Here is a 72,089-nt window from a genome sequence, read left to right as displayed (position 1 = left end):
CAGTGAGCAGTGAAGAAAGCGAATGGTATGTTGGCATTCATAGCAAAAGGATTTGAGTATAGGAGCAGGGAGGTTCTACTGCAGTTGTACAGGGCCTTGGTGAGCCCACACCTGGAGTATTGCGTACAGTTTTGGTCTCCTAATCTGAGGAAAGACATTCTTGCCATAGAGGGAGTACAGAGAAGGTTCACCAGACTGATTCATGGGATGTCAGGACTTTCATATGAAGAAAGACTGGATAGACTCTGCTTGTACTCGCTAAAATTTAGAAGATTGAGGGGGGATCTTATAAAAACGTAAAATTCTTAAGGGGTTGGACAGGCTAGATGCAGGAAGATTGTTCCCGATGTTGGGGAAGTCCAGAAAAGGGGTCACAGTTTAAGGATAAGGGGGAAGTCTTTTAGGACCGAGGTGAGAAAAACATTTTTCACACAGAGAGTGGTGAATCTGTGGAACTCTCTGCCACAGAAGGCAGTTGAGGCCAGTTCATTGGCTATATTTAAGAGGGAGTTAGATGTGGCCCTTGTGGCTAATGGGATCAGGGGGTATGGAGAGAAGACAGGTACAGGATACCGAGTTGGATTATCAGCCATGATCATATTGAATGGCGGTGCAGGCTCGAAGGGCCGAATGGCCTACTCCTGCACCTATTGTATTTTACAGCCCCCTCAGCAGCTAAATCAAGGCCAACATCATTCAACTTTCCAATTAGTTGTGACACCAGCAGGTTAACGTTGCTTCATGGACACCAACTCCAGCACAGTAGCATTCTACAATCTCAGTTTAAACAATGTTCTGTTCTTTCTGTCAGACTGCAAACCTCCATTGTTACCCCACATTAAACCGTCTGCTAAACATTCGTCCTCATTCTACGTATCCTCATGATAGACACAGAGTGCTGGAGTAACTCAGCAGGTCAGGCAGCATCTGTGGAGAACATGGATAGGTGACGTTTCACAGAGTGCTGGAGTAACTCAGCAGGTCAGGCAGCATCTGTGGAGAACATGGATAGGTGACCTTTCACAGAGTGCTGGAGTAACTCAGCGGGTCAGGCAGCATCTGTGGGGAACAAAGATAGGTGACATTTCACAGAGTGCTGGAGTAACTCAGCAGGTCAGGCAGCATCTGTGGAGAACATGGATAGGTGACGTTTCACAGAGTGCTGGAGTAACTCAGCAGGTCAGGCAGCATCTGTGGAGAACATGGATAGGTGACCTTTCACAGAGTGCTGGAACAACTCAGCAGGTCAGGCAGCATCTCTGGTGATCCAAAATAGGTGACGTTTCAGGCCAAGACATTCCTTCTGGCAGCCTCATCCCATTTTGTCCATTATCCTCAACCCTCAGTATCTTCCTTGCTGCCAGTTACCCCATTTATCTGTAAATGGTCAACAAATGTCACTGCAATTCATCAGCAACTGAAAGCTCAATGAGCCCAAGACACATCATGTCTACACCTCATGTGTCAGTCGATCCTAGAATCACTAACAATCCACTCCAGGAACAGTCACATTACCGCAGGCAGTAACCATCGTGCCACCTGAACCTAAATGCATCATATGTAGTGGGTAGTGTTTTACCGCCCTGTTCATGAAACCCTCAAACAATGGGGATAGAGGAAGGGTAGTTTCCAGGAATGGCAAGGAGAAGACACAGGAACTGGGATTGCTGTGTTCACCAGCCAATGGTCACACATTCTCCTCATACCAAATATAGAACCAACAACACAAAGTGCGTCAAAGATTTCCAGAATGTTTGCTCAAGTTTTATAGATTTCCAAATGCCCCGTTATCACGTCCTTCCAAATGGGTTCCTACATTCACATTTCTTCATTAAAACATAGTTCATATTTTTAAATGCTTAAAAAAAGCTCAACTCACTTTCTCAGGAGAGATTTGTTTTTCTGTTGCAGTTTCTTCACTTGTCCAAACAGAACCAAGATCAGCCAGAGACTGGTCCACCACTGTACAAAACACACACAGGATCCAGACCACCAACCAGCCCATACTCACACTTGTGGGGAACGTCCAACACCAGTGGCAAGATACCATTCCCTGCAACAGCTGAACGACTTTATGTAATTAGTTTCCATAAATCAGTTGGTCTAATTGATAAATTAGATTAGCCAGCTGGAACTAATTTAGAGGAATGGTGCAGTGATAGCATCCCAACTTTAACTCTTTGCTGCCAAAAGAGACTGCAGAGAGCAGGCCACTTGTGGATGAAACAGATGGATGGACGGACAAGTCACACTGAGGATGAACTCATCAAATACAATAGGCTGCTGCACCCGTTGAGTTTCCCCAGCAATTTTGTGTACCTTCATCAAATACATCGTTTTACTCCGAGCATGCATCGCAAGATGCTTACGGTCTCCATTATTCCAGCAAATCCACACACACTCACTCTCTCTCTCTCTCTCTCTCCAGAGAGAACTCCTGGATCCGGGAATATTGCAGGGGTCGCAATAAACAGGAAGGGTAGGAAGCTCAGCTGGGTTCCATAGGCTGGCTCAATGGGCCGAATGGCCTACTCCTGCACCTATATTGTCTATTGTCTATTGTCACGTTGAGAACAGACTCGCACAAATGTGGTGTAAACCTTGTGGCCGTCACGCCTCAAATTCACGCCTTGAAATGTGACAAAGACATGCAGGTTTGTAGATACATAGACACATAGAATATAGGTGCAGGAGTAGGCCATTCGGCCCTTCGAGCCTGCACCGCCATTCAATATGATCATGGCTGATCATCACTGGTTGTCCGTAGTGTGTAGAATAGTACTAGTGTGTAGGTGATTGTGGTCGGTGTGGGATCGGTGGGCCGAAGGGCCTGTTTCTAAGCTGGATCTCCAAACTGACCACAATAGGCTGTGTTTCTAACAGTGTCAAGTCAGTGATCCAATCTGCACACATGCATAATCAGCTCAAAATATCAATGTTTTAATCATTTAAAAAAACTAATGCTAGAAATCTGAAATAAAAACAGAGAATGTTGCAAATAATTTGCAGGTCGGGCAGCATCCGTGGAAAGGGAAGATGGGATTGTCCCTGTACTTCACCATACCTGTACAGGTGATACATCTAATTCAGATGGTTTCCTCCTTTGGCAGTTTTACAAGGCTCCAAGTTGTACTGTGGTCTCGATATCATTGTCCATTTAGCTGGAACAAGGCGGAGTGAGAGGCGATGGTGTTTATAGAATGTTGTCGGGAATTTAGAGAATTATAAAGAAGGTAGACAAATCTCCAGGGCCTGATCAGATATGTCCGAGGACATTGTGGGAAACCAGAGAGGAAATTGTGGGAGTCCTGGAGCTTTAAGAAGTTTAATAAAGTTAGCGGCCATTTTACCTTCCAGCGGAACTTCTAGGTCCTGAAAACCAAAGCTGAAAAGATGAGCCAATCAAAATGGCCGGTCAGCGAAGGAGATTGCCTTCGACTGCCTGTAAGTAAATAGCGACCCCACTCCATTGGCTTCGACCAAACGGTAACCTAGTTGTAGTCGAGGCTGGTTTTGTTTTGTTTTTTTAAATAATCGCAGGAACATAGAAGAAGCTCGACTATGCGGAAACCACTTTCCACCATTAGGGAGAGTGACCAAAACCTCCGGGATCCTCACGGAAACCTTGGGTGGGGCGCAAGGTCTCCAGAGGTTTCCGTTCAGGTTTCCTAAGTCGGACAGGGGCATGACTGGAGAGTATTCTGAGGGTTAGGTTATACAGGCATTTGGATGGGCAAGTGCTGATTAGGGACAGTCAGCATGGTTTTGTATGTGGGAGGTTACGTCTCACAAATCTGATTCTTCTTCTTGTGTATGGCGTGCACAGCCTAAAGTTGTAGGACAACTTGTTCTATTTGATCTTATTTGATTATGCACTCCAGGTTGATTGTATTCGTCGAAACAGGGCGGGCCACGTGAAGGTTGCAATCTCCCCCCCCACCCCACAAATCTCATTGATTTTTTGAAGACGTGAGCAAAAAGGTTGATGAAGGCAGAGCTGTAGATGTTGTGTCCCGGGCTTTAGTAAGGTGTTTGACAAGGTGCCGCTTGGTAGGCTGCTCTGGAAGGATCCAAGGAATCTCATGGGATCCAAGGATATAGCTGAATGGATAGCAATTTGGCTCCATGGAAGGAAGCTGAGGGTGATGGTGGAAGGTTGCTTCTCACACTGGAGGCCTGTGACTGGTGGTGTGCCTCAGGGTTCGGTGCTGGGCCCGTTACTGTTTGTCATCTACATCAATGATTTGGATGAGAACATACAGGGCAAGATTAGCACGCTTGCTGATGATACAAAAGTTAGTGGTTTTGCAGATAGTGAAGATGGTTGTGAACGATTGCAGCAGGATCTGGATCGATTGGCCAGGTGGGCAGAGGAATGGTTGATGGAATGTAATACAGAGAAGGGTGAGGTGTTGCAATTTGGGACGTCGAACAATGACAGGACCTACACAGTAAATGGTCAGCCTCTGGGTAGTGTTGTAGAGCAGAGGGATCTAGGAGTACAAGTGCATGGTTCCCATGAAGGTCAAGTTGCAGGTAGATAAGGTGGTCAAAAAGGCTTTTGGCACTTTGGCCTTCATTAGTCAGAGTATTGAGTATAGAAGTTGGGAGGTCATGTTGCAGTTGTATAAGACGTTGGTGAGACCGCATTTAGAATATTGTGTTCAGTTCTGGGCACCATGTTATATGAAAGATATTGTCAAGCTTGAAAGGGTTCAGAAAAGATTTACGAGGATGTTGCCAGGACTAGAGGGTGTGAGCTATGGGGAGAGGTTGAGTAGGCTGGGTCTCTATTCCATGGAGCACAGGAGGATGAGGGGTGATCTTATAGAGGAAGACAAATCACGAGAGGAATAGATCGTGGAGATGCACAGAGTCTTTTGCCCAGAGTAGGGGAATCGAGGACCAGAGGACATAGGTTCATGGTGAAGCGGAAAAGATTTAATAGGAATCCGAGGGGTAACTTTTTCACACAAGGAGTGGTGGGTTTATGGAACAAGCTGCCAGAGGAGGTAGTTGAGGCTGGGACTATCCCAGCGTTTAAGAAACAGTTAGACAGGTACATGGATGGGATAGGTTTGGAGGGATATGGACCAAGCGCAGGCAAGTGGGACTCATATAGCTGGGACATTGTTGGCCAGTGTGGGCATGTTGGGCCGAAGGGCCTGTTTCTGCACCGTATCACTCTCTGAGTTGGTTATAATATGATTAACCTTAGAGCTCACAAACTGGGGAAGCATGATGGGGAAAATGGCAAAGAAAGAAGACAGAATAACAATGCTGAAGAATTCTTATCTATTGGGGGAAGGATAGCCCTTCCATGGTCTGTCTACGTACTTATCTGTTACATTCTTGCATTTACAGCAGCTCTGTGTCACCGTGTTTAGTAGGCAAGTCGCCCGAAGGTTAATGAGGGGACGGGTAGAATCTTGACATTCATGATATTCACATTAGATATACAGTGCATTCAGAATGTATTCAGACCCCTTCTCATTTTCCACATTTTGTTACGTTTCAGCCTTATTTCAAAATGGATTAAATTCTTTTTTTTATCATCAATCTACACACAATACCCCAGAATGAAGAAGCGAAAACAAGTGTTTAGAAATGTTTGCAAAGTAATTAAAAAGAAATAACTGAAATATCACATTTACATAGGTATTCAGACCCTTTGCTATGACACTCAACATTGAGCTCAGGTTCATCCTGTTTCCATTGATTATCCTTGAGATGTTTCTACAACTTGATTGGAGTCCACCAGTGGTAAATTAAATTGATTGGACATGATTTGGAAAGGCACACAGCTGTCTATATAAGGTCCCACAGTTGACAGTGCATGTCAGAGCAAAAACCAAGCCATGAAGACGAAGGAATTGTCCGTAGACCTCCGAGACAGGATTGTGTCGAGACACAGATCTGGGGAAGGGTATAAAACAATTTCTGCAGCATTGCAGGACCCGAAGAGCACAGTGGCCTCCGTCATTCTTAAATGGAAGAACTTTGGGGCCACCAGGGCTCTTCATAGAGCTGTCCGCCCGGCCAAACTGAGCAATCAGGGGAGAAGGGCCTTGGTCAGGGAGGTGACCAAGAACCCGATGGTCACTCTGACAGAGCTCCAGAGCTCCTCTGTTGGGATGGGAGAACCTTCCAGAAGAACAACTATATCTGCAGCACTCCACCAATCAGGCCTTTATGGTAGAGTGGCCAGACGGAAGCCACTCCTCAGTAAAAGGCACATGACAGCCCGCTTGGAGTTTGCCAAAAGGCAACTAAACAAGATTCTCTGGTCTGATGAAACCAAGATTGAACTCTTTGGCCTGAATGCCAAGCGTCACGTCTGGAGGAAACCAGGCACCGCACATCACCTGGCCAATACCATACATAGAAACATAGAAATTAGGTGCAGGAGTAGGCCATTCGGCCCTTTGAGCCTGCACCGCCATTCAATATGATCATGGCTGATCATCCAACTCAGTATCCCGTACCTGCCTTCTCTCCATACCCTCTGATCCCCTTAGCCACAAGGACCACATCTAACTCCCTCTTAAATTTAGCCAATGAACTGGCCTCGACTACCCTCTGTGGCAGAGAGTTCCAGAGGTTCACCACTCACTGTGTGAAAAAAGTTCTTCACATCTCGGTTTTAAAGGATTTCCCCCTTATCCTTAAGCTGTGACCCCTTGTCCTGGACTTCCCCAACATCGGGAGCAATCTTCCTGCATCTAGCCTGTCCAACTCCTTAAGAATTTTGTAAGTTTCTATAAGATCCCCTCTCAATCTCCTAAATTCTAGAGAGTATAAACCAAGTCTATCCAGTCTTTCTTCATAAGACAGTCCTGACATCCCAGGAATCAGTCTGGTGAACCTTCTCTGCACTCCCTCTATGGCAATAATGTCCTTCCTCAGATTAGGAGACCAAAACTGTACGCAATACTCCAGGTGTGGTCTCACCAAGACCCTGTACAACTGCAGTAGAACCTCCCTGCTCCTATACTCAAATCCTTTTGCTATGAAAGCTAACATACCATTCGCTTTCTTCACTGCCTGCTGCACCTGCATGCCCACTTTCAATGACTGGTGTACCATGACACCCAGGTCTCGCTGCATCTCCCCTTTTCCTAGTCGGCCACCATTTAGATAATAGTCTGCTTTCCTGTTTTTGCCACCAAAATGGATAACCTCACATTTATCTGTGGTGAAGCATGGTGGTGGCAGCATCATGCTGTGGGGATGTTTTTCAGCGGCAAGAACTGGGAGACTAGTCAGGATCAAGGGAAAGATGAACGGAGCAAAGTACAGAGAGATCCTTGATGAAAATCTGATCCAGAGCGTTCTGGACCTCAGACTGGGGCGGAGGTTCACCTTCCACCAGGACAATGACCCTAAGCACACATGCAAGACAACGCAGGAGTGGCTTTGTGACAAGTCTGTGAATGTCCTTGAGTGGCCCAGCCAGAGCCCGGACTTGAACCCGATCGAACATTTCTGGAGGGACCTGAAAATAGCTGAGCATCGACGCTCCCCATCCAACCTGACAGAGCTTGAGAGGATCTGCAGAGAAGAATGGGAGAAATTACCCAAATACAGGTGTGCCAAGCTTGTAGCGTCATACCCAAGAAGACTTGAGGCTGTAATCGCTGCCAAAGGTGCCTCAACAAAGTACTGAGTAGGGTCTGAATACTTATGTAAATGTGATATTACGGCTATTTATTTTTAATTTCTCTGCAAAACTCACTTTTTTATTGTGGGGTATTGTGTGTAGATTTATGATTGAAAAAAATAATTTAATCCATTTTAGAATAAGGCTGTAACATAACAAAATGTGGAAAAAGTCAAGGGGTGTGAATACTTTCTGAATGCACTGTATGGGAGGAGAGATTGCAAACAACAGGAACATAAGATTAAAGGTGACTCAGCGGAAAGACAAAGATGAAAGGCCACAGAAATGTTGATTCATGATGGTTTCATGCAACTCCACGAGAAACCATTGTGTCATGAGGGTATAAAAATGGTAGTTAGTTTGGCTTGTTGAAGGTTTGCTCGCACTGGTTCCACGCTAATAAACCAACGTTCGATAGACTGAATATTTCATTGTCTGCAACTCAAACAAAAAATTCATTTTGTACAAAGCCCAGAGTGAGAGCACGTGCTAACTGGAGGAACCACCTCTTATTCCACGAGCAGCTGACAACACAAGTGTACCAACGTTGAATTCTCCAATTTTAGGTAACAGCCCAGTCTCCCCTCTGCTTTAGGTTAACAGCCCAGTTTCCACCTCTGTGCCCCACCCAGATGCACATATTTGCCAAATATCCATCCCTGGATTTCCCCTTCCACATATCCCTTCCTCTGCCATCACCTGTACACCAGTCACTGAAAGGGATAAGGGGAGAAGGCAGGAACGGGGTACTGATTGTGGATGATCAGTCATGATCACAATGAAAGGCGGTGCTGGCTCGAAGGGCCGAATGGCCTCCTCCTGCATCTATTTTCTATGTTTCTATGTTTGACATTTTCACTCCTCGTATCACAGCCTTTTTTATTTTCATCTCTGGCCTTTGTCCACCCATTTGCCAATCAAAGCCATCCTCACCAGAAGCTATCTATCACTTGCCAAGCTTTGTCCCACGGTCACCTCTTTGTCAGTTTTATCACCTGAAGAAGGGTCCCGATCTGCAACGTCACCCATCCATGTTCTCCACAGATGCTGCCTGACCCGTTGAGTTACTCCAGCACTCTGTGAAACGTCACCTATCCATGTTCTCCACAAATGCTGCCTGACCCGCTGAGTTACTCCAGCACTCTGTGAAATGTCACCTATCCATGTTCTCCACAGATGCTGCCTGACCCTTGGTCTCCAAATCTGAGGAAGGACATTATTGCCATAGAGGGAGTGCAGAGAAGGTTCACCAGACTGATTCCTGGGATGTCAGGACTTTCATATGAGGAAAGACTGGATAGACTAGGCTTGTACTCGCTAGAATTTAGGAGATTGAGGGGGGATCTTATAGAAACTTACAAAATTCTTAAGGGGTTGGACAGGCTAGATGCAGGAAGATTGTTCCCGATGTTGGGGAAGTCCAGTACAAGGGGTCACAGCTTAAGGATAGAGGGGAAATCCTTTAGGACCGAGATCAGAAAAACATTTTTCACACAGAGAGTGGTGAATCTCTGGAACTCTCTGCCACAGAAGGTAGTTGAGGCCAGTTCATTGGCTATATTTAAGAGGGAGTTAGATGTGGCCATTGTGGCTAAAGGGATCAGGGGGTATGGAGAGAAGGCAGGTACAGGATACTGAGTTGGATGATCAGCCATGATCATATTGAATGGCGATGCAGACTCGAAGGGCTGAATGGCCTACTCCTGCACCTGTTTTCTATGTTTCTATGACCCGCTGAGTTACTCCAGCACTCTGTGCTTTTTTTAATGAAATTTTAGCACCGGAACGTAATCAAAACCCGTGAGATGCAGAGAAGATTGACGAGGATGTTGCCAGGACTCGAGGCCCTTAGCTACAGGGAGAGGTTGGGGCAGGCTGGGACTCTATTCCTTGGAGTGCAGCAGGATGAGGACCGGTCTTATAGAGGTGTAGAAAATGATGAGGGCCATAGAGAAGACAAATGTACAGTCTTATCCATAGTAGGGGAATCAAGAAGCAGAGGACATAGATTTAAGGTGAGAGGGGAAGGATTTAATAGAAAACTGAGGGGTAATGTTTTCACACAGAGGGTGGTGATTAAATGGATCAAGCTGCCAGAGGAGGTAGTTGAGGCAGGCACTTGGACAGGTACATGGATAGGAAAGTTTTAGAGGGAAATAGACAATAGGTGCAGGAGTAGGCCATTCGGCCCTTCGAGCCAGCACTGCCATTCAATGTGATCATGGCTGATCATCCACAATCACTATCCCGTTCCTGCCTTCTCCCCATATCCCCTAACTCCGCTATTTTTAAGAGCTACATCCAACTCTCTCTTGAAAGCATTCAGAGAACTGGCCTCCATTGCCTTGAGGCACAGAATTCCACAGATTCACAACTCTCTGGGTGAAAACGTTTTTCCTCATCTCTGTTCTAAATGGCCGACTCCTTTTCCTTACTGTAACGCACTCTACTCTGGAGTCGCACGAGCTTCATTGGCTCGTCTCCAGCTGGTTCAAAATGCTGCCGCTCGCCTTTTAACCGGAACTCGAAAGAGGGAGCACATTACGCCAAATTTGGCCTCCCTTCACTGGCTCCCAGTGCACTTTCGAGTTCATTTTAAAATTATTTTATTTGTTTTCAAATCGTTGAATGGGCTCGCCCCGCCTTACCTCTCTGAGCTGCTCCACCTATATGCTCCTGCCCGGTGCCTCAGGTCAGCTGATCAGCTGCTCCTTGAGGTACCAAGGTCTAAGCGGAAGCTCAGAGGGGATAGAGCCTTTTCTGTTGCTGCTCCGGCACTCTGGAACATCAGACAGGCCCCCTCACTGTCCATCTTCAAATCATCCCTAAAAACTCATTTTTATTCTCTGGCTTTCGACACTGGCTGAGACATTGCTCCTGTTCTTAGTGCTTTTAATCTTTTAATTTTTACTGTTTTTTAGTCCTTCGTTTTACGGTTTTTAATGGTTTGTAATAACTTTTTGTCCATGAGTTCTCATGTACAGCACTTTGTGGCAACTGCGGTTGTTTAAAGTGCTTTATAAATAAAGTTATTATTATTATTAATCTGTGGCCCCTGGTTCAGGACTCCCCAGAGCCAGATTTACCTGTTGGCTTCATAGGCTGAAGCTGAGGGCCTCAAAATCTAGGGGGCCTCTGGCCAATGTGTTTTTGTCCCAGACTTTAAAAAATCCTGAAAAAAAAAAATTGGAGCGCAATCAGCGTTTCCACTTTGACGGAAATTACCCGAAATTCTGCTTCCAGCCGCTGGAAGTTTTGGGGGAAAAAATTGCGACCATCCGCGCCTGCGCAGTTGGGAGAAGCCGGTGACGCAGTAGCGATGCAAAATGACGCTGTCTCTCCGCGCATGCGCAGGGGGCCCGGGCGGGTTCAGGTCAAGGATACACGAGGAGGATACTCCTCTAGTATCTTTGGTTCAGATCTCCATCTGCATTCCACACAATCATCTCGATGACTCGAGTCTACTCCAGGTAAGTAGTGGAATATTGCGTTGCGGGAGTGCCCGTTTCTCCGGGCCAGGGGTGGGGGGGGCTGCGGTGTCTGTGGCGTGGAGTCGGAGCCTCCCTGCGTGGGAGGGAGAGATGAAGAGGGATGGAGCGAGAGGGGTGAGACGAGGGGGAGAGAGAGGGGGAGGGGGGAGGGGATTGGGTCTGTTGTCGGTGTGCCTTGTGTTTTAGTTTTCTGTGGATTGTTCTTTTTTTGTTTTGGCATTTTTTTTGCGGTGCAGTATGCGTTTATTTTAGAGGGGAGTTTTCTTTAGTTGAGATTTGCAATTATTAAGGGTAGGTTATAGAGAATATTATATTTTCTCTTCCATATGAATAATATCAAACCAATTGGGAACGGCTTTCTTTTCCTGATAACAATACTGAAATATAGTGAATTCCATAGTTTTCGACTTTCTTTTGCATCATGTTTTAATGTTGCACCACCCACTAACCCAGCGAACAGTAACAGGCACGCAATCAGCAACATAATCATTATTTTTCTAACTAATAAGGTTTTTATTTACTGCAAAAACTTGCAGTATTTTATTTGCAGTGTTTGCATGCCCCTTTATAACATTTTACAGTATTTTGATTTAACGATTATTAAAACAAGGACAACTTGCGCCATCTGTCGGGAAGATTGCAAATAAGTGAGAAAGTGGGAAAAGAGGTGAGCATCGGGATGACAGATGGCACAATGGGCTAAGTGTTCAGCTGGCGACCGGAAGGTAGGCGGTTCGAATCCCGCTTGGAGTGCATACTGTCGTTGTGTCCTTGGGCAAGACACTTCACCCACCTTTGCCTGTGTGTGAATGTGTGTGAATGTGTGTGAGTGATTGGTGGTGGTCGGAGGAGCCGTAGGCGCAGAATGGCAGCCACGCTTCCGTCAGTCTGCCCCAGGGCAGCTGTGGCTACAGAAGTAGCTTACCACCACCGAGTGTGACTGAGGAGTGAATGAATAATGCGAGGTAAAGCTCCTTGAGTATTAGAAAGGCGCTATATAAATCCCATCCATTATTATTATTAACTTCTTGATTTTTAAAAAATGTATACAACAATGACTCAATCATCCCATTCCAATCACTCATTACTCTTGACTCAACCAAAATTATTTCTGAAATATTGGCCATAAATTTGGTGCAAAAATGCTCCAAAATAAGGCTCAGAATGCATCTAGAGAGCATCTAAAACCCCAGAGCCCTTAAGTGGACCCTGGACCCCGGCCGCAAGGGTATTTGAGCTTCGCGCTTGTGATATGTGCTGCGTGCACTTATTGCACATAACATTTTTTGTAATCCAGCCATGCCACCCCCCTTTTTGAAAAGCTTCGCACGGGCCTGGTGTATAATATTTTTGACACTGTCATAGGCCTTTTTTACATATGCTGTCACTATGCACTGTAGTCTCTAAACAACGCTTCAATAATTTTCCTTGCCCTCCATTTCAGAATACAGGTGCACAACCTTTTATCCGGAGTTCCGGAAACCGAAAAGCTCCGAAAACCGGACATTTTTTCCAGGATGACGTCTGCACACCAAAGCTCGCGTTTGGCGACAAACTTGACCCGAAACGACCCACGGTCAACCCAGGTCTGTACTACTGTAGCGGCTGCCTCCTCCCCGGAGACCGGGGAGACACTTAAACATCTGTAAATCATTGCTTAAATGTTAGTCAGTTAGTTTGGAGGGCTTTTATGTGAAGGGGGAAACTTTGTCCCCTACCTGGTCGGAGAGGCGGGGAGCGGGCAATGCCTTACCGGGTCGCCGTGCAGTAAGCTCCGGAGCGCTGTGGCCGCCGACTCCCAACATCGCGGAGCTGGGGCTGCGGGCGTCCGGCCGCGGGCAGCGCCGGTTGTAGCTCCGACCCTGGCAACTCTACCCCTGGCTGCGCGGCGCTCCAGATCCAGCGCGGCCCGCGGCCGGACACCCGCAGCCCGCAGTACACTACGCTAAAAATCTTCCATTCGGAAATCAGAAAAATTCCGAAATCCGAGAAGTGTCTGGTCCCAAGGCTTTCGGATAAAAGGTTGTGCACCTGTAGTAATGTTTTAAGCCGATAACTCGACACTAGCACTGGCAATAAATAACTTCCATCTTCCTCTGGTCGTAGGGGTGGGGGATTGGGAGGGGCCTCACAAGTGGGCCTCTCTTCATCTAAATCCGGCCCTGGGACTCCCCCAACATCGGGAACATGTTTCCTGCCTCTTGCGTGTCCAGGATAATAATCTTATATGTTTCAATAAGGTTCCCTCTCATCCTTCTAAATTCCAGTGTATACTAGCCCAGTCGCTCCTCCCATGTCTTTCCTCAAATTTGGAGACCAAAACTGCACACAATACTACAGGTGTGGTCTCACTAGGGCCCTGTACAACTGCAGAAGGACCTCTTTGCTCCTATACTCAACTCCTTTTGTTTATGGGTGAGAATCTTGGGCAGATGGGACTAGTGTAGCTGAGGCATGTTGGTCGGCATGTTGGCCGGCATATTGGTCAGCATGGGCAGATGGGAATAGTGTAGGTGAGGCATGTTGGTCGGCATGGGCAGATGGGACTAGTGTAGGTGAGGCATGTTGCTCGGCATTGTTGGTCGGCATGTTGGTCAGCATGTTGGTCGGCATGTTGGCCGACATGGGCAGATGGGACCAGTGTAGGTGAGGCATGTTGCTCGGCATGTTGCTCGGCATGTTGCTCGGCATGTTGCTCGGCATGTTAGTAGGCATGTTGGTAGGCATGTTGGTAGGCATGTTGGTAGGCATGTTGGTAGGCATGGACAAGTTGGAACAAAGGCTTGTGTCCGTGCGATCCAGTATTTTCACGCTTTCAATTTCTCCTTCAAGGAACAAATCCCAGGACATATTGAAGAATTAAGGTTTGTCGACTTTGAAGAAATTCTCCTCTCTCCGACGAGGGTTCTGCGACATCCTCTCTTGCTGCTCCCCCTCAGATTCCTCCCCCCCCACCCTACAACCATGTTTTAATCCAGACTTGCTGCATAAGGGTCTGGACCCAAAACATTACCGATTCCTTTTCTCCAGAGATGCTGTCTGACCCACTGAGTTACTCCAGCTTTTTGTGTCGATCTTCAGATTAAACCAGCATCTGTAGATCTTTCCCAGACAATTAATATCGTTGCTCATTGGGAATCATGTACAATGGAACTCAATCTCCATGTAAAAAGACAAGAATGTAAACTGGACAAGTTTATATGGTGTCCTTGGTAATATATTTCAGACAGGTCAGACCTGCTCCAGGAGGTGGCAGTGTGGGGCTGAGTGTCAGCAGAACGCTGTGGCTCCACCATGTTATCATGTCACTGCTGCGCCTCAGAGCCGAATGACATCATCTGTTTCTGCACAAGTGGAAACGCTGAAGTGGACCTTGATTCGTTCAGAGAATAAGGAAATATTTCCAGTCCTTTACAGAAGAGAATGTGCAGCAGATGAGACCAGTTGGAGTTACCTTCCTGCTGCCTGCAACCGCAGAAGATGCAACACCTGTCCCTAAACCTCCTCCCTCCACTCTGTCCAGGAACCCCAACAGTCCTTTTAGGTGAGGCAGAGGTTCACTTGCACCTCCTCCAACCTCATCTACTGTATCCGTTGTTTCAAGGTGTGGACTGTTATACATTGGCGAGACCACATACAGACTGGGCGATTCCACCTTCACTCAACCCCGCCTGAACCAACCTGATCTCCCGGTTGCTGGACACTTTAATTCTCCTTCCCATTCTCACACAGACCTTCTTGTCCTCGGTCTCCTCCATTGTCAGAGTGAGGCTAAACACAAATTGGAGGAACAGCATCTCATATTTCGCTTGGGCAGCTTACAGCCCAGTGGTATGAATATTGATTTCTCTCACTTCAGGTAGCCCCGGCATTCCCTCTCTATCTGTCCCTCCCCCACCCAAGTCGCACCAGCTTCGCGTTTTCACCCAACAAACAGCTAACAATGGCCTGTTTCCTTCATCATCGTTACTGTTTTGCATATCTTTTATTCATTCACAAGCGGTGGGAGTGGCGGCACCTAACGGCAGCGGCTCGACTACAGTCGTCTGTCTTTTTTTATTTTTGTCTTGTTAAATGTATGTCTTGAGTTAGTTTTTATTAATTTTTTTTAGCTGTGTATATGTGGGGGGTGCTGTGGGGGAAACCGTTTTAAATCTCTTCCCTGTGCGGGGACCCGACTATTCCCTGTCGGGTCTCGGATGTCGTTGGGCCTAACATCGTGGAGCCGGCGGCAACCTCTGGCCGGGACTTACCTGAGGGCTCCAGTTGCAGAGCCTGCGGAACGGACATCGCGGAGCTGGCCAACTTCGGAGCAGGAAGAGCTGTGGTGGCGTGCGGCTGCGACCCGACTTTGGAGTTCGGAGGCACCGGCCGCAGACTCGGTGGACGGGAACATCGGGAGCTCGCAGGTCCCTGGTGGGAGACCGCTTTTCCGAGCTCCGCAACGGCGACTTCTCCCACTGGAATCGTGGGTTTAAGGACATGGAGCCGGGGCCTAACATCGCCCGGCGTGGCTTAAACGGCCTCAGAACTTACCATCGCCCGCCGGGGGCTTTAACATCGGAGCCCCAGTTCACCTCGACACTGCAGTTGGACTGCTGAACCGCGGGAGAAGGAACAAAGGGAAGAGATAAAGACTTTGCCTTCCATCACAGTGAGGAGGTGTTGGAGACTCACTGTGATGGATGTTTATGTAAACTGTGTTAAGTGTGGGTCTTGGATTGTTTTGTAATGTAAAAAACTGTATAAATGATATTTCGTTCAAATCTAGGTTTGAATGACAATAAATAGCATTCTATTCTATTGTTCTTTATCTCTCCACATCACCGTCTATATCTCCAGTGGCGGACTGGGTCTAACAATATTGGTTGCCAGGAGACAAAGGGGGACAACTTCATTATGGGCCCACTTGCCATCGGGCAAGCTGACACCCTGGCCAGTCCGCCACTGTATATCTCTGGTTTTTCTTATCCCTAACCAGTCTGAAGAAGAGTCTTGGCCCGAAACATCACCCATTCCTTCTCTCCAGAGATGCTGCCGGTCCCGCTGAGTTACTCCAGCTTTGTGTGTCTGTCTCCATTGTCTGTTCCAGTGGGACGCTGGTCCACTCTTTCCTGGCCTTGGTTTCACCTCTCTCACACAAGGATTGGACAGGCTAGAGGCAGGAAAAATGTTCCCCATGTTGGGGGAGTCCAGAACCAGGGGTCACAGTTTAAGAATAAGGGGTCGGCCTTTTAAGACTGAGGTGAGGCAAAACTTTTTCACCCAGAGAGTTGTGAATCTGTGGCATTCTCTGCTACAGAAGGCAGTGGAGGCCGATTCACTGGATGTTTTCAAGAGAGAGTTAGATTTAGCTCTTAGGACTAACGGAATCAAGGGACATGGGGAAAAAGCAGGAACGGGCACTGATTGTGGATGATCAGCCATGATCATATTGAATGGCGGTGCAGGCTCGATGGGCCGAATGGCCTACTCCTGCACTTATTTTCTATGTGTCAATTTTTCTAAAACCTCTATGCACTCTTCATCTTAACAACATTCTTCCTATTACAGGGTGACGAAACTGAACAAGGTAATAGAAACATAGAAACATAGAAACATAGAAATTAGGTGCAGGAGTAGGCCATTCGGCCCTTCGAGCCTGCACCGCCATTCAATATGATCATGGCTGATCATCCAACTCAGTATCCCGTACCTGCCTTCTCTCCATACCCTCTGATCCCCTTAGCCACAAGGGCCACATCTAACTCCCTCTTAAAGATAGCCAATGAACTGGCCTCGACTACCCTCTGTGGCAGGGAGTTCCAGAGATTCACCACTCTCTGTGTGAAAAAAGTTCTTCTCATCTCGGTTTTAAAGGATTTCCCCCTTATCCTTAAGCTGTGACCCCTTGTCCTGGACTTCCCCAACATCGGGAGCAATCTTCCTGCATCTAGCCTGTCCAACCCCTTAAGAATTTTGTAAGTTTCTATAAGATCCCCTCTCAATCTCCTAAATTCTAGAGAGTATAAACCAAGTCTATCCAGTCTTTCTTCATAAGACAGTCCTGACATCCCAGGAATCAGTCTGGTGAACCTTCTCTGCACTCCCTCTATGGCAATAATGTCCTTCCTCAGATTTGGAGACCAAAACTGTACGCAATACTCCAGGTGTGGTCTCACCAAGACCCTGTACAACTGCTGGATGTAATGTTTAACTGTAATGCTGGAGAAACTCCACGGGTGAGGCAGCATCTATGGAGAGAAGGAATAGGCGACGTTTCGGGTCAAGACCTCACCTCTCCAATGTCTTGTACAACTGTAACTTATCTTATCCCTCAGAATACTCTCCAGTAAGTTGCTTGCTGGGATCTAGGGAGAGAGAGCTGAATGGATAGCATATTGGCTCCATGGAAGGAAGCAGAGGGTAATGGTGGAAGGTTGCTTCTCAGACTGGAGGCCTGTGACTAGTAGTGTGTCTCAGGGTTCAGTGCTGGGCCTGTTACTGTTTGTCATCTACATCAATGATTTGGATGAGAACATACAGGGCAAGATTAGCAAGTTTGCTGATGATACAACAGTGAGTGGTTTTGCAGATAGTGAAGATGGTTGTGAAAGATTGCAGCAGGATCTGGATCGATTGGCCAGGTGGGCAGAGGAATGGTTGATGGAATTTAATACAGAGAAGTGTGAGGTGTTGCATTTTGGGATGTCGAACAATGACAGGACCTACACAGTAAATGGTTGGCCTCTGGGGAGTGTTATAGAGCAGAGGGATCTAGGAGTACAGGTGCATGGTTCTATGAAGGTAAAGTCGCAGGTAGATAAGGTCAAAAAGGCTTTTGGCACTTTGGCCTTCATCAGTCAGAGTATTGAGTATAGAAGTTGGGAGGTCATGTTGCAGTTGTATAAGACGTTGGTGAGCGCATTTAGAATATTGTGTTCAGTTCTGGGCACCATGTTATATGAAAGATATTGTCAAGCTTGAAAGGGTTCAGAAAAGATTTACGAGGAAGTTGCCAGAACTTGAGCTTCTGAGCTATAAGGAGAGGTTGAGTGGGCTGGGTCTCTATTCACTGACACAACATTAGCACCTTCTAGTCTTCCGGCACTTCATGTGTGATGTTCCTTGGTCAACACTGTCAGAGGCAGTGGCATGCTGCATTATGTACTCGGAGCACAATTTTGCAAAGCCTAGAGGCATAGTGAACCAGTGATAGGCAGGTGACTGACTGGGGCAGAAAGGAGGCAGAGTGAAGTTAAGTGTTGATGAGTCCAAATACAAGGCGTAGCTATGGGCACGCGCACGGGCCCTAGCTATTCCTGCCTCTTTGTAGGGTACGTCGAACAATCCTTATTCAACGCGTACCAGGGCCCCATCCCCGACCTCTACCTCCGCTACATCGGTTGCATTGGTGCTACCTCCTGCACCCACACACAACTCACTGACTTCATCCGCTTCACCACTAACTAACATCCGACATTCAAATACACCTGGACCATTTCCGACAACTCCCTACCGTTTCTAGACCTCACTATCTCCATCACAGGTGATAGACCACTGACCGACATCCACTATAAACCCACTGACTCCCATGGCTATCTGGACTACACGTCTTCCCACCCTGCTTCCTGTAAAGACTCTATCCCTTACTGCCAATTCCTCCGTCTATGCCACATCTGCACCCAGTATGAGGTGTTCCACACCAGGGCATCGGAGATGTCCTCATTCTTTATGGAACGGGGGTTCCCCTCTTCGACTATAGATGAGGTTCTCACCAGGGTCTCTTCTATATCCCGTAGCTCCGCTCTCATTCCCCATCCCCGCCACTCGTAACAAGGCCAGAGTCCCCCTTGTCCTCACCTTCCACCCTACCAGCCATCATATTCAACAGATAATCCTCTGACATTTTCGCCACCTCCATAGTGATCCCACCACTGGCCACATCTTCCCATCTCCTCCCCTTTCAGCTTTCCGCAGAGACCGCTCCCTCCGTAACTCCCTTCAATTCGTCCCTTCCCACCCAAACCACCCCCTCTCCGGGCACTTTCCCCTGCAACCGCAGGAAATGCTACACTTCTCACTTTACCTCGTCCCCCCCCCTCGACTCCATTCAAGGACCCAAGCAGTCTTTCCATGTGAGGCAGAGGTTCACCTGCACCTCCACCAACCTCATCTATTGCATCGGTGAGACCAAGCGTAGGCTTGGCGATCGCTTCACCCAACACCTCCGCTAGGTTCGCACTAACCAACCTGATCTCCCGGTGGCTCAGCACTTTAACTCTCCCTCCCATTACGAATCCGACCTTTCTGTCCTGGGCCTCCTCCATGGCCAGAGTGAGTCCCACCGCAAATTGGAGGAGCAGCTCCTCATATTTCGCTTGGGTAGTTTACACCCCAGCGGTATGAACATTGACCTCCAATTTCAGGTAGTCCTTGCTTTCTCCCTCCTTCACTTCCCCTTCCCAGCTCTCCCACAGCCCACTGTCTCCGCCACTTTCTTTCTCCCCCCCAGTCTGAAGAAGGGTCTCGACCCGAAACGTCACCTATTCATTTGCTCCATAGATGCTGCCTCACCTGCTAAGTTTCTCCAACAATTTTGTCTACGATGCAAAGTTATATTTTGGTAAAATAATGAGAAGAGGCACAACAGACCAGAAGGCTCAACTGTGCCTGGATGAGATGGCATAAATCAGGAGATGCAGAGATAGGCCAGATGTTGGTGCTGACCTGTCAAATATTAGGGGCTTTAAGAGCGAGGGGCAAAGTTGAAAGGAGATGCGCAGGGTACATTTTAATCACAGAGGTGGCAGGGGTGGTGGTGGAGGCAGGTATGGTGGTGGTGCTGAAGAGGCTTCTACATCAGCACATGGATGTGCAGGGGATTGAGGGATATTGATCACGTGCAGGGAGAAGAGGTTAGTTTCAGTAGGCATTGTGCTCAGCTCAGACAAGGTGGGCCCAGGGGTCTGCTCTGGTGCTGGACTGCTCTATTACACAGATGTTAGACTTTGAACATCAACAGAAGTTTGAACATCAACAGAAATGCAATGATCTTCCACCAAATGACTCGGCTCTGAACTAAGGCTGTGACTTAAGACCACAAGAGTGAGGCACTTAGAGCCTGCCTTGCTAAACCTTCCATCACCAGGCCACAAGAACGTGATGCAATGAGTGTCGACCCAGCACCACTGTGGAGGCTCACCGCCATGCAGAACATGGTGCAGTACTGCAACCCCTTCACCTTGGCTGCATTACACCATGGCTGCATCACACCATGGCTGCATTACACCATGGCTGCATTACACCATGGCTGCATTACACCATGGCGCATTACACCATGGCTGCATTACACCATGGCTGCATTACAACATGGCGCATTACACCACGGCTGCATTACACCACGGCTGCATTACACCACGGCTGCATTACACCACGGCTGCATTACACCACAGCTGCATTACACCACGGCTGCATTACACCACGGCTGCATTACACCACGGCTGCATTACACCACGGCTGCATTACACCATGGCTGCATTACACCATGGCTGCACCACATCACTGACAAAATGCATTGTGTACATTGGTTGTGGGCCTGGGGAACGGACAAAGCTGGACAAACCACAAGATAGCTGCTGCCCACTGTCTCCGGCCACTCGTTGGGCTGCTTCTTCAGGTCTTGACTGCTCCAACCCCTGGCCCCGCTCACCGTCAATGACTCCCATCTGTGGCATGGCCCACCCTCAGCCACGGCAACGGTACACACAGCGATCAGTATCAATCAGCTGAGGGCAGCTCAGGTCACCATCCACACACTCCTGGTCTTGGCCGCTTGCAGACACTCACCTTTCCAAACGGTGCAGGAATCATAGCTCCAAAGGCAATGTCAAATGGTGGAACCTCACCGAGTGAAAGTGGAATTTAAACTAATTAGAATCAATAAGTTCCAGCAGCATGTTACATGGTGATAAATCTATTTACTATTACTCAACATGTTACCTACAGAAACCTCACGGTCATTTAAAACAAATCCAGGTTCAATTATCCACATTATAACTTCCTCATGAACTGGAGATCAGGTTGGGAGAAAAACCTTTAAAAATATATCAACATTCAAAATGTTAAATTATACAATGTTTTATTCATATACACGAGGAAGGGCCTCGACCCGAAATGTCATCTATTCCTTCGCTCCATAGATGCTGTCTCACCCGCTGAGTTTCTCCAGCATTTTTGTCTACCTTCCATAGTTTTATCATGATATTTGAAATTATTTTTAATGCTTTATTAATAGGTGTAAGTTGTGTAATCGTCATTCACACATCTAACCATGAGGTGGTCTCCCAGAATGTGTCATCCCAGAATGTGTAATCCCAGTGTGTGTAATCCCAGTCTCCAGTATGTAGCAATGTTACAATATTTTAAGATAAAGCATAAAAAGAAGTTTAATTTGACACCTAATTTACTTTCATATCTTCAGTATTAAAAAAGTTATGGCCATTTTCATACTCGGAAATTAGCATCTTGTTCCCTATTGCTTTTCCATTGACTTAACTCAAAAGCTGTGATCCAGGACAGTCAAAAGCCCATAACTTTCTTAGAAATTAAGAGAACTGAATGAAATTTTCAGTTATTATAGATTGAAGCATTCTGAAACAAATATGAAACAATCTTACTTGGATGACCTGAAATTAAAGCATATTATTAGTTAGTTACCTAATTGTAGCTAATTACAAAATTCAATTACTAGATCTAAACATCTATCCATTTTTTAAGAAAAGGTTAACATTTTTAAATAGCCTAAGTGTCCAAATAACATTCACACAAGAATTCACAAAATAACATGATTTTTAAATCTCATTGTCATGAATTTATAGGCCAAATGGAAGGAATTTAATGTTTAATTCCCGTAAATTAATGAGCATTTTAATTATCTTGCGAATCGGTTTTTGTGGAACGCGATCGATTGGAACGTTGCGGTTGCAGTGAATTTGAACCCCATATCGGCAGGAAAAACACTGCCGGTTCGTATGGGGCCAACGTCACATTATCGCCAAGGAAAATTTGATTAAAGACATCCTGAGAAGCAAGTTTATATGTAAAATAAACGACTTACATTTTGTTTTGTCCCCTACATGAGATTTGTCCCGTTGTAGGCCTTGAGGGCGTTAGAAGTAGTTTTTTATTTTACTCCAGGGATTAAATTGTCCCGCGATTTTTTTTTTTTAAACTTCCGAGAACGGAAGTCGGAACGATTTTTCTGCATCAGCTAGCAGCCCGAGAAAATATATCTCGGACAGGCAGGCAAAAACGGCATTTTAATCCCGCCCCCCCCCCCTCAAAGGCGCCAAAGTCACACACATGGCCAGTGGTGGAACTGCAGCGCCGCTGAAGGTAAGTATTGTAACATCGCTACAGTATGTGTAATCCAGTCTGTGTAATCCCAGTATGAGTAATCCCCGTATGTGTAATCCCCGTATGCGTAATCGGTGAGTTGTATGCGGTTAGTTCATTATCTAGATCATGAACCATTACCAACTTTTCATAAATCACTGCTCTGAGCACGAGGCTTAAGATCGAGAAGTTAAGATCGAGAAGTTCAATGCGAACACAAATCACCTGTCCATATACCTCAGGGGTCGGCAACCTATGGCCCCCGGGCCGAATGCGGCCCGTAACCTGAAATCATCCGGCCCACAGGCTGATTTTTTCTCCCCGTAATCATCCGGCCCGCCGAGCGTGTGGCCGAGCTCTGTCTGTACCGCGTCCTGCGCAAAGCCGCCAGCACGGCCACGCACCTTCTGTGAACACGTTTAAGAAAGAACTGCAGATGCTGGAAAAATCGAAGGTGGACAAAAATGCTGGAGAAACTCAGCGGGTGAGACATGCAAGGATTGCGTGAGGCTGCCTCACCCGCTGAGTTTCTCCACCATTTTTGTCTGCCTTCTGTGAACATGTGATTCGATGCTTGCCATCCGGGGCGGGATCCATGTGTACACATGATAGATGTGGCCCGCCATCCATTCACAGACGTGCGTCCCGGCCCCTATGCAGAACAAGGTTACCCACCTCTGCTCTATGGATTCCAACTCACTGATGTTAATAATAATAATAATAATAATAATAACAATATGTTTTATAGTCTTGCACATAAGCGCAACGAGATTTGGTACGCAGCTTCCAACCAATGTCATAACATAAATAACTAATAAAATTTGGATTTAGATATCCCGAGAACATGGAAATCTTGACAGGTTTTTAAAAGCTCCACTCTAATTTTATCTAATTTTAAAGGAAGTAAAGTCGTTCCAACTTTAGAACAGGCATTCACTAAGAGAAATAAATGTGGTCTCTCAGCAAAAAGCAGCAATGGCTAATTGCCTTCTCAGCTCAGATAGATCCTTGCAATATATGTGATTGTATACTCCATTGTCACACTTACGCCATCGTTTACTAACCTGTTGGAACCATAATCTTGTATTTTTACTCTATACACACACGTATATATGTATACACTCTATACACACACGTATATATGTATATACTCTATACACACACGTATATATGTATATACTCTACACACACAAATATATATGTATATACTCTATACACACACGTATATACTCTATACACACACGTATATATGTATATACTCTATACACACAAGTATATACTCTATACACACACGTATATACTCTATACACACAAGTATATATGTATATACTCTATACACACACGTATATACTCTATACACACAAGTATATGCATAGCATAATGGTCTTTGGCGTTGCCAAACAGACCTGGTGTCAGGTTCCTAAGTTTTATCACACAGGCAATTTCATGTGGCCAAAAAGATTAAATTATTAAAGGATGTTACAAGGATGGAAATTAAAAACATTCCCATTCAAGGGTGATGTCAGGAAAACCCAACAATGTGAATAATTCCTGTTTCTTTCTACTATTTATTATAGTTCTTTATAAATGTAATTCCCTAACTTTGAAGGTTCACATAAGGGTGAAGATGTCTTACTTCCTGTCTTCTCTTGTGTAACTTTCATCTCCAGAAAATAACTAAATTACAGGGAGGAAAGTGATGGAGCAACAGATAATTGCTGGTCCTGACCCTTTGGTTTTCACATGTGGAAAAGGATGATGGCTATCCTGAAGGTCTCTTTTGCTCTGTGCAATTACGTATCACCATGTTTTGAGCTAAAACAGACCACTCCTGTTCTGAAGTAACCTGTGATCTGCTGTGTGCCAAGTAAATCAGAAGGGCCCCAGGCAAAGCAAGAACAATAAGATGACAGATATCCATGCTGAGGGTGAAATGTTTTCCAATGCTGTTCAACTGCCTGGTTCTTATTTTACTACAGGCCCAGCCTCAGCCACAGGTCCTCAATTTAATACGTGTCGACAGATTAAAGAACTCCACATTTCGTGTCCACATTGGAGCTAAGATTTATCAAACTCCAGGACCTTTACCATGAATGGGCAATGTTTCCCAGTTCTAATCCCTTGAAATGCTGAACAATGAATCATTCCCCATTTTCACAAGTTTCCTTCTGCAGCATCAGCGGACGCAAGTTCTGAGTGACTGAGTCACAAATTCCCTCGTTTGGCAGCATCCTGTGAATCACTGTTCATGTCATAACTTGAGCATCAGAGAGACTATGTTTAATTCTACTACAATATTACAACCAAGATCATACTGAAAAAACGTAAACACAAAAGACAACCAATTAATTTTAAAAACATTCATTTTGAAAAGTGTAGATCTTATGAATAGAACAGCAGTTATTTCTCTCGATAGAAACATAGAAAATGGGTGCAGGAGGAGGCCATTCGGCCCTTCGAGCCAGCACCGCCATTCATTGTGATCATGGCTGATCGTCCCCTATCAATAACCCGTGCCTGCCTTCTCCCAATATCCCTTGACTCCACTAGCCCCTAGAGCTCTATCTAACTCTCTCTTAAATCCATCCAGTGACTTGGCCTCCACTGCCCTCTGTGGCAGGGAATTCCACAAATTCACAACTCTCTGGGTGAAAATTTTTTTCTCACCTCAGTCTTAAATGACCTCCCCTTTATTCTAAGACTGTGTGGCCCCTGGTTCTGGACTCGCCCAACATTGGGAACATTTTTCCTGCATCTAGCTTGTCCAGTCCTTTTATAATTTTATATGTTTCTATAAGATACCCCCTCATCCTTCTAAACTCCAGTGAATACAAGCCTAGTCTTTTCAATCTTTCCTCATATGACAGTCCCGCCATCCCAGGGATCAATCTCATGAACCTACGCTGCACTGCCTCAATCACAAGGATGTCCTTCCTCAAATTAGGAGACCAAAACTGTTACACAATGGGCAAGTTGAATAAATTAAAAATGTAACAATGTTATAATATAAACTGTTGGATATTAAGTCATATTTCAAGATGTTCATAATTCCCAAGACAAACCCCACAACTCTAATATATTCACATTCAATAGCTACCATCTTACAATTATTGGGATGTAACTGCGTCACCAACATCCAAGTGGGAACCTGACGTCGCTGTGACAGCCAGGAAAAGAAAAGAACCTTTTTCTGATTATTTTTCACACATAGGTAGAACATCATTTCCAAATCACCAACCACACAGCTGAAGGTAGACAAAAATGCTGGAGGAACCCAGAAGGTGAAGCAGCATTTATGGAGAGAAGGAATAGGTGGCGTTTCGGGTCGAGACCCTCCTTCAGAAATTTCCACAAAGCTGAAATTGATTACGAAATTTCCTTAGGAAATTCTTCCATTTGAGGTCTTATTCAAATCATCCTGACCCGTGGATGGATATGGGCCAATAGCTCTGCCTTTAATACCATCCAAGTTTATCACCAAACTTACAGGACTTGGTGTCATCTCTGCAACTGGATCCTCGACTTCCTGACCTACAGACCCCAATCAGTGAGGATAGGGGACAAATCATCCACCACCATAATCCTCAACACTGGTGCTCCACAACGATGTACTCAGCCGCCTTCTTTACTCCTTGTACACCCACCACTGTGCAACCATGAACAAATCTAATTCAATTTACAAATTCACAGACGACACCACCATTGTGGGCCGGATATCAAATAATGATGATACAGAGTACAGGAAGGAGATCGAGAACCTCGTGTCCTGATGTTGAGACAACAACCTTTCTCTTAATGACAGCAAGACAAAGGAGATGGTGATTGACTTCAGGAAGTGAAGCGGTTCTCATATCCCAGTTTGCATTGATGGTGCCGAAGTAGGGATGGTTGAAAACATTAAATTCCTCAGAGTCAATATCACCAACAACTTCACCTGGACCATCCATATTGAATCAACGACCAAGAAAGCACACCAACGCCTCTACTTCCTTCGAAGACTTAGGAAGTTTGGCATGTCCCCTACACCTCTCACCAATGTCTACAGATGCACCTTAGAAAGCATTTTATCGGGATGCATCACAGCTTGGTTTGGGAACAGCTCCATCCAAGACCGCAAGAAATTGCAGCGAATTGTGGTCGCAGCCCAAACCGTCACACAAACCAACCTCCCTTCCATCTACACCTCACGCTGCCTCAGCAAGGCCAGCAGCATAATCAAGGGCGAGTCGCATCCTGGCCGTTCCCTCTTCTCCCCTCTCCCTTCAGGCAAAAAGTATAGCAGTGTGAAAACGCACACTACCAGATTCAGAAACAGTTTCTTCCCAGCTGTTATCAGGCAACTGAATCATCCTACCACTACCAGAGAGCAGTGCTGAACTACAATCGACGTCTTTGATGATCCTCGGACTATCCTTGATTAGACTTTGCTGGCTTTACCTTGCACTAAATGTTGTTCCATTATCATGTATTTATACACTGTAAATGGATTGATTATAATCATGTATTGTCTTTCTGCTGATCCACTCTTAAGGGTCTGTCCCACTTGGGTGACCTAATCCACGCGTTCCGGCGAGTTTGCCCTCGACTCATACTCGCAGCATGGTCGACGCGAGGTTGTAGGAGGTCTTCGTAACTCTCCTTCATGCTCGAGAGTGGTCTCCGCGTACTCGGAGCCTCAGCTAAGTCGCGGCCTTTTTTTCAGTATGTTAAAAAATGCCTGTGAGTAAAAAAAAGGTCACCATGGAAATAATTGATACTGTTTTTACTCGTAGGTTTAGTCGTAGTAGGTGGGCATGTTAGTCGTAGGTAATCGAGGGTAGTCGAAGGTAATTGAAGTTAGGCGAAGGTAGTCGTAGGTAGTCTTCATCATAGTCGAAGGGAGGTCGAAGGAGGTTGTCTTCACTCTCCACTATTCGGTGTCCAATTTTTCCGAAGTTAGTCGTCGCAAGTCAAAGCTGGTCTTCAACATAGTCGAAGGAGGTTGAAGGAGGTCTTCAACACGTCATTTTTTAAAACTCTTCTAAACTCGCCAATTAGGTCGCCCAAGTGGGACCGCCCAACAAAAAGCTTTTCACCGAACGTGACAGAACTAAAAGTGAAACAAACGCAGGCATGTGGGGCTAGTGTAGATGGGACATGTTGGTCAGTGTGGGCAAGTTGGGCTGAAGGGCCTGTTTCCATGCTGTATGACTGTGTGTGTGTGCAGTCACTGTACTAAATGTTCAACACTGCATAATGTACGGTATACGGCGACATCGCTGTATAGTGCACCATTCGCTCCAGTTTAAAGAAATCCTTGCTGGAGGATCTTTCATTATATCTTGAAAGGTGACAAGGATTATATTAACTGTTTATTTAGAGACAAGTCACACGTAACAGGTTTTACAGACAAAATAATACACAATATATTTTTCATTTTAAAAACAATTTGGTCTTCGATCTGAATAAATAAAATGGCAGGCACTTATCCACATAAACACAGGAAGCACACATGCTTACATATTATGGAGAATGTCCAGCAAACTTTAATAGACTGGCAATAATCTCCTGCTAATCCAACATTTGTAGAAAATTTATGGATTTTTTTTTGCCACCCACACAAACATTTAAATAGCATTGACTTTCTATTCAGAAATTATATTTATTAAACAAAATACATTGACATTCTTCTTTGAAGACATGAACCATTCCCCTTCCTGATGTACAGCACATAATGAAATATAACTGACAGTGAATCTCTAACATGGTCTGTTTGCACACAATTTAGAGACATTATTCTGCTCATGGCTACATCTGCCCAGTGCAACACTCTCATCATCTCTTTGTGCCACAGCTTTGATTTGGCTTGATGCACTGAACAAACACCATCTCCTGGGATTCCTTCTGATAGAGAATAGGAAGAATCCTTGGCCGAGGATGCTGTGTTGGAGACAACGCTGGACATTTGGAGTCGGTGAAATTGTTCTGTAATTCAGTGAGACGTGGCGTTTAGGGTCAAACGTACACTCCTTTGGCCCACGATGTCTCTCCATGATGCGGTATCCTTGGAGCCTCCTTCAAACAGATTTTGCACAGTTTATTCGCACTTGATATCATTAAGTGATCAACTATGCAAAATCAGAAAACATTCTGCATCCAATAGAAACTGGTATCAAATATCACAAACATTTCCTTCAGTGGAATCTGAGACTAACATTTCAACTGAGGATCTTGCAGCCTGTTCCAGATCCTTATCATTTCTTGAGGATTCCTGCTGTGGACTAATATCAAGTTTTTATATGCACACGTAACTTGTCTATCTTTTTGCAAAATATCAAAAGTCCTGAAACCCTTGTGTTTCACTGGAGCAAGGCCAAGTTTTCTAAGGCACATTCCAGTGTACACATCATCAATTGGATATAGTGCAACCTGGTATGAGATGTTATGAAGTCTCTTTGCCAAGTATCCAGAGTAGAGGAAGCCACCACCACCTGCATACGGTGGGTACACACCCTCAAACATGCTCTCAGGAACATAATACTTCAGTTTCTTCTCTCGATGAGGCCCTGCATTTGTAATAACATCACCAATAAACAGATCTTTAGCTTTATTCTTATCCAAAGTATCTAAATATTCAAGTATTTGCATCGTGTTTACAAAGACATCATCATCTCCTTTAAAAATGTATTGAATATTGTGGCATGATTTGCTGATCCACTCTAAAAACAACACTTCCTTTAGTGTTAGATTAAAGAAGGTGTCTCGGTAATCCCACAGGAGAATGTCTTTGTGCTGGTTACTCTCGAACTGAAGCATCTCGGATAAGTCGGGAAAGTCATCTGCCTGAGACGACTTGCCCAGTAAAAATATCCGAGCAATGGTCTTGTTTCTGATTGTGGTCTCATTGCCCCACGACTGGCGGATCGCCTGCCGCCTGTCAAAGTGGGACTCCAGTGACTTTATAGCCAGGAGAAGCACAGGGTTATTCTGGCATTTGGCCGGTTGGTCAATGATCAAAGGGTAACTCCTACATCGCAAGTAGGTGAGGAAATCCTTGAAGCGGTCGGGAAGACTATCAAAGTTGTTTATCTCCTCCTTTATACGTGAATTAGGTTCACAGGTGTACATGCTGGTGATGTTTATGTTCCCCATCACGGTTCTATTGTGCAGGGCTGCAGTCACAGGGTTGTACAACTCATCTAGTCGGTGCTGTTCACGATTCCAGTACGGTTTAATCGGAACCACAGATTTCCAAAATCCATCGTCTGCAATGATGAGCTTTTTAGTCGAGTTCTTATCTTCCTGATCGCTCCATGAAATCTCCACCACGATGTAAATGAAGAAGTTGACCATCAGCATAACCCCCACCAGCTTTGTCCGTTTACGTCCCACACTCATTTTCTCATAACTGTAAAACAAAAAAGATATTTACCAAATGCATATGGAATTAGATCTTTTTAATGTATTTTTATTAATTAGAATAGCTACTAAAATGCCGATGGCTAAATGCATAGAAACATAGAAAATAGGTGCAGGAGGAGGCCATTCGGCCCTTCGAGCCAGCACCGCCATTCATTGTGATCATGGCTGATCGTCCCTTATCAATAACCCATGCCTGCCTTCTCCCCATATCATAGAAACATAGAAAATAGGTGCAGGAGCAGGCCATTCGGCCCTTCGAGCCTGCACTGCCATTCAATATGATCATGGCTGATCATTCAACTCAGTATCCTGTACCTGCCTTCTCTCCATACCCCCTGATACCTTTAGCCACAAGGGCCACATTGAACTCCCTCTTAAATATAGCCAATGAACTGGCCTCAACTACCTTCTGTGGCAGAGAATTCCACAGATTCACCACTCTCTGTGTGAAAAATGTTTTTCTCACCTCGGTCCTAAAAGATTTCCCCCTTATCCTTAAACTGTGACCCCTTGTTCTGGACTTCCCCAACATCGGGAACAATCTTCCTGCATCTAGCCTGTCCAACCCCTTAAGAATTTTGTATCCCTTGACTCCACTAGCCCCAAGAGCTCTATCTAACTCTCTCTTAAATCCATCCAGTGATTTAGCCTCCACTGCCCTCTGTGGCAAGGAATTCCACAAATTCACAACTCTATGGGTGAAAAAGTTTTCTCACCTCAGTCTTAAATGACCTCCCCTTTAAAGCATTAATTATTTTATTGATTCTCTCATGGTATGTGGCCAAAACTAAAGCCTCCTCCTTTATATTCCCCCTCTCCCCCCCTTCCCATCCTTTATATCGGCCCTCTACACCATCTTCCAATGAACCCTCTACGTTCCCTGTTTCGATGCAGAGTTTCAACCCGAAACGTCAACCACGTTTTCCCTCCACAGATACTGCCTGACCCAATGAGTTCCTCCAACACTTTGTGATTTGCTCATGGATCCAGCATTTGCAGTTCTTGTGCCTCCACTGTAAATGGAGCGTTACAGAAAACATAGAAAAATAGGTGCAGGAGTAGGCCAGTCGGCCCTTCGAGCCAGCAGCGCCATTCAATATGATCATGACTGATCATAAACGGTTTTCTCCCCATATCCCTTTGATTCCGTTAGCCCTAAGAGCTATATCTAACTCTCTCTTGAAAACATCCAGTGAATTGGCCTCCACTGCCTTCTGTGGCAGAGAATTCAACAGATTCACAACTCCCTGGATGAAAAGGTTTTCCTCATCTCAGTCCTAAATGGCCTACCCCTTATTCTTAAACTGTGACCCCTGGTTCTGGACTCCCCAACATCGGGAACATTTTTCCACAATCTAGCCTGTCCAATCCCTTAAGATGTTATATGTTTCTATAAGATATCCTCTCATCCTTATAAATCCCAGTGAATTTTAGACCAATCGACTCATTCTTTCATCATATGTCAGTCCCGCCAGCCCGGAGATTAACCTCGTGAACCTACACCGCACTCCCTCAATAGCAAGAATGTCCTTCCTCAAATTAGGAAACCAAAATTGCACACAATACTCATGGTCTCACCAGGACCCTATACAACTGCAGTAGGACCTCCTTGCTCCGAAACTCAAATCCTCTCACAATGAAGGCCAACATGCCATTAGCTTTCTTCACTGCCTGCTGTACCTGCATGCTTACTTTCAGTGACTGATGTACAAGCACACCCAGGTCTCGTTGCACCTCCCCTTTTCCTAATCTGACACCATTCAGATAATAATCTGCCTTGCTGTTCTTGCCACCAAAGTGGATAACCTCACATTTATCCATATTATACTGCATTTGAACACTGGCGTGCCACAGGGCTGTGTGCTCAGCCCTCTCCTCTACTCCCTCTTCACCCATGACTGCGTCCCTAAGTATGGCTCCAACGCCATCATAAAATTTGCCGATGACACCACGGTGGTAGGACTGATCAGGGACAACAATGAATCAGCCTACAGGGAGGAGGTCCAGCACCTGGCAGCTTGGTGTACCAACAACAACCTTGTCCTCAATACACAGAAGACGAAGGAAATCATTGTGGAATGCCGGAAGACCAGAGGGGGCAGACACACCCCCATCCACATAAACCGGACCGAGGTGGGGCGCGTCTCCAACTACAAATTCCTCGAGGTACACATCTCTGAGGATCTGTCCTGATCCCTCAACACCGCCAAACTGATTTAAAAGGCGCAGCAGCGCCTCTACTTTCTGAGGAGGCTTAAGAAAGTTCACCTGCCTCCCCAGATCCTGTCCAACTTCTACCGCTGTACCATAGAAAGCATCCGGACCACGTGCTTCACGGTATGGTACAGCAGCTGCACCACAGTTGACAGGAAGTCACTGCAACGGGTGGTGAAAACCGCCCATCACATCATCGGTGCCCCACTCCCTGCCACGGCTGCCTTTCACCGCACACGGTGTCTGAGACGGGCTGGCAAAATCATTAAGGACCCCTCTCACCCCAACCATGGACTATTTGCCCTCATCCCATCAGGGAGGCGGTACAGGAGCCTCAGGTCTCGCACCAGCAGGCTAAGGAACAGCTTCTTCCCCAACACAATTACCCTGCTGAACTCACAGGCCCCGCGCTAGCCCCCCCCCCCCCCCCCTTCTCATCAGTATTATTTATAGTTTATATAATTTACAGTTAAGCTCTTATTCACCAGAATATAGCACATGTCAATCTTTGCACCTTAACAACTATCTGTATATATGTATATGCCTATGTACATGCACCAATATATCCTCATTTGTATATATTGTCATAATCAGCATTTTACTACTTTGTGTTCTGGTTAGATGCAAAACTGCATTTTGTTGTACCTGTACTTGTACTCTGTGCAATTACAATAAAGTTGAATCTAATCCAATCTACAATACAATACCGTTTATTGTCATTTGAATCTCAAATGAAGTTCAAACGCAATTTGGTTTCTGCAGTCATACAAGAAAACAAAAATCTGCCATGCATCTGCCCACTCACCCAACGTATCCAAACCCTGCAGCCTCATAGCATCCTCATCGCAGCTCACACTGCCACCCAGCTTTGTGTCATTCGCAAACTTAGAGATGTCACATTTAATTCCCTCGTCTAAATCATTAATATATATTGTAAATAACTGGGGTCCCAGCACCGAGCCTTGCGGTACCCACTAGTCAGTGCCTGCCATTCTGAAAAGGACTCATTAATCCCTACTCTGTTTCCTGTCTGCCAACCGGTTCTCTATCCATGTTATTACCCTACCCCCAATACTACATGCTCAAATTTTGCACACTAATCTCTTGTGCGGGGCCTTGTCAAAGTCTTTTAGAAAGTCCAGGTACACCACATCCAGATACACCACATCCACTGGATCCATTCTACTTGTTACATCCTCAAAAAATTCAAGAAGATTACTCAAGCATGATTTCCCCTTCATCATGCTGACTTTGACTGATCTGGTCACTGCTTTCCAAATGCGCTGCTATAACATCTTTAACAATCGACTCCAGCATCTTCCCCACTACCGATGTAAGGCTAACTGGTCGATAATTTCCTATTTTCTTCTCTCCCTCCTTTCTTAAAAATTGGAGTTACATTGGCTACCCTCCAGTCCACAGGAACTGATCCAGAATCCAGAGGACATTGGAAGACAAGATCTTGCACAACAAGGTCGCTAACTAATCCTTCCTCATTACACAATACCCAGTCTAGGATGGCCTGCCCTCTAGTCGGTTCCTCTACATATTGGTTTAAAAACCCATCCCGTATACATTCCAGGAAATCCTCCTCCTCAGCACTGTTACCAATTTGGTTGGCCCAATCTATATGTAGGTTAAAGTCACCCATGATAACGCTGTACCTTTGCTACACACATCCCTAATTTCCTGCTCGATGCTATCCCCAACCTCCCCATTGTTGTTTCTATGCAAAGTAAACAGAGAGAGATTAAAGTATGGTTCTGACCTATAGGCTGCAACATAGAGAATTGTAATAGCGCTTTCTCACGGGGCGACTTGACGCAAGAGTTAACAAGAGTTGAACATCGTGGGAACCTCGTGCGATAACCGTACGGCATTCGTGGACCACCGTGGACCACCGTGGCGCTAACGGCAGGTAATCGTGTAACTTGGTGACTCGGGAGAAAATTCAAGCAAGTTTGAATTTCTCCAAGAGTGACTTGTACACTTGTGGTTGAACATTGAAACATTATATGGACGTAGTGGCCAGTGCGATATCCGTAATAACTCTTGCGTTTACCGTGGGAACTCCTGCGAACGGTGAACCCGGAAGCTGGACAGAGGGGACAGAAGGTGAGTAAAATTTGTCTTCTGTGGGATTGAATTTAAAAAATAAAGATTTGCATCCGCATATGGACATCAACTTATTCATGAGTTATGTTAATGAGATTCAAGAAAATAACTATAATCTTTACATAGAAACATAGAAACATAGAAATTAGGTGCAGGAGTAGGCCATTCGGCCCTTCGAGCCTGCACCGCCATTCAATATGATCATGGCTGATCATCCAACTCAGTATCCCGAACCTGCCTTCTCTCCATACCCCCTGATCCCTTTAGCCACAAGGGCCACATCTAACTCCCTCTTAAATATAGCCAATGAACTGGCCTCGACTACCCTCTGTGGCAGAGAATTCCACAGATTCACCACTCTCTGTGTGAAAAAAGTTCTTCTCATCTCGGTTTTAAAGGATTTCCCCCTTATCCTTAAGCTGTGACCCCTTGTCCTGGACTTCCCCAACATCGGGAGCAATCTTCCTGCATCTAGCCTGTCCAACCCCTTAAGAATTTTGTAAGTTTCTATAAGATCCCCTCTCAATCTCCTAAATTCTAGAGAGTATAAACCAAGTCTATCCAGTCTTTCTTCATAAGACAGTCCTGACATCCCAGGAATCAGTCTGGTGAACCTTCTCTGCACTCCCTCTATGGCAATAATGTCCTTCCTCAGATTTGGAGACCAAAACTGTACGCAATACTCCAGGTGTGGTCTCACCAAGACCCTGTACAACTGCAGTAGAACCTCACTGCTCCTATACTCAAATCCTTTTGCTATGAAAGCTAACATACCATTCGCTTTCTTCACTGCCTGCTGCACCTGCATGCCTACTTTGAATGACTGGTGTACCATGACACCCAGGTCTCGCTGCATCTCCCCTTTTCCTAGTCGGCCACCATTTAGATAATAGTCTGCTTTCCTGTTTTTGCCACCAAAATGGATAACCTCACATTTATCCACATTATATTGCATCAGCCAAACATTTGCCCACTCACCCAGCCTATCCAAGTCACCTTGCAGTCTCCTAGCATCCTCCTCACAGCTAACCCTGCCCCCCAGCTTAGTGTCATCCGCAAACTTGGAGATATTGCCTTCAATTCCTTCATCCAGATCATTAATATATATTGTAAATAGCTGGGGTCCCAGCACTGAGCCTTGCGGTACCCCACTAGTCACTGCCCGCCATTGTGAAAAGGATCCGTTTACTCCTACTCTTTGCTTCCTGTTTGCCAGCCAGTTCTCTTTCCACATCAATACTGAACCCCCAATGCCGTGTGCTTTAAGTTTGTATACTAATCTCTTATGTGGGACCTTGTCGAAAGCCTTCTGGAAGTCCAGATACACCACATCCACTGGTTCTCCCCTATCCACGCTACTAGTTACATCCTCGAAAAATTCTATAAGATTCGTCAGACATGATTTACCTTTTGTAAATCCATGCTGACTTTGTCCAATGATTTCACCACTTTCCAAATGTGCTGCTATCCCATCTTTAATAACTGACTCTAGCAGTTTCCCCACTACCGATGTTAGACTAACTGGTCTGTAATTCCCCGTTTTCTCTCTCCCTCCCTTCTTAAAAAGTGGGGTTACGTTTACTACCCGCCAATCCTCAGGAACTACTCCAGAATCTAAAGAGTTTTGAAAGATTATTACTAATGCATCCACTATTTCTGGAGCTACTTCCTTAAGTACTCTGGGATGCAGCCTATCTGGCCCTGGGGATTTATCGGCCTTTAATCCATTCAATTTACCCAACACCACTTCCCGGCTAACCTGGATTTCACTCAATTCCTCCAACTCCTTTGACCCACAGTCCCCTGCTATTTCCGGCAGATTATTTATGTCTTCCTTAGTGAAGACGGAACCAAAGTAGTTATTCAATTGGTCTGCCATATCCTTGTTCCCCATGATCAACTCACCTGTTTCTGACTGCAAGGTACCTACATTTGTTTTAACTAATCTCTTTCTTTTCACATATCTATAAAAACTTTTGCAGTCAGTTTTTATGTTCCCTGCCAGTTTTCTTTCATAATCTATTTTTCCTTTCCTAATTAAGCCCTTTGTCCTCCTCTGCTGGTCTCTGAATTTCTCCCAGTCCTCCGGTATGCTGCTTTTTCTGGCTAATTTGTATGCATCATCCTTCGCTTTGATACTATCCCTGATTTCCCTTGTTATCCACGGATGCACTACCTTCCCTGATTTATTCTTTTGCCAAACTGGGATGAACAATTTTTGTAGTTCATCCATGCAGTCTTTAAATGTCTTCCATTGCATATCCACCGTCAACCCTTTTAGAATTAATTGCCAGTCAATCTTGGCCAATTCACATCTCATACCCTCAAAGTTACCTTTCTTTAAGTTCAGAACCATTGTTTCTGAATTAACAATGTCACTCTCCATCCTAATGAAGAACTCAACCATATTATGGTCACTCTTGCCCAAGGGGGCACGTACAACAAGACTGCTAACTAACCCTTCCTCATTACTCAATACCCAGTCTAAAATAGCCTGCTCTCTCGTTGGTTCCTCTACATGTTGATTTAGATAACTATCCTGCATACATTCCAAGAAATCCTCTTCCTCAGCACCCCTGCCAATTTGATTCACCCAATCTATATGTAGATTGAAGTCACCCATTATAACTGTTTTGCCTTTGTCGCACGCATTTCTAATTTCCTGTTTGATACCATCTCCAACTTCACTACTACTGTTAGGTGGCCTGTACACAACACCCACCAGCGTTTTCTGCCCCTTAGTGTTTCGCAGCTCTACCCATACCGATTCCACATCCTCCAAACTAATGTCCTTCCTTTCCATTGCGTTAATCTCCTCTCTAATCAGCAACGCTACCCCACCTCCTTTTCCTTTCTCTCTATCCCTCCTGAATATTGAATATCCCTGGATGTTCAGCTCCCAGCCTTGGTCACCCTGGAGCCATGTCTCCGTGATCCCAACTATATCATAGTCATTAATAGCTATCTGCACATTCAACTCATCCACCTTATTACGAATGCTCCTTGCATTGAGACACAAAGCCTTCAGGCTTGTTTTTACAACACTCTTACCCCTTATACAATTTTGTTGAAAAGTGGCCCTTTTTGATTTTTGCCCTGGATTTTCCGGCCTGCCACTTTTACTTTTCACCTTGCTACCTATTGCTTCTACCCTCATTTTACACCCCTCTGTCTCTACGCTCACACATTTAAGAAACCCTTTCCCTTTAACTCCATCCTCCACTAGCCCATTCGACACCCCACCCCCCTTATTCAGTTTAAAACCACCCGTGTAGCAGTGGCAAACCTGCCTGCCAGAATGCTGGTCCCACACCTGTTAAGATGCAATCCGTCCCTTTTGTACAGTTCCCCCTTACCCCAAAACAGATCCCAGTGATCTAAGAATCTAAATCCCTGCCCCGTGCACCAGTTCCTCAGCCACACGTTCAGGTCCCGTATCTCCCTGTTCCTGCTCTCGCCAGCACGAGGAACTGGAAGCAAACCGGAGATAACAACCCTGGAGGTCCTGCTTTTCAGCATTTTTCCGAGCTCTCTAAAGTTAAAAGGGACTTTACTGAAAGGTTGCGCATTTTTATGGTCCGTGAGAAATTTTTCACATGTACTTCTTTGAGAGATACAGGTCGGAGTCCTCGCCGACTAGCGATCGATGCCTTTCCGAAGCAGGGTCCGGAACGCGACCAATCAATGTTCTCCAGAGACCCGTGTAAAGGAGTGAACTGCACATGCTGGTTTAAACCGAAGACAGACACAAAAAGCTGGAGTAACTCAGCGAGTCAAGCAGCATCTCTGGAGAAAAATAGGTGATGTTTCGGGACGAGACACATCTTCAGACTCAATTCCGCTTAGGATGTCTGAAGAAGGGTTCCGATTCGAATCGCCACCTATTCTTTTTCTCCAGAGATGCTGCCTGACCCGCTGACTTACTCCAGCTTTTTATGTTTTTCTTCCCAGATCTGACTTACCTGCTGAGTTACACCAACATTTTGTGTCCTTTTGTGCGTATTAACCAGCATCTGCAGTTCCTTTAGACATTACCTAACCTCAGATTTTAGAGATATAGCGCCTAAACATGCCCTTCGGCCCACCGAGTCCGCGCCAACCACCTAGTCTTATACACTCCAGGGACAATTTTACAATGTTACCGAAGCCGATTAACTTACAAACCTGTAATCTCTGAAGTGTGAGAGGAAACCGGTGCACTCGGAGAAAACCCACGCGGTCACAGGGAGAACATACAAACTCCATACAGACTGCACCCATGGTCAGGATCGAACTCTGGGGCTGTGAGGCAGCAACTCTACCACTGTGCCGCATGTAGTCAGATTTAATAAATTGCTGGTGTTGCTTCCAAAGACAGAGGCATTGATAATATTAGATCAGAATTGCATCTTTCCGCTAATAGAGTCAATTATTAGTCAATTAATAATAGAATCAATTATTGTTGGTGACATTTCACCTACGAATATCAGACTATTTTCGCAGAGGTAAGGGCCAATTAGGCATAGCAAAAGGTATGAACACTTTTAAACATTTTTTTCCGACTATTTTGTCAAATGCAAATACAGGGAGAATGATCAAAGTGCTCACATGGCTCACTCTGTTAGAAGCGTTCTGAGTTTAAATGTTCCGTGTATTCCTTCTTAAAGTATAAATTTTTGTGTGGCCAGGGGTGCGATTGAGAACAGCTGGGAAAGGGCGGAGGGGGCGTCACGAATAACAGCGTTTCCCTGGCCATATTATGGCCCATTCCCCAACCGTAACATTAATCAAGCTCTGTCTAACTCCGCCTTCACACCATCCCCCTGTGACATGGGTTAGTCATCGCTGGGCGGGCTGTGGGACGAATGGCCTGCCAACGGGAGTCAGAGACTTGACACTGAGATCCATTGTTCAGGAAGGAACTGCGGATGCTGGTTTTTACCGAAGATAGACACAAACGCCACCTGTTCATTTTCTCCAGATATGTTGCCTGACCCATTGAGTTACTCCAACATTTTGTGTCTGTGTTCACTATGAACATTGAATTATTTAATTTTAGGTAACTTACACTCTCTCTCTCTCCCCCGCCCACCCCCTCCTGCCCCCCCCCCCCCCTCCCCCATGCAGTAAATGTCGATTAACCAGTCCAAGGTTTGCAACGATGGTTCCATCTTGGGATCACACTATCCCTAGCCAACAATTGGCCTATCAGGGAACCAAATATAGACATAAAGTGCTGGAGTGACTCAGTGGGTCAGGCAGCATCTCTGGAGGAAAGGGTTAGGTGACATTTCGGGTCGGGGCCCCTATTCAAAATACCCTGCTGAGGTCATCTGTTGTTGGCCCTGATTTGTCCCGGTCTTTTCTTGCTTCCAGTTCCCCCCTACAATCATCCCGAAGAAGTGTCCCGACCAAAAATGGAATCTATTCCTTTTCTCCAGAGATGCTGCTTGGTCCGCTGAGTTACTCAAGCATTTTGTGTCTAACTTGCTGATTCAGACAGTTTTTGATTATCAAAGATTCTGCGCTGACTCTTTCTCTGAAACACACGTTGGAAATTTAAACTTGGGCGCAACTAACATCGTCTTTATCGTCAGTCTACCGTGGGAACTCTTTAACTCAGCGGGCAGGCAGCAGTTGATTGTTGCTCCCTTCAGTTTCCCAGGGGGTCGTGACGGGACTGGAGTTGGGAGGGAAAGGTGGGGGAGTCGAGGGAGAGGAGGGGAGACAGATGGGGGTGTCTTCATTTACTGGCGGCGGGTGTCTGTCACTGAAACAGGCAGGTGAGATTTCACATCCACCTTGTGTGTGCCTCTCTCTCTCTCCCTCCCTCCCTCTCACACAGGCTGAGAGACTCTGCCTCTGTGAGTGTACGTCTCTTTCTCCCCCTCTCCCACACACAGTAAGACCGAGGTACTGTGCTCAGTCCATCTGTGTCTCCCACATACACAGTAAAACTCTGCTTTGTGTGTGTATATACGTCTCCCCTCATTTCTCTCTCTCCCCCCCACCCCTCTCTTTCTCCCCCTCCCCCACCTCTCTCTTTCTCCCCCCACACACAATAAGACCGATGTATTCTGCTTAGTATCTCTTCGCTCCCACACACACAGATAGACCAAGGTCATGTGCGCTCTTTCTCTTCCGCCAGTCACCCCGAAGTACATCACACTGCCTCTGTGCCTCTCTCTCTGTCTCTCTCCCCCTCTCTCCTAAGTAATGTGGCATCTTCCTGCAGTAAAGTCATGGCATTAGTACAGGCATGTCTCCAAATGAGCCAATTCAACCAAGGGAGGATATTTATAGTGTGTGAAAAAAAAAGTGACATCATTTGTGCCACGTGATGATTTAACAACACTTCACAGTTCACAATGTTCATTCAAGATTTAACGGGAAAGCTCGGGAGACGGACAAGTCACTCGCACAAATAACAGAAATGCCGAGTACCGTGGGAACTCTTTATCTACCCCCCCGTTATATCGTGTGATATCGTGCTAGACCACGACCACTTCACTCTGGTTACATCTTGCGTCAAGTCGCCCCGTGAGAAAGCGCTTTAAGGTAGCATGCATCACTCAAGAGCAACCCTGGAGCAGACCGCATCCCATGGAGAAATCCAACAGAATATCACTAGTTCAGCTCGGGCAAACAGAAGCTTGGATGGCTTCTGAAGGGGATAGGGGGAGAAACCCACTTAAGGACATCAACAAGTTATCTACAAGAGGGGAGCCACTGCAGCCTCCATTAGAGTGAACCACTTCTTTATATTGCTGTGGATTAGATCTGTCCGAAAATTACAATCTTCTGAAAATTAAAACAAACTAAAATAGAAACTCGGGGAATTTTTTTTTTAATTAAAAAGAAAATTGGTCTATAATTGTCGAATGGATTTAATGGAAGAACAATTATAAATCTCCTTTAATTCACTGAAATACAAATGGCATTATGTGCATCTATCTGCCTAAACCCAGTTTTACAATTGTCCTCCCCTTTCCCATTAACTAAATGCTGTAAATATTGGCTTGTATTAAATATTACAAATATCCTTAATTACTTTTCAACCGATTGATGTGAAAGTTGCCAGCAGATAAGAACAGTTCAGTCTGTCACCACGTTGACCAAACAATACCAACATTATTTGTTGTGCCAAGTAACAGCTCTGAACACTTCTCAAATAAAGCTTTAAGTTGTGAAAATTGCAGCAAATATGACAAAATAGATGTTGCAGGTGAGAATGTGGCATTTACACAATAACAGGCACTGCTCTTCTGTGCTCACAACCGTTCTGCTCAGAAACCAACGCGGTAATGATGGAACTAATGGCCCTGTCCCACGGTACGAGTTCATTCCAAGAGCTCCCCCGAGTTTAAAAAAAAAATCAAACTCGTGGTAAGCACGAAGAATGAACGTAGCGGGTACGTCGGAGCTCGGGGACGTCTCTTAGCGGCTCGTAACGCTAACGCAGGTACTCGGGAAGACTCGCTAATGGCAGGTAAGCAAGGGAAGACTCGTGAAGATTTTTCAACATGTTGAAAAATGTCCACGAGAGTCCCGAGTACCGACGAGCGGCCATTAACGTAAATCTCCGAGTTCGAATCAGGGCAAACTCGGGAGAGCTCTTGGACTGAACTCGTACCGTGGGACAGGGCCACAAAGCTTCAAAATGAAAGTTAAATAATAAATATAGTGCAGTGCCGGCTCTTGGGAATTATATTCACTTTCAGTCTTACATGATGCATGGTGGACACAATATTGTCACGAGAGTAACACAGCGGGACAGTCAGCATCTATGGAGAGAAGGAATGGGTGACGTTTCGAGTCGAGACCCTTCTTCAGACTGATGTCAGGGGAGTGGGCGGGACAGAGATAGAATGTAGTCGGAGACAGTAACACTGGTGGGAGAACTGGGAAGGATTTAATTCATAATCTTTCAGTTAAGGTGCCTTTAGAAAAGTGCATTCATAATATATTGAAACGTTATATAGATTGAATGTTGATTTTGTTCGTTCGGAAACCTGATCTTAAATCTGAACTGCAGAAAGCATGAAGAGATCAAAGCTGATTGAGGTGCAGGGCAGTGTGACAGTGCAATGGCAAACAGTGAACGATTTAATGCAGAATCTACAACCTGAAATATCCTTTAAGGCAGTGGTTCCTGTAATGTATATAATGTAATTAGCATATGTTATGTCTAGTGCGAGGGGACGCATGCACTGGAGGAGACTCATGGTGGCATCCTACAATAAAGAAGCTGGTTAGTTTACTCCTGTATCTGAGAGTTCTTTTCAGTCAGTTCCAAGTACCTCAAAATACACTACAGTTCCCAACCTTTTTTAGTTCATGGTCCCCTTGGGCTCTTTAATTTTTCTGTGGCCCCCCCCCCTGAAATTTTGGGGCCATATGGCCCCAGGTTGGGAATCACTGCTTTAAGGCACAAATGCCTGGCCAACATGATAACGTTTCTGATGTTTGATAAAAGTTCTAAGATTGTCAAACAATAATTGCACTTTTCGTCATTCAGAACAGCTGCAGAATACGAGAGGAACTTGGAGGAACGAGAGGGGCATGAATCAGACTGTAGGATTCCCTCGCATCGCTGCCCAGTCCCACAATCATACAATGGAAAAACTAGAGGCAGCAGGGACAAGACTAACAAAAGATTAAAACCTTTATCAGTATCGGCACCGTGGTACGGAGACACTTCAAACAGCAAGCCGAGTACAAATATGGGGCAGCGTGAGTAAGCAGTCATATGAAACACCTCAAGTTGTGGACAGCGATTACTGAACTTGGAAGAGGGGATGTTCACCATGTCATTGACCATGTTTCTAAAGAGGATCATGTCAGACCATCAGAGGCACTGGAAATGCGATCATCTCCAGGGAAAGAAATCCAATGGCCATGTCTCTGTGCCAGGCATCAATCAGCATGAACCTCCTCCTCCCAGCAGCCACAGAGCAGTCTCCCAGCCACAAAGTGGACCTCATCCATCCACACGCACAGATCACACCAACCCTTCAGTGACAACTGCAAGGGCAAGGGGCAGCATCGAACCACGACGACCAGCTGACCAACCACTAGCTTTATTCACCAGCAACTAAAAGGGGCTATCATGATAAGGTATTGGTCATTGTCTCAATATACATCAACCTCTTGTTATGGAGTACAAGCTCCAACCTAGTCAAGTATTCACTATGCATCGTTTATATATTTAAAAGCATTTAACCTTTTCAAAATCACACATTCGGCCCTGATTTTGTTGGTGGCTGAAGCTCTTCTCCATTCTGTGTGTCTGGGCTGATGGAACACAAACCTTGGCCGTAATCCTTGGGTCCACTGCAGACCCAATCTTCATGAGGACCCATCCCAGCTCCAGGTTTGCTGTTGCAACACTGCTCCTTATGTCCAACAGGTTCCGTGCTGCTGTGCAGGATATTTACAGGGAAAAGGTTGTTCGGCCAGTTACCTGAAACATCCAATGGTTGAGCTGCAGCATGCAGGATTGTCAGTGGTGGCCAGGAGCAGGCGCTGAGCTCCACACACCACACCCATTCACTGAATGAGCCTTCAACTGACAATTACCGCAAACTAACCAGAGCCTGAAAACAGGGTCACTTTCACCGCCTTGGGATTTAGCCGTCAGAGAATTGGCAAAAAGCTTACTCTCATTCTGTGTGTGGGCACAGCTTTTGATAGTCTGAGGAATATCTCATGACCATGTAGGCTGCAGAGTGCTTCACTATGGCACCTCACACCATTGCTCAGACCCAAACTGCCTCCACATCATTCCCCAAACCACAGGCAAGGTAAACAAACTGAGCAAAGACACCTGCTAAAAGTATTTGCTAAATGACAGCGTCTGTGACAAACACTGACATTATTGCTGCACCCTTCAACTCATTGTATGCCCCAGGCAGTGATATGGGCCAAGCATTGAGGCTTCTTCCACCTCACATTCCCACCGGCTGTGAAACGCACCTAATAGGAATGGCCCCAAGAATACACAATGTGTCAGGACAAACAGGTTCAATGCTCCTTCATTGTCACCTGTGCCAATGTACAGCCACATTCATGTTTTGCGTACAGATCAGTAAGATTATTGGCATTCCTGGTTCAGTACAACAATGACCAGAAACAGCCCACTGAGTCGAGAAGCAAAGAGTCTCTGGGCTTTGGTTCCACTCTGATCATAGAGGCCCATTGCTGCCGTCACCTCGATCCAGTCGGCCCTATCCTCATAGAGTCATAGATTGATACAATGTGGAAACAGGCCCTTCGGCCCGACTTGCCCACTCTGGCCAACAATGTCCCAGCTACACTAGTCAGGTTCAATCTGCCTGTGTTTGGCCCATGTCCCTCTAAACCTGTCCTATCCATGTACCTGTCTAACTGTTTCTTAAACGTTGCGATAGGGGGAGAGGGAAGGAGTGGGGGAAGGGAGGGGGGGAGGGAGGGAGGTGGAGCGAGAGCGAGGGAGAGGGGGGAGGGAGCGGGACCAAGGGAGGGGGGGGGGGGGAAGAGGTGAGGGAGAGGGGGAAGGGAGTGGGGGAAGGAGGGGGAGGATTGATAGGCAGTGGATACAACAACTTTGTAACAAGTGATGGAGGTGATGGAGGTGGCTGCTGCTTCCAATGAGCGAGCGTGGACATGGAGAGGGTGGGGGGGGGGGAAACTGTTGGCAAGGCCAGTGGTCCCAGCCCCTCCCAGGGCCCTCAGGGGGACGAGGGCACTCGGGTCCTGCCTCAGTCACCTGGTGAATGCAGCTGGCTGCCTGCTCTTGGCTCCCGAGTCAGGCTTTACCTTGCACTTGACTGAACGTGATTCCGCTTATCATGTAAATGGCTGGATGTAATCATGCATAGTCTTTGTGTTGGCTGGTTTGCACACAGCTGTACCTTGGCACACGTGTCAATAAAGCCAGCCAGTGAGGAAGCTGCCACATTCTGACACCCGTCTTCCACTGAATGTAACTCTCATCAGTGCCAGAGGCGGGTGATGGCTACAGCCGCCTGACCAAGACACTGCTCTACTTCTTACAGAGTTGACACCGTTGATGGTGGGAGTCAGTGGAATGAATCAGTCAGGTCCGATTTCCAACGTACAATTGCAGCTGTTCTCACAGGGAAGTGTTGCAACTGTAAATAGTTGCCTTGACATTCCTTACACACAGGTACTGGTAGAAATGCTTGGGGCCATGACTACACCGACCGACTCTCCAGCTACAATACCTGATCACAGTTTCAGAGGCGAGGCAGAGATCCAATAGTATGGGGCAAGACAGTCCCACTCAATAACACCGACAACTGTACACAACGTTGGAATTTTCACTGATAAATGTCAGAGGTTCAGAAGGATAAAACTGCTGGAGATGTCCAAGCATCAAGAAGCACGACATGGAACCTTGAACAAAACACAATCTGCTGGAGCAACTCCACAGGTCAGTCAACCTCCGTACAGGGAATGGACAGGCGAGGTTGGGACCCCTCTTCACATGGGAGAACCAAGCTCTTGTGCCAGAGTTTAATTTTCCTCCCACTTGAGTCTTTTCAACCATGATAAAGAACGATTCAGTTCCTCATCTTAACTCAAGTGCTCCTGTATTTCCTGCAGTCACTTGACTGACACAGCCCACACATTGATCTGAGACAGTGGCCCCAGGCAGTGGCAACGATGACCGGTCAAACAAGCTGATAATGTGCAGTGCAGCCACAACCTCAAGTCAAGTCAAGTCAGTTTATTGTCATGTGTCCCAGATAGGACAATGAAATTCTTGCTTTGCTTCAGCACAACAGAATATAGAAGGTGTTTAAGAAGGAATTGCAGATGCTGGAAAATCAAAGGTAGACAAAAATGCTGGAGAAATTCAGCGGGTGCAGCAGCATCTACGGAGCGAAGGAAATGGGCAACGTTTCGGGCCAAAACCCTTCTTCAGACTGACATTGACTACAAAACAGATCAGTGTGTCCATATATCATAATATAAATATATACACACATGAATAAATAAACTGATAAAGTGCAAATAACAGATAATGGACAACCTCTCATGGGGACAGTCCCGGTGACAGGCCCCGGCCACCACGGGCCCAGGTCACCACGGGCCCAGGTCACCACGGGCCCAGGTCACCACGGGCCCAGGTCACCACGGGCCCAGGTCACCACGGGCCCAGGTCACCACTAACTCTCCACACACTGAGCAACAATGCACTTATCTCCAGACAGGACCTCTGGCCCTCCATCTTATCTCCAGACCTCTGCTCCCCGACCCCCAGCACTCTTTCCCTTCAGCAACTTTTCACTGTACCTCAGTACGCGTGACAATAAACTCATTTGCCATTTCCTTGTTCCCCATAATCATTTCACCCATTTCTGCCTTCAAGTGACCCACATTTGTCTTTACTAATCTTTTTCTCTTAACATACCTAAAGAAGCTTTTATTATCCTTCTTTATATTCTTGGCGAGCTTACCCACATACTTCATCTTTTCACCCCGTATTGTGATAGGTTTGTATCATAATACGATAAGTTTTAATCTGCAATTTGAGAAGGAGAAGGTTAGATCAGAAGTGTCAGTGATGCAGTTGAACAAAGGGGACTATGAAGGCATGAGGGAGGAGCTGGCCAAGGTCGACTGGAAAAGGATCCTAGCAGGAATGACGGTGGAACAGCAATGGCAGGAATTTCTGGGAATAATCCAGAAGATTCACGATCATTTCATTCCAAAGAGGAAGAAAGATTCTAAGCAGAGTAAGAGGCAACCGTGGCTGACACAGACAATAAACAATAGACAATAGGTGCAGGAGTAGGTCATTTGGCCCTTCGAGCCAGCACCGCCATTCAATGTGATCATGGCTGATCATCCACAATCTGTACCCCATTCCTGCCTTCTCCCCATATCCCTTGATTCCGCTATCTTTAAGAGCTCTATCTAACTCTCTCTTGAAAGCAACCAGAGGCAGAGAATTCCACAGATTCACAACTCTGTGTGAATTTTTTTTTCTCATCTCCGTTCTAAATGGCTCACCCCTTATTCTTAAACTGTGGCCCCTGGTTCTGGACTCTCCCAACATCGGGAACTTGTTTCCTGCCTCTAGCGTGTCCAAACCCTTAACAATCTTATATGTTTCAATGAGATTCCCTCTCATCCTTCTAAATGCCAGAATATACAAGCCCAGCTGCTCCATTCAATCAGCATATGACAGTCCCGCCATCCCGGGAATTAACCTTGTAAACCTTCGCTGCACTCCCTTAATTGCAAGAATGTCCCTCCTCAAATTTGGAGACCAAAACTGCACACAATACTCCAGGTGTGGTCTCACCAGGGCCCTGTACAACTGCAGAAGGACCTCTTTGCTCCTATACTCAACTCCTCCTGTTATGACGGCCAACATGCCATTCGCTTTCTTCACCGCCTGCTGTACCTGCATGCTTACTTTCATAGACTGATGTACAAGGTCCCCCAGATCTCGTTGTACTTCCCCTTTTCCCAACTTGACACCATTCAGATAATAATCTGCCTTCCTATTTTTGCCACCAAAGTGGATAACCTCACATTTATCCACATTAAACTGCATCTGCCATGCATCTGCCCACTCCCCCAACCTGTCCAAGTCACCCTGCATCCTCCTCACAGTTCACACTGCCACCCAGCTTTGTGTCATCTGCAAATTTGCTAATGTTACTTTAAATCCCTTCACCTAAATCATTGATGTATATTGTAAATAGCTGCGGTCCCAGCACCGAGCCTTGCGGTACCCCACTAGTCACTGCCTGCCATTCTGAAAGGGACCCGTTAATCCCTACTCTTTGTTTCCTGTCTGCCAACCACTTCTCTATCCATGTCAGCACTCTACCCCCAATACCATGTGCTCTAATTTTGCCCTCTAATCTCCTATGTGGGACCTTATCAAATCCTTTCTGAAAGTCCAGGTACACTACATCCACTGTCCATTTTCTTAGTTACATCCTCAAAAAAATTGTAAATTCATGCTGACTCGGACCGATCCTGTTACTGCTATCCAAATGTGCGGCTATTTCATCTTTTATAATTGACTCCAGCATCTTCCCCACCACCGATGTCAGGCTAACTGGTCTATAATTCCCTGTTTTCTCTCTCCCGCCTTTCTTAAAAAGTGGGATAACATTAGCTACCCTCCAATCCACAGGAATTGACCTGATAAATCTGATGGAGAACTGATAAATTCTCCCTCACATCCCTTCTAAACATCTTACCCCTTTCCCCAAACCCAGGACTCGATGATACTACCAGTCCATTAATGAATTCACACTACCATTATTTTTCTCCAAGGTTTATATACCCAAAGCATCCTAAAACAAAACCAAACTGTAAGCTGTTTAATTTGCTTTAATTATATCATTAATTTCTAAAATGGCTTCAGGGTGGAATAACTGACATTAGATTTCGCAGATAAGTTCACGTGATAGGAGCAGAATTAGGCCATTCAGCCCATCAAGTCTATTCCACCATTCAATCATGGCTGATCTATCTCTCCCCCTCAACCCCATTCTCCTGCCCTCTCCCCATAACCCCAACACCTGTACCAATCAAGAATCTATCCATCTCTACCTTAAATATGTCAATTGGCGGCCACCACAGTCTTCTGTGGCAATGAATTCCACAGATTCACCACCCTCTGACTAAAGAAATTCCTCTTCAGTTTCCTGTAGGAATGTCCTTTTATTCTATGACCTCTGGTCTGTGACTCTTCCACAAGTGGAAACATCCTCTCCACATCCACTATATCCAGGCCATTCACTATTCAGTACGTTTCAATCAGCTCCCCCCCCCCCCATTCTTCTAAACTCCAGTGAGTACAGGCCCAGTGCCGTCAAACGCTCATAGAAACATAGAAATTAGGTGCAGGAGTAGGCCATTCGGCCCTTCGAGCCTGCACCGTCATTCAATATGATCATGGCTGATCATCCAACTCAGTATCCCGAACCTGCCTTCTCTCCATACCCTCTGATCCCCTTAGCCACAAGGGCCACATCTAACTCCCTCTTAAATATAGCCAATGAACTGGCCTCGACTACCCTCTGTGGCAGAGAGTTCCAGAGATTCACCACTCCCTGTGTGAAAAAAGTTCTTCTCATCTCGGTCCTAAAGGATTTCCCCCTTATCCTTAAGCTGTGACCCCTTGTCCTGGACTTCCCCAACATCGGGAGCAATCTTCCGGCATCTAGCCTGTCCAACCCCTTAAGAATTTTATAAGTTTCTATAAGATCCCCTCTCAATCTCCTAAATTCTAGAGAGTATAAACCAAGTCTATCCAGTCTTTCTTCATAAGACAGTCCTGACATCCCAGGAATCAGTCTGGTGAACCTTCTCTGCACTCCCTCTATGGCAATAATGTCCTTCCTCAGATTTGGAGACCAAAACTGTACGCAATACTCCAGGTGTGGTCTCACCAAGACCCTGTACAACTGCAGTAGAACCTCCCTGCCTATACTCAAATCCTTTTGCTATGAAAGCTAACATACCATTCGCTTTCTTCACTGCCTGCTGCACCTGCATGCCTACTTTCAATGACTGGTGTACCATGACACCCAGGTCTCGCTGCATCTCCCCTTTTCCTAGTCGGCCACCATTTAGATAATAGTCTGCTTTCCTGTTTTTGCCACCAAAACGGATAACCTCACATTTATCCACATTATACTGCATCTGCCAAACATTTGCCCACTCACCCAGCCTATCCAAGTCACCTTGCAGTCTCCTAGCATCCTCCTCACAGCTAACACTGCCCCCCAGCTTAGTGTCATCCGCAAACTTGGAGATATTGCCTTCAATTCCCTCATCCAGATCATTAATATATATTGTAAATAGCTGGGGTCCCAGCACTGAGCCTTGCGGTACCCCACTAGTCACTGCCTGCCATTGCGAAAAGGACCCGTTTACTCCTACTCTTTGCTTCCTGTTTGCCAGCCAGTTCTCTATCCACATCAATACTGAACCCCCAATGCCGTGTGTATACTAATCTCTTATGTGGGACCTTGTCGAAAGCCTTCTGGAAGTCCAGATACACCACATCCACTGGTTCTCCCCTATCCACGCTGCTAGTTACATCCTCGAAAAATTCTATAAGATTCGTCAGACATGATTTACCTTTTGTAAATCCATGCTGACTTTGTCCAATGATTTCACCACTTTCCAAATGTGCTGCTATCCCATCTTTAATAACTGACTCTAGCAGTTTCCCCACTACCGATGTTAGACTAACTGGTCTGTAATTCCCCGTTTTCTCTCTCCCTCCCTTCTTAAAAAGTGGGGTTACGTTTGCTACCCGCCAATCCTCAGGAACTACTCCAGAAACTAAAGAGTTTTGAAAGATTGTTACTAATGCATCCACTATTTCTGGAGCTACTTCCTTAAGTACTCTGGGATGCAGCCTATCTGGCCCTGGGGATTTATCGGCCTTTAATCCATTCAATTTACCCAACACCACTTCCCGGCTAACCTGGATTTCACTCAATTCCTCCAACTCCTTTGACCCGCGGTCCCCTGCTATTTCCATCAGATTATTTATGACTTCCTTAGTGAAGACGGAACCAAAGTAGTTATTCAATTGGTCTGCCATATCCTTGTTCCCCATGATCAACTCACCTGTTTCTGACTGCAAGGGACCTACATTTGTTTTAACTAATCTCTTTCTTTTCACATATCTATAAAAACTTTTGCAGTCAGTTTTTATGTTCCCTGCCAGTTTTCTTTCATAATCTATTTTTCCTTTCCTAATTAAGCCCTTTGTCCTCCTCTGCTGGTCTCTGAATTTCTCCCAGTCCTCCGGTATGCTGCTTTTTCTGGCTAATTTGTACGCATCATCCTTCGCTTTGATACTATCCCTGATTTCCCTTGTTATCCACGGATGTACTACCTTCCCTGATTTATTCTTTTGCCAAACTGGGATGAACAATTTTTGTAGTTCATCCATGCAGTCTTTAAATGTCTTCCATTGCATATCCACCGTCAACCCTTTTAGAATTAATTGCCAGTCAATCTTGGCCAATTCACGTCTCATACCCTCAAAGTTACCTTTCTTTAAGTTCAGAACCATTGTTTCTGAATTAACAATGTCACTCTCCATCCTAATGAAGAACTCAACCATATTATGGTCACTCTTGCCCAAGGGGGCACGTACAACAAGACTGTTAACTAACCCTTCCTCATTAATCAATACCCAGTCTAAAATAGCCTGCTCTCTCGTTGGTTCCTCTACATGTTGATTTAGATAACTATCCCGCATACATTCCAAGAAATCCTCTTCCTCAGCACCCCTGCCAATTTGATTCACCCAATCTATATGTAAATTGAAGTCACCCATTATAACGGTTTTGCCTTTGTCGCACGCATTTCTAATTTCCTGTTTGATACCATCTCCAACTTCACTACTACTGTTAGGTGGCCTGTACACAACACCCACCAGCGTTTTCTGCCCCTTAGTGTTTCGCAGCTCTACCCATACCGATTCCACATCCTCCAAACTAATGTCCTTCCTTTCCATTGCGTTAATCTCCTCTCTAATCAGCAACGCTACCCCACCTCCTTTTCCTTTCTCTCTATCCCTCCTGAATATTGAATATCCCTGGATGTTCAGCTCCCAGCCTTGGTCACCCTGGAGCCATGTCTCCGTGATCCCAACTATATCATAGTCATTAATAGCTATCTGCACATTCAACTCATCCACCTTATTACGAATGCTCCTTGCATTGAGACACAAAGCCTTCAGGCTTGTTTTTACAACGCTCTTACTCCTTATACAATTATGTTGAAAACTGGCCCTTTTTGATTTTTGCCCTGGTTTTGTCTGCCTGCCACTTTTACTTTTCACCTTGCTACCTACTGCTTCTACCCTCATTTTACACCCCTCTGTCTCTATGCTCACACATTTAAGAAACCCTTTCCCTTTAACTCCATCCTCCACTATCCCATTCGACACCCCACCCCCCTTATTCAGTTGATTGGGTTAACATCATATGTTAACCCAATCATTTCTGGGATCATTCTTGTAAACCTCCTCTGGACCCTCTCCAGAGCCAGCACATCCTTCCTCAGATATAGAGAAATGTGAGGAGTTGTATTCTGGGAAGTCTAACATGGGCAGGTCCTGCACGGTGAATGAAACATAGAAAATAGGTGCAGGAGTAGGCCATTCGGCCCTTCGAGCCAGTATCGCCATTCAATATGATCATGGCTGACATCTAAAATCAGTACCCCATTCCTGCTTTACCCCATATCCCTTGATTCCCTTAGCCCTAAGAGCTAAATCTAACTCTTGAAAACATCCAGTGAATTGGCCTCCACTGCCTTCTGTGGCAGAGAATTCCACAGATTCACAACTCTCTGGGTGAAAATGTTTTTCCTCATCTCAGTCCTAAATGGCCTACCCCTTATTCTTAAACTGTGACCCCTGGTTCTTGACTCCCCCAACATTGGGAACATTTTTCCTGCATCTAGCCTGTCCAATCCTCTAAGAATGTTATATGTTTCTCAAAGTTCCCCTCTCATCCTTCTAAATTCCAGTGAATACAAGCCCAGTTGACCCATTTTTTCATCATACGTCAGTACCGCCATCCTGGGAATTAACCGCACTCCTCAATATCAATAATGTCCTTCCTCAAATTAGGAGACCAAAATTACACACAATACTCCAGGTGTGGTCTCACCAGGGCCCCGTACAACTGCAGTAGGACCTCCTTGCACCGAAACTCAAATCCTCTCGCAATGAAGGCCAACATGCCATTAGCTTTCTTCACTGCCTGCTGTACCTGTATGCTTACTTTCAGTGACTGATGTACAAGCACACCCAGGTCTCGTTGCACCTCCCCTTTTCCTAATTTGACACCATTCAGATAATAATCTGCCTTCTTGTTCTTGCCATCAAAGTGGATAACCTCACATGTATCCACATTATACTGCAACTGCCATGCATTTGCCCACTCACCCAACCTATCCAAGTCACCCTGCAACCTCATAGCATCCTCCTCACAGTTCACACTGCCACCCAGCTTTGTGTCATCTGCAAATTTGCTAATGTTACTTTTAATCCCTTCATCTAAATCATTGATGTATATTGTAAATAGCTGCGGTCCCAGCACCGAGCCTTGCGGCACCTGACTAGTCACTGCCTGCCATTCTGAAAGGGACCCGTTAATCCCTACTCTTTGCTTCCTGTTTGCCAACCACTTCTTTATCCATGTCAATACGATACGATGGCACTTTATTGACAGATCATACAATATAATACAATACCATTACAGCCATACAATAAAATAAAGAATACAACACACGATAGAGTCTAACATAAAACATCCACACACAGCAGAATCAAAAAGTTTCCCACTGTGAGGGAAGGCACCAAAGTCAGTCATCTTCCTCGATGTTCCTGATGTTCACCCATGGTTGGGTCTTCCACAGCCCTCTGCAGTCGCCGCTACGGGCAGCCCGCTGGAATGATGGAACTCCGACATCGGGACTGGAGGACATCCTCAGCGGCTTGGACCTGCAAAACGGGCGCTTCCCACCAGAGTCCTTGGTTCCCGACGTCCTCAGGCCACGCCGGGCGGAGATTCACGCTGGTGGCCCTCGGCAAAGGGCCCCAGGACTCCGCGATGTTGGAGTCAGCTCCGCCCGCGTTGGGAGCTCCACGATGTCGACGCTGCAGGCCCAACGCTCCGGAGCTTCACACGGCGAACCAGGTAGGTATCGCCCGTTCCGCGGTGAATCCAGCGCCGCGCCGCCGATGCCGAGGTCCGGTCCCCGGTCTCCGGCAGGAAAGGCCGCTCCGATCCAGCGGGTAGGCCACGAGCAGGGGGGGTGATGACCAGACCCGGAGAAATAGTCGCATCACCGCCAGGAAGTGACTGGGAGGCGGGTTCCCCCTTGCCCTCCCCCACATAAAAAACTAAAGAAATCTCACAAACTATTCAAACTAAATTTAAAAAAAGATAGAAAAAAACAGACAAGCTGCAGGCAGAGGCTGATGCCCCCAATACCATGTGCTCTAATTTTGCACACTAATCTTGTGTGGGATCTTGTCAAAGGCTTTTTGAAAGTCCAGATACACCACATCCACTGGCTCTCCCTCATCCATTCTACTTAATGATTGATTTCAGCATCTTCTCCACCACCGATGTAAGGCTAACTGGTCTATAATTCCCTGTTTTCTCTCTCCCACCTTTCTTAAAAAGTGGGGTTACATTGGCTACCCTCCAGCCCACAGAAACTGATCCAGAGTCGAGAGACCATTGGAAAATGATCACCAATGTATCCACAATTTCTAGGGCCACCTCCTTGAGTACTCTGGGATGCAGACCATCAGGCCCTGGGGATTTATTTGCCTTCAGTCCCAACAGTTTACCTAAAGGGCCTGTCACACTTGCGGGTCCTTGGCGCGATGGTCCGGTGAAGGTCGGGCGCGATTACGTGCGTACGCACAGCCGTCTGGAGCACGTGACGTCATTTGAAAATTGACACAAAGCTGGAGTAACTCAGTGGAACCGGCAGCATCTCTGGAGAGAAGGAATGGGTGATGTTTCGTGTCGAGACTCTTCTTCAGACTGAAAGAAGGGTCTTGACCTGAAACGTCACCCACTGCTTCTCTCCAGAGCTGCTGCCGGTCCCGCTGAGTTTCTCCAGCATTTTATGCTCATCTTCAATTTTCTTGGCCCCGCTCTGGGACTAGAAGTGGGGTCGGACCCGGACCGCAACGGCCGTGAGCCCCAGGCTGAACTCGGCGATCGTTTGCCTGCTTCTGCTGCTGTTGGAGGTGAGACGTTGCGTCGCGCCAGGGTCTTGTGCCTGTCCCACTTTGGCCGTCAGTTCCGCGACAGGCCGTTGGCGCGCGAAGATTTCGTTTGGTACAAAAATTTCAGAGCCCCGCGCTATCTCGCGCACAACTACATACCCCTCCGCGCTTCTAAGTGGGACCGGCCTCACGTGGCCATACGATGTCCCTACGCCTCAACGCGACCTCAAGGTCACGTAATTTGCGTGCTAAGGACACGTAAGTGGGACAGGCCCTTAACACCATTCCCTGACTAAAGTGGATTCCCATCAGTTCCTCCCTCCCACTAGATCCTCGGTCCCCTAGTATTTCTGAGAGATTGTTTGTGTCTTCCTTAGTGAAGACAGAACCAAAGTACTTGTTTAACTGTTCTGCCATTTCTTTGTTTCCCATTATAAATCCACCCGTCTCTGACTGTAAGGGACCTACATTCGTCTTCACTAATCTTTTCCTTTTTACATATCTAAAGAAGCTTTTACAGTCAGTTTTTATATTCCCCGCAAGCTTTCTTCCATGCTCTTTTTCCCCCTCTAATTAACCCCTTTGTCCTCCTCTGTTGAGTTCTAAATTTCTCCCAGTCCTCCGGTTTGCTGCTTCCTCCGGCCAATTTATATGCCTCTTCCTTGGATTTAACACTTTGCTTGATTTCCCTCGTCAGCCACGGTTGAACCGCCTTCGTGATACGGGAGACGGGACAGACGGGAGACTTAGTGATGGGAGATGATGATAGATTCTTTCTCCACCTTCCTTGTGAAAGGCTCAAATCTCGACTCCTTGCAATAATCTCCAGTTATGTGGCAGAGAACCAGCCAGTTCCTTCGTTGCTCTGGACCAGTAAGAATCCACCACAGGTGCAGAAATGCTGCTTCAAAAACAACAGCAAATTCTATCTGAGGCACCGACCAATTGGAACCAAAACTGAGAACGAAACGCAGCGTTTCAAACAACAATGTATCTGAAGCACAAACACCTTTTAACACAACCAATCACCCCCAACTGGCATCTTGCTCTGTCAAAACTATCACTTCTCATTTTACTCAAACCGATACATTCAAATATATAGATATATAAATAATCAGGAACATAGATCGGTGCCTAGACCTTCAATGTGCAATGTGTTTGAATATGCAGCAAAGTGGGCTGCATGGTGGTTCAGCGGTAGAGCTGCTGCGTCACAGCGCCAGAGGCCCGCGTTCCATGTATGCATGCTTTCTATACAGAGTTTATATGTTCGCCCTGTGACCATGTGGGCTCTCTCCGGTTTCCTCCCCCACTCCAAACTCAGACAAGTTTGTAGGTTAATTGGCTTCTGTAAATTGTCCCTAGTGTGTGTGGGATAGTGCTAGTGTGCGGAGTGATCGCTGGTTGGTGTAGTATCGGTGGGCCAAAGGGCCCTTTTCCACGCTGTATCACTACAGTCTAAGGTAGAGTTTAATGAAGAGATATTAAAATCCACATCAAATTTAAATCATGCTTTCCAGGTGAGACCAGAACTGGAAAGCGGTGCCCATCTTAAACGCATCGGTTGAAATCTATACAGCTTCAACTCACCCCATTGGCATAAAGTTTTAACTTGTTCCCCCGGCATCTGTGTCCACAGTGGCCACGTATTGTGTCCACATCTGTATCAGTGTGCCCACATCTGTATCAGTGTGCCCACATCTGTATCAGTGTGCCCACATCTGTATCAGTGGCCATGTATTGTATCCACATCTGTATCAGTGGCCACGTATTGTATCCACATGTGTATCAGTGTGCCCACATCTGTATCAGTGGCCACATCTGTATCAGTGGCCACGTATTGTATCCACATCTGTATCAGTGTACCCACATCTGTATCAGTGGCCACGTATTGTATCCACATCTGTATCAGTGTACCCACATCTGTATCAGTGGCCACGTATTGTATCCACATCTGTATCAGTGTACCCACATCTGTATCAGTGGCCACGTATTGCATCCACATCGGTGTCATTGGCCAAATCGGTATCAACGTGTTACAAAACACAAACGTTGCTTCAATGGGACAACATTGATGAATCAATCGCGTCGTCTACAATATCTTTTGAGCCATTATTAAACTTTTAGCACAATGGTCCCATTGTTCTCATGAATGCCCCATAACTCTCGTGGGTCACTTCCAGTTTATTATCTCACTTCTCTCTCTCCACATCAATCGCCTCGACTCATAGAATAATCTGGAATCTTAAAACATTTCCCAGTTTGCTCATAAATTCTAACATAATTCCATTGCAGATAAGTTGGGCCGAAGGGCCCGTTTCTGTCCTGAATGACGACAACAATCTTAAGTTTCAATTTCCACAAACTCTCTCACCCAGAACTGGTTGAGGGGAAATCCCAAATATAAAAGGCAATGTTTCCGTGATGCCACCAGATGTTGAAAGGTGTTTACAGTTAAACACACCACAAACCCCCAGGGTCTGTTTGTGTCCTCAACCCCCCACCCGCCCACAGAGGTGGGAGCCAGAACCAGCAAAATGGGGGAAATGTATTCAAATATCTCCATGCAACAAAGAAATGAAAGTCACACAACAGGGGAGCTGTGACTGGAACAGAGCAGCGTGTAGATAGTTGGGGAACCAGGGGAATGGGTGGGGAACTGTCGGGTGGTGGCGGCCAGTGATTCTGGTGACGGATTACTGAATCCACCCAGAAGTTTCAGAAAGACATATAATCAGGAATATTGACACAAGCCGACGGCTTTTGTCAGGACTTGCAGTAAAATGAACCAATCCAGATCACACCACGTTGCGTTTCAGAACCCCCAAGTTCCAGGTGAAGATTACTTTGAACAAGGCACCACAAGCTCCCTGTAAAAACCCCACATGAACAACTGTGTCGTTTGTACAAACAGATAGCACAGGAACAGGCCCTTCGGCCCAACTTGTCCAACACGATCAAGATGCTGATGTGAGCTGGTCCCACCTGCCTGTGTTTGGCCCATATCCCTCTAAACCCTTCCTGTCCATGTACCCGGCCAAATGTTTTATAAATGCTGTTATATCACTACCTCCTCTTGCAGCTCATTTCACACATCTACCCTATCTTGCCCCTCCTATTAAATCCTTGCCTTAAACATGTGCTCAATAGTTCCTGCATCCCCTCACCCTCACCCTAACCAAGCTGAGCAGCCTCCTGGCCTGCTCAACCTCTCCCTGAAGCGCGGGCTCTTGAGCCCTGGCAACATCCTCACTAATTTTCTCTGCACTTTTTCGAGTTTTACCAACATCCTTGCTACAGCACAGAGGCCTCCAAACTTGAACAAGCATGAGGCCACATTATATATTGGGCACATTTTTGTTCACGGGTCACCCTCACGGGGAGATCGCTACACACCGACCCTGCCGCCAACCAACTTAGCTTCCAGCAGAAATGTTGCCCAGGTTGTGGCGAATGAGAGCTGCCTTCACTGTCGACGTGAGAGTCGTGTGTATACAGTGACTGTGTTACTCACACCGCAGCCCACGCGTCTCATCAACTGTTAATCACCACCAGTCACCCACACTGGACACTAACGTTAAACGCGGAGATACAGTGTGGAGGCAGGCCCTTCAACCCACAGCTGCAGCGAATTGTCCGATCAGCAGAGAAGGTTATTGGCTGCAACCTTCCCTCCATTGATGAACTGTACACTGCAAGGGCCAGGAAGCGAGCGGGTAAGATCATCTCTGACCCCTCTCACCCTGGCCACAAAGGGAGAACGTGCAAACTCTGTCACCGTGTCACTGTGCCGCCATCACCATGACATCGCCATGACACAAAGTGGTTTCATTCCTTCAAAGTTTAATTGTTGCCGATTGTAAACATGACTACGTTCTCAAACTCTTCATTTTCTATTTCTCCTTCCTCACTTTAATCTCTTCTCCGGACTTGCTCTGTAACTTCTTCAACAATTCTTCAGCCCAAAGCTTTTCCATTCGTATTAATGGGTGAGTGATGGTCGGTGTGGACTCGATGGGCTGAAGGGCCTGTTTCCGGGCTCATACTTTCAAAATCCCGTCATGAAGAGTGTGTGATAGGTGTTAACACCTTGTGTTAAGTGACACCTGTGTAGTTTGTAACGTGACCAGCAGTAGGAAGTTAACACTAAACACCAGGCAGGGAGAGAAACAAAGAACCACAAGCCAAGGTTTCACAGCAAAAGGCCAACATGGAAACTAAACACTGCCCTCTCCTCAAGCAGAAACAGCGTGTCCTTAATCCCATAGAGCTCGTGCCTTTGTACGACCTTGACTGATTCAACAAACAAGTATTGTTTTACTTCTCAGAAGTACTTTGCCTTTGAAATGTTCCGAGGATTTGAAAGACATTACAAAATGTATTTCAACTTTTGAAAGCAGCACCACCGTCGAATCATCGCTTGATGTCAACACGAGTGAACAGACAGACCCACATTCCTGACTTGCTGCTGCAGTGAATCACACAAGGACTGTTTGCCGGACTGGCTCCTCCACATCTAAACCCAGCAATGGCCCCTTGGGATCATGTAAACACTGCCCCTCCACCGACATCACCTCCTGGACCACAGGGGGGGGGGGGGGGGGGGGGGGGGGGCGGGGTTTCACCAGGGGGGAGGGGCAGTGTTTGGGGTGGCGATGGGAGGGGCGAGGGGGTTGTGGAGCTCGTATGTCGGTCTGGAAGAGCATTTACCGTTGTTAGGAGACGCACCTTTCCCTGTCGTGCACTAGTTTCCACTGATCGGCCCCGTTTACAGGCGAGGTCTCGGAGGATCAGAGTGCAGCTAATGTTGTTCCTTTATTTAAGAATGGAAGTAGATAGAATCCAGGGGAGTGTCGGCCTGTAAGCCTCACGTGTGTGACAGGAAAACTATTGGATAGGATTTACTCCCATTTGGAGGAGAACAGGTTAATTAGGAAAAGTCACACGGCCTTGGACACGGCATGAGTAGAGGTTAGACTTTGAATGTTTCCCCAGGAATGTCAGAGTTTGAGGAAACATCTGAAAAATGACTATAAAATGATGAGAGGCATAGATAAGGTAGACACAGAACCTCTCTCCCCATGATGGAAATATCACAGGGCAGAACTAAGGCAAATTGTAAAACTGATGTGTAGGAAGGAACTGCAGATGCTGGTAAAAACTGCAGATAGACACAAATGCTGGAGTAACTCATCGGGACAGACAGCGTCTGGGGAGAAGGAATGAGTGACATTTCAGGTCGAGACCCTTCTTCAGACTGGTCAAAGGAGGTGGGCTGGGCAATTATTTTAAGTCACAGGTTTAAGAGACTGTTGGATGGGCGCATGGAGGGGCCGGCAGAGATTAGCATCAGGTTCAGCATGTGGGCTGAAGGGCCTGTTCCTGTTCTATGTAACGTACACTGGTTCACAATGCTTTGTAAAAGGAAATCCGTTCTTATGAAAGATCCAAAAGAACCACAAGCAGCAACTGTTGACGAGATAAAGAGGAGACATCTCGTTCTGTTTCTGCTGGAATTATGGCGGAACCATTCACTGGACAGTAATGTCACTCTGGCAGTTTCATACAACTGGGCATGGCCTCCCCTCTCCAGCGAGCCCTCCTCCCCCCCCCCCCTCCCCCTCCCCCCCCCCACTGGGGCCCCCCTTCTCCAGCGGGCCCTCCTTCCGGCCCTCCTTCCCCCCCCCCCCTCCCCCCACTGGGCCCCCCCCTCTCCAGCGGGCCCTTCTTCCCCTCCCCCCTCCCTGGGTTGGTCATCTCCCCACCACTGGACCCTCTCCCTGACTGGGCTCATCCCCCCCCCCCCAATAATCCAGCCACAGGGTGTTGGTGCGGGCGGGGATGGGGATGGGGGTTGTTTGTTTCAGACCCCACACATTCTCCAAACATTACACAGTATAGTGACAAACGCCTGTCACTGGGAGGGTTTATGAGGAGCAGAGGTGGGGGGGGGGGGGGGGCTGGGAGAGGGGATGGTAATTGTCCAGCGGCCCGATTAATAGATGGGACGGGCAGAGTGTGACTGCGTGAGCGTGTGTGTGACTGCGTATGCGTGACTGCGTGTGTGACTGCGTGTGCGTGTGTAACAGCGTATGTGTGTGACTGTGTATGTGTGTGACTGCGTGTGCGTGTGTGACTGCGTGTGCGTGTGTGACTGCGTATGTGTGTGACTGAGTATGTGTGTGACTGCGTGTGCGTGTGACTGCGTGTGCGTGTGTGACTGCGTGTGCGTGTGTGACTGCGTGTGCGTGTGTGACTGCGTGTGCGTGTGTGACTGCGTGTGCGTGTGTGACTGCGTGTGCGTGTGTGACTGCGTGTGCGTGTGTGACTGCGTGTGCATTTGTGACTGCGTGTGCGTGTGTGACTTGGATCAACATCCGCTTGTCCCATGAACAGTTTGCCGATCCAGCTCGGGTCACATGACCCGCATTAACATTTAGCCATAATATTAACTGTGTTTAATACAGAGGGAGTCGTGCTTCATAAACAATGATCAGCGGAGTAAACACCCGGCCCGTCCCCGTGAATCATTCATTACAAGGACTGTCTGACTAAAGTAACAGAACAATTGTGGATGACAACTATTTAGTTAATGTAAGAGCTGTTTAATGGTTACAAAACAGCTAGTCAATTTGCAACTTGTAACAAATTATAATGAAGATACTGTCCGACACTTGCTGTGAACACAAACAGTATCCATGAGCAAAGACAACTCCCTGTAGATGACATTGAACCCAAACATTAAGCCAAGCGCTGAATCTTACATCTACCGCTGAAGCTATTTGTTGGAAGTTCAAACAAGCTCTGTTATTGTTAAAGATTAGACAGCAGTAAAAATAAAATAGTTATGGTGCTTTGTTCTGTAAAAATAAAGATCTGAAGAAGGGTCTCGACCTAAAACGTCCCACATTCCTTCTCTCCAGAGATGCTGCCTGTCCCACTGAGTTACTAATGTGTCCCACGGTACGAGTTCATTACAAGAGCTCTCCCGAGTTTAAAAATAATCAAACTCGTGGTAAGCACGGAGAATGAACGTAGCGGGTACGTCGGAGCTCGGGGACGTCTCTTAGCGCTAACGGCAGGTACTCGGGAAGACTCGCTAACGGCAGGCAAACACGGGAAGACTCGTGAAGATTTTTCAACATGATGAAAAATGTCCACGAGACCTCCGAGTACCGACGAGTGGCCATTACCGTAAATATCCGAGTTCGAATCAGGGCAAACTCGGGAGAGCTCTTGGACTGAACTCGTACCGTGGGACAGGGGTTTTACTCCAGCATTTTGTGTCTAAGATCCCGTGGTCAGCAGTGAACAAGAGGCCTCTTTCATGGCCAAAACATGGCAGATCACCAGCCTGGCCCTCCCCCGTCCACTAAAGGTTGTTATAATACCTGCCTCAACTACCTCCTCTGGCAGCTTGTTCTCTCTCACCATGCACTCTATGAAAAAGTTACCCCTCAGGTTCCTAAATCTTTGCCCTCTCATCTTAAACCCGTGTCCTCTGGTTTTTGATTCCTTACCCAGTGTAAAAAAACCTCTGTGCATTCACCCGATTTATTCATCATTTTGTACACGTCTATAAGATCACCCCTTAGCCTCCTGCGCTCCAAGGAATAAAGTCCTCGGCTGCTCAACCTCTCCCTGTAGCTCAGGCCCTCTCGTCCTGGCGACATTGGAAACCCTCTCTGCACTCTTTCCAGTTTAAAGCGTAGCTTTTCTCCAATAGCCTTTTTGACTCAGTCCTGCGAACATCAGAGATGTCTCTCGTTCCATCCCTGGTCTGTGCTGAGACCATTCAGCTGTTGTGTTTCTTCCTGCATACAGGCAGCAACTGAAGAGTGTGTGCTGCTTGGTAGTCAGGCAGAGGAACTGCTTGGAGTCAGTACACTGGGCTCCAGTATCAAGGACCCAGCAACGGACCAGAATTTGTCAGTCGTTACAGAATTCATGATGAAATGTGTGGAGGGGAGTGTTCCCACAAAAACCATCTGAATGTTCCCCAACCCAGAAGCCTTGGATGAACAGAAGGTCCACGGTGTTAAATTCAGGCGACCTCGAGTGTTACACGAAGTCCGGGCGTGATCTTTGAGCATAACTAAACTGCAACTTCACGTGGACGTTGGCATCTGTGGCAGGACCTGCACCTCGTCACTGGGCGGCAATTAGTGGCATCAAGTGACTGAACTAGCTCAATACTTGCAATAGTCAGAACATTGATGTCACTTTTCAGGCTCCCAAAGCCCCAACAATGCGGTGATGTCAGTCACCGAGGACCAGGGGACCACGTGGGGTCAAAGAAACATAGAAAATAGGTGCAGGAGTAGGCCATTCGGCCCTTCGAGCCAGCACCACATCCCTTGACTCCACTAGCCCCTAGAGCTCTATCTAACTCTCTCTGAAATCCATCCAGTGATTTGGCCTCCACTGCCCTCTGTGGCAGGGAATTCCATAAATTCACAACTCTCTGGGTGAAAAAGTGTTTTCTCACCTCAGTCTTAAATGACCTCCCCTTTATTCTAAGACTGTGGCTCCTGGTTCTGGACTCGCCCAACATTGGGAACATTTTTCCTGCATCCAGTTTGTCCAGTCCTTTTATAATTTTATATGTTTCTATAAGATCCTCCCCTCATCCTTCTAAAATTGGATTGGTCATTGGATGAATAACGGGTAACGTTAAAATACAGGAATGACATCTGTAATCTGGTTGAGAGGACCCAGAGTTAGCAAGACCAAGGAGCTGATCATTGACTTCAGGAAGTGAAAGGCGAGGGTGGAAGGTGGAGTGAACGTCTTCAGGCCCCAGGTGTAAATCTTTGTGAAGATCCGTCCTAGTCCCAGCACATTGATGCAATCACCACACAAGCCCATTAATGCCTCTACTTCTGCAGAGGCGTGAATGGAATTGGCACGTTACTGAATATTCTATCTGACCTACTGGTGAACAGTGGAGAGCCCACTGGCTGGCTTCATCAGGGCCAGGTTTGGAAATTCAAACGCTCAAGAATGACGGAGACCACAGAGACACTGCCCAGTCCATCACGGGGACTCATCTCAAAAAGGCAGCCAGCATCATCAGAGACCCACACCACCCTGGCCACGCTCTCATCTCGCTGCTACCATCGGGAAGAAGGTACAGGAGCCTAAAAACCGTGACCTCCAGGTTCAAGAACAGCTTCTTCCCAACAAACCATCAGGCTCTTGAACACCAAACCTCCACGGACTTTGCACGACCATTGTTGCACCACCTACTTTGGTTTTGCATACCATGGTCATGTTTGCTTCAAATAAACAAATTTATTGTACCATATAACCATACAACAATTACAGCACGGAAACAGGCCATCTCGACCCTTCTAGTCCGTGCCGAACACGTATTCTCCCCATGTCCCATATACCTGCGCTCAGACCATAACCCTCCATTCCTTTCCCGTCCATATAACTATCCAATTTATTTTTAAATGATAAAAACGAACCTGCCTCCACCACCTTCACTGGAAACTCATTCCACACAGCCATCACTCTCTGAGTAAAGAAGTTCCCCCTCATGTTACCCCTAAACTTCTGTCCCTTAATTCTCAAGTCATGTCCCCTTGTTTGAATCTTCCCTACTCTCAGTGGGAAAAGCTTATCCACGTCAACTCTGTCTATCCCTCTCATCATTTTAAAGACCTCTATCAAGTCCCCCCTTAACCTTCTGCGCTCCAAAGAATAAAGCCCTAAGTTGTTCAACCTTTCTCTGTAACTTAGTTGCTGAAACCCAGGCAACATTCTAGTAAATCTCCTCTGTACTCTCTCTATTTTGTTGACATCCTTCCTATAATTAGGCGACCAAAATTGTACCCCATACTCCAGAATTGGCCTCACCAATGCCTTGTACAATTTTAACATTACATCCCAACTTCTATATTCAATGCTCTGATTTATAAAGGCCAGCACACCAAAAGGTTTCTTTCCCTCCCTATCTACATGAGATTCCACTTTCAGGGAGCTGTGCACAGTTATTCCCAGATCCCTCTGTTCACCTGCATTCTTCAATTCCCTCCCATTTACCATGTACGTCCTATTTTGATTTGTCCTGCCAAGATGTAGCACCTCACACTTATCAGCATTAAACTCCATCTGCCATCTTTCAGTCCACTCTTCCAACTGGCATAAATCTCTCTGTAGACTTTGAAAATCTACTTCATTATCCACAACCCCACCTATCTTAGTATCATCTGCATACTTACTAATCCAATTTACCACACCATCATCCAGATCATTGATGTACATGACAAACAACAGTGGACCCAACACAGATCCCTGTGGCACCCCACTCGTCACTGGCCTCCAACCTGACAAACAACCATCCACCATTACTCTCTGGCATCTCCCATTCAGCCACTGTTGAATCCATCTTGCTACTCCACCATTAATACCCAACCATTGAACCTTCTTAACCAACCTTCCATGAGGAACCTTGTCAAAGGCCTTACTGAAGTCCATATATACAACATCCACTGCTTTACCCTCATCAATTTCCCGAGTAACCTTTTCAAAAAATTCAAGAAGATTAGTCAAACATGACCTTCCAGGCACAAATCCATGTTGACTGTTCCTAATCAGACCCTGTTTATCCAGATGCTTATATATATTATCTCTAAGTATCCTTTCCATTAATTTGCCCACCACTGACGTCAAACTAACAGGTCTATAATTGCTAGGTTTACTCTTAGACCCCTTTTTAAACAATGGAACAACATGCGCAGTACGCCAATCCTCCGGCACTATTCCCGTTTCTAATGACATTTGAAATATTTCTGTCATAGCCCCGGCTATTTCTACACTAACTTCCCTCAATGTCCTAGGGAATATCCTGTCCGGACCTGGAGACTTATCCACTTTTATGTACCTTTATTTTTGGTTGGTGCATCTAATGTGGCTTTAAATAGGCAGCAATAAAGAACGTCATTGTTCCGGCTCATATCTGATGCACAGGACAAACAAACATACTCGACCTTAGCGCTGCTACACTTGGTATGTCTGGCATGAACAGCACAGATGGAAGTGGGTGAACATTATTATGTACATGTTGTCCACAGTTCCTGTCACACAGGAGGAGCTTGGTACAAAGGTGAACACAGAGTGCTGGAGTAACTCAGCGGGTCAGGCAGCATCTGTGGAGAACGTGGATAGGTGACGTTTCACAGAGTGCTGGAGTAACTCAGCGGGTCAGGCAGCATCTCTGGAGAACGTGGATAGGTGACGTTTCACAGAGTGCTGGAGTAACTCAGCGGGTCAGGCAGCATCTGTGGAGAACATGGATAGGTGATGTTTCACAGAGTGCTGGAGTAACTTAGCGGGTCAGGCAGCATCTGTGGAGAATATGGATAGGTGACGTTTCAGGTCAGGAGCCTTCTTTAGACTGATTGCAGAGGGTTCCGTTTGAAGAAGGGTCACATTGGGAGGGTATGTGGGGGACGGGACACAGACATGTGCGCACTCACTTACACACACGCGCACTCACTTACACACTCAACCACACACGCGCAGACTCACTTACACACTCACACACCCGCGCACACACACACCGAGAATGAAGAGAGACCAACATGACTGTTATGAAGCGCGAGTTATTCTCATGCTGGAACCTTGGTGGCTATTTGTGTATTGTATGCATCAACAAAGAATGTCACTGTACCTAGATCCATGGGACAATAAAGTATCTTTGAATAGAAAGAAGAGACAGGAGTAAACGGAACTACCTGCTGTACAATAGCAAAAACCAAACATGTGCAACAGCTATCAAATACTTTGTGAAATCAAGCTGAAAATCCCACTGCAGGTCTGGAGCAGAATGCGCTCTGATATATGGTATATGGACACACTGATCTGTTTTGTAGTCAATGCCTACTATGTTCTGTTGTGCTGAAACAAAGCAAGAATTTCATTGTCCTATCAGGGACACATGACAATAAACTCACTGAACTTGAACTTGAACTGATCAAAGAGAGAATGTGCTTGATATACGTAGAACAAGCCACTGTGCTCGTGTAGAGGTTGCCCCCATTACACTTCCTGTTCAATGCCAACCCATTGAGGCTCTTTCTTCAGCCTCTGGGACAATTTCTGCAGAGATCATGGCGCCAAATTTCCCAGGGCCCAACAATTGATATTTAATATTTTACAGAGAAGGGAAGGAGCATGTGAATCCACAATACAAATTCACACAGGCAGCTCAAACACAAGTCACCCTGAAAGACAAGCTGCTGTAACAGATGGAGCCAAGCGCAGGATGAAATGTGAATAATGCCACAGGTCTAATGGAGCAACACGTGTCAACGTCTCAACCACATGGAGACATGCTGCTCGGCAGCACACACCACACATTTCCTTCTCAAACTAAACAGAAACGAACCATACAATTAGGTGAAACACATAGCAAAATGTTGAAACCGTGCGATAATTCTGGATCGCACTAAACCGTGGAATTGAACATGAACAGATAGCCCACAGTGTCTCCACCATCAATGCTGCCAATCTAACTAATCCCTTTATCGTTTACATGTCTGTCTAAAAGTCTCAGAAACTTTGTTATGTCATTGTCTCCATCAGATAGCACTGTCGTATGCTGAGAAAATGGAGCGGCTGGGCTTGGACACTCTGGAATTTAGAAGGAAGAGAGGGGATCTTATTGAAACATACAAGATTATTAAGGGTTTGCACACGCTAGAGGCAGGAAACATGTTCCCAATGTTAGGGGAGTCCAGAACCAGGGGCCACGGTTTAAGAATAAGGGTAAGCCATTTAGAACGGAGACGAGGAAACACTTTTTCACACACAGAGCTGTGAGTCTGTGGAATTCTCTGCCTCAGAGGGCGGTGGAGGCGGGTTCTCTGGATGCTTTCAAGAGAGAGCTAGATAGGGCTCTTAAAGATAGCGGAGTCAGGGGATATGGGGAGAAGGCAGGAACGGGGTATTGATTGTAGATGATCAACCATGATCACATTGAATGGCGGTGCTGGCTAGAAGGGCCGAATGGCCTACTCTTGCACCTATTGTCTATTGCACAAACATCCTTCAGCCTGAATCTCCTTTAATTCTCTCTCCTCTCCAGTATTTGACATTTCCACCCTGGGGAAAAAGTCGAATTACTCAATCTCTGCTGCTGAAATTGTTACACACCTTGCTCCGATCACCGCAGTGAAAACAATTCATGTTTGTCCAACTTGTCCGCTGAGCTAATATTCGCCAATGTACACATCTTCCTGGTCAACGTCTGCTGCAACCTCCCCACATCTCTCCTGGGTTGGGGTGACCACACCTGTACGCCATTCCCCAAATGTGGTGTCACCATGACTCAACTTTTCTACTAAATGCCCAGACCAATGGAAACAAATGTAACTCCTTTCCCACCCCTTCCACTTATGTGGTCATTTTTCGGGAGCAAAAGGACTTGAACCCCAAGATCCCGTTGTAAACGAGTACCCCAAGAATCCTGCCATATCCCTTTTGCAATTGACCTCTCAAAATACACCTCATGCATATCCAGATTAAACTCAATCTGTCATTTCTTTGATCAACTAATCTACATCCTGATAAGGGGTCTCGACCTGAAATGTCGACAATCTCCAGATATGGTCACAGCCAAGTTGTACCCAACGTACAAACTCACTGTGGATCACAGGCGGGGACTTTGTCAAAGACTTTGCTACAGCCCAGGTATCCAACATCCACAGACAGCCTAGATGTGGACTTCCCCACATCTCCCAGCACCATCACTTCCTCAGAAACTGCAATCAAATTTATGAGATTGGACCACTGAACCTTACTTACAGGTTCACCGTTTTCCAAATGCACTTGTTCAGTTGCCACCCAATGAGCAAGATTCACTAGAACAGCACATTATTTCTGGCTCTGTAGAAAGTCAACCGTCTCTCCATTCAGCAAATGCAAATATTATACTCGATTTATAGGCTGCTACAGGAATGTTGAAAAATAATCAAAACTCTAAACCACAACAAATAACAATCTGGGAAATGCTCTTGAATAGCAACTTATCCCAATGCATTTATCACTGTTATATTACATCAACCATCGAGAACCTGTGAATCAATCAATCACATTTAGGGAGAGTGGAAAAGTCGTTGTCCAGATACATATAAATCTAAAAACAACACAGCATTTATCTTTGTTACCCAACTCACAATCTCAAAAATCAACCAGTCGCGAATATAACAAACCTTAATAAAGCAGAATTTGTTCTATTGTTCGAGACACTAGCAAAATACAAACTGCTGGAGTAACCCTCTAGACAGACAGACAGACTATGGAGGGGATGGACAGGCGTTTTGAGCCAGACTGGAGGGGTGGGTGCAGGACAAAGCCTGACGAGTGATGGGTGGATACAGGCAACACCAAGACCACATTGTAGACTCGGCTGCAGTTTCGCTCAACACTTGCACTCGGTCCGCCAAGGCCTGCTAGATCTCCTGGCCCCCAACCAATTCAACTCCCCTTCCCATTCCCTCACTGACCTTTCTGTCCTGGGCCTCCTCTGTTGCCAGACTGACACCACGAAGCCCAGCACCTCACTCTACTTACAACACAGCGGTATGAACATTAAATTCTCCCCACCCATCCTCCCCCTCCCTCTGTATAGTCCCGTGTGTGTACACACGTCTCTCCCACCCATGTCACAGGGCTCCACTTCCCTCCTGTTAGCTCCTTGCCCCGTTCCCCATCTCCGGCATTCCTTCACCCCCCTCCTCCCTCCTCCCTTCCCCGCTCACCTTCCACCTCCCTCCAGCTTCACATTTCTCTTCTGTATCTGACACATTTTGTCTCCTTTTCACCTCCAGCCTGTCACTTACTCCACCCATCCCCTGTATCCACCCATCACTCGCCAGGCAGTGTCCACACCCCCCCACCCCCCACCCCCACCCCCATCAGGCTGAGGACGGGTCCCGACTCCCCCCCCAGATGCTGCCCGGTCAGCACTATGTGTTTCTCCAGCCCTTTTGTTCTGCGACCAACACTAAAGTAACCTTGAAACTAACTCATGGTTTCACTTTCGTCTCATTTCTTGAATATTTCCCACAAACCACAACCTGATCGACAAACAACTCGAGTCATGACGCTGGCGGCGGCGGCGGCCTGTGTGTAAACTCTCCCCCAGTGACTGTAGCTCTCTCCCCACCCCTGCTCCCCTCTCTCCCCGACACTGCAGCCCTCTCCCTCCCCCACACCCTGCTCTCCTCTCCCCGGGGGCCCGGCTTCTCTTCTCCCCGGCATTTCCTCCCCGTTTCCCCGCCACCACCCACACCCTCTGCCCCAGTCTCTCCCGCCGGGCTCCGACACCTCATGAGCGGGCGCGGTGAGTGAATTCATCCGGGGAGCGAGGAACTCGGCTCCGGGGGCGAATCCACTCCCCAAACCCGGGCCGGGCCCTGAGCCCTGAGCCCGGAGCCCGTTCCCCGGCGGCCGCGGAGACTCGTGAACGGAGCTCAGCCCCGACCCAGCCCCTCACCCTCACCCCCAGATCCAGCCCCAGCCCCAGATCCAGCCCCAGCCCCGGCCCCGACCCTCACCCTCACCCCCAGACCCCAGCCCCTCACCCCCAGATCCACCCCCAGATCCAGCCCCAGCCCCAACCCCAGCCCCAGCCCCTCACCCCCAGATCCAGACCCAGCCCCGACCCAGACCCAGACCCTCACCCTCACCACCAGACCCGACCCTCAGCCCCAGCCCCGACCCTCACCCCCAGCCCAGCCCGGCCCGGCCGCGGGCCCCCTCTCCCCGGGACAGACGGATAGACTCACTCACTCACCCACCTGCCGCCGGGCGGTCGGTCGCAACTCCGAGCCTCCCCACCCTCTCGACCCCGGCTCCACTCACTCACTCGCTCGCTCGCAGCCGGGGCGGCGTTGGTCTGACGGGGGAGAGAGAGGGCGGAGACATAGACAGGAGTAGGCCATTCGGCCCTTCCAGCCAGCACCGCCATTCAATGTGATCATGGCTGATCATCCACAATCAGTACCCCGTTCCTGCCTTCTCCCCATATCCCCCTCACTCCGCTAGCCCCCCTAGAACTCTATCCGACTCTCTTTTAAATTCATCCAGTGATTTAGACACACCCAACATTTTTTCTGCATCTAGCCTGTCAAATCCCTTAAGAATTTTATATGTTTCCATAAGAATTCCCTCTCATCATTCTAAACTCCAGCGAATTTAAACCCAGTCGACCCATTCTTTCATCATATGTCAGTCCACCATCCCAGACTCACAGGTCCCGTTGCACCTCCCCTTCTCCTAATCTGACACCATTCAGATAATAATCTGCCTCCCTGTTCTTGCCACCAAAGTGGATAACCTCACATTTATCCACATTATACTGCATCTGCCCACTCACCCAATTTATCCAAGTCACCCTGCAGCCTAATAGCATCCTCCTCGCAGCTCACACTGCCACCCAGCTTTGTGTCATCCGCAGACTTAGAGATGTTACATTTAATTCCCTCATCGAAATCGTTAATATATATTGTAAACAACTGGGGTCCCAGCATTGCATCTTGTGGCAGCCCACACTACATCCACTGGCTCTCCCTTGTCCATTCTACTTGTTACATCCTCAAAAATTCCAGAAGATTAGTCAAGAATGATTTCCCCTTCGTAAATCCATGCTGACTTTGACCGATCCTGTCACTGCTTTCCAAATGGGCTGCTATAACATCTTTAATATTTGACTCAAGCATCTTCCCCAATCCCCACCACCGATGTGAGGCTAACTGGTCTATAATTCCGTTTTCTCTCTCCCTCCTTTCTTAAAAAGTGGAGTTATACCGGCTACCCTCCAGTCCACAGGAACTGATCCAGTGTCGAGAGAACATTGGAAAATGATCACCAATGCATCCACAATTTCAAGGGCCACCTCCTTGAGTACTCTGAGATGCAGACTATCAGGCCCTGGGGATTTATCTGCCTTCAGTCCCAACAGTTTACCTAACACCATTTTCTGACTAATGTGGATTCCCTACAGTTCCTCCCTCGCACTAGATCCTCGGTCCCCCAGTATTTCTGAGAGATTGTTTGTGTCTTCCTTAGTGAAGACAGAACC

At 46.5% G+C, this 72,089-nt stretch overlaps 1 protein-coding gene across 3 annotated transcripts; it reads right to left on the bottom strand.

The window, feature by feature from the left end:
- Positions 1-27,865: 27,865 nt before the first annotated feature.
- Positions 27,866-70,912, bottom strand: b3gnt2 (UDP-GlcNAc:betaGal beta-1,3-N-acetylglucosaminyltransferase 2). 3 transcript variants are annotated; one of them, XM_033026300.1, is made up of 2 exons: positions 70,803-70,912; positions 27,866-29,914 (listed from the first exon to the last, which is right to left on the bottom strand). In XM_033026300.1, exon 2 carries the CDS (start codon positions 29,902-29,904, stop codon positions 28,717-28,719), a length of 1,188 nt encoding a protein of 395 aa, XP_032882191.1. In that variant the 5' UTR covers positions 29,905-29,914; positions 70,803-70,912; the 3' UTR covers positions 27,866-28,716. The 3 variants fall into 3 exon arrangements, with proteins under 3 accessions (XP_032882191.1, XP_032882193.1, XP_032882194.1); XM_033026302.1 differs by having other exon boundaries at positions 70,807-70,912; XM_033026303.1 differs by having other exon boundaries at positions 70,795-70,909.
- Positions 70,913-72,089: the final 1,177 nt, after the last annotated feature.

This window comes from Amblyraja radiata, chromosome 8 (assembly GCF_010909765.2).
Source record: "Amblyraja radiata isolate CabotCenter1 chromosome 8, sAmbRad1.1.pri, whole genome shotgun sequence".
NCBI lineage: Eukaryota > Metazoa > Chordata > Chondrichthyes > Rajiformes > Rajidae > Amblyraja > Amblyraja radiata.
Note: the sequence above shows the minus strand (reverse complement) of the source record. Positions and strands in the feature narration are given on the sequence as shown.

Coding starts and splice junctions, on each gene's coding strand:
- b3gnt2 (XM_033026300.1), bottom strand. CDS start 29,904: ATGAGTGTGGGACGTAAACGGACAAAGCTGGTGGGGGTTATGCTGATG.